We start from the raw sequence: 72,089 nt of genomic DNA, 5'->3' as shown, positions 1-72,089 counted from the left end.
GGTGTCCAGTAGCCAGTGGTCTGCACGCAGGGATAGTGTACATTGGCCTACTTTGTCACTGGGACTGTTGACTATGGTCATACTGTAGTTATGCAGGCATGTGGTGTTTGTCCAGTCTGATAGTCGTGTTCAACCACACTACCGTGGCACACATGACCTGTGGACATCTGCCTAAGGTGTGCAGCCCACATGTACATCTTCACATGCTATGCTGCCTGTGCAGCGGTGTCACATGTCTGTCTCCGGCAGGGCTGTCACAGGTAGGCACAGCATGCAGTGATGTGTGACAATGCTTACACCCTCCACTGTGCTGTACACAAGCACTGCACACACAGTACAGCACACATGTCATTTATCTGCAGTGCCTGGGACCTGCCTCCATGCCCTACACGGCACACCTGCCAGTCCAGATTGTACACAGATCATACCTTGCAGGCACATACCTGGACTGCAACACACACGGGTGGGTGGTTCCCACACCACGCAGTGATTTACACACATACTGTATATTCCCAAGACACATTGCATCATAGGTAATCCATGTTCAGATACCCATGTTCGTGACCGCACGCATTGTGACACGCGACAGTGAATACACTGTACACCACAGGTTACATGCCGGTCGTGTTGGCATACTGTACATTGCACCTAGGACAGTTGCTACTGCTATGTATTGACAGCAACACGCCCTTCCCTAGTATGGACTCCCATGTACCCACACATGCTTGGCCATGCAGTACGCATAGCTGGGTGACACATTACACGACACATACCATACCTACACTACCCTCGGCATGCACCAAACCTCCATGTGTCTGTGTGCTAGGCCTACACATCCCCCTCTGTTTGCTGAACATCCATGCTTCTCATCCCTGCTAGCCACACCCTAAACACACAACCATAGCAGCATGCATGGTACATACACTCTACAGCCGGTATTACTGACATCCACTGACAGAGGTAGTTGATGGCATGGCACCCCGTACGATGGACAGTCTATGTGCCTATACCAACACTGATCACAGTGCACTTCTGCTACATTTACACACTGGTAGGGACCATGCTATTCCACACAGAGACATGGTGGTACTGGCCTTTTCACAGACGCCACAGTGGTATTCCTGTTCCATGCACACATGCTGTATGGGCACATGTGCAGGCTGTTGCACGGTAGTTATGTTCACCTGTGTGTGGTGTGTCACTTGACAGTCATGGTGTGTCCTCATGGTGCATGACATACTCCACAGCTAGCTACCTACACATGACTGCCAGACATTGCAGTGTGGGCCCTCACGCAGTGTGGTGGTATGTCTCTGCTGTTTGACTACATCCACATTCAATGCGGCATACCACAGTCATGCAGGCATTGCCAACACAGATGTTGCTGGCATCGTGCCTGCCAATGGGGTACCTACCAACACTACACACTCTCACTCACTACAGGGTTCCAATCCTTGGCTGGACATTGTATTAACCCTGTGGACACATACATAGTACTGCCATGCACATGTTATGTCCGGGAACACAGTCCCAATGTCACCTCAAATCGCCATAGTTGTTGTATCCCGCCAACCTGGCTGTTACATGTCTCTGCAGCAGCACACTGCAGTGACTGCTAGCCCATTCATGTATGTTGTGTACCCTGACCACCACACTACCACATCTATCACACTACACATGGGTGGTACTACATTGCACGTATGGGGCTGCATTTCTACACCCATGACTGGGCCATTCAGTATGGCACTGGGCCACATCTTGACATACATGCTTCACACACTCATTGACTACCTGCATGCCTTTACTGGCACCCTTGTTGGGCTTATGTGCGCCACAGCACACCACATCCCATGCTGGCCACCTGTCATACTATTGCATGGGTGGTTGGGGTGGTACAGAGGGTATCACATCAGACATGATCCGCTCTTTGCCCTTCAGCACCATTCCACTTTATGCTATTGCCAATGTACACATCCAGCATCACATCGTACCCTATGTCTCGGATGTTACGCCATGTGCCTCCTGTACAGGTCACACAGTGGTGCAGGCATATCATGCTAACTACAACAAGTCACGGACGTGTGACATTGCACAGTCCTCAGACATGTGGCCCCTCATGCTCAGTATATGCATACGTACACTACCTGCTGTCACACAGTATTGTCCATGCCTACATATACCACATCTACATACCTGGCAGCATTCTAGCTCATCCTACTCATATTGCTAACACCCATACAGGTGTCAGTGTGGCAGATATATCATGTAGATATCATTGCATCAGTTACATCACACATAGTGCATGCACATCACCTTTGCATACTGTCAGTCATGCGGTTTGTATCACATGGATACTGTCCCTATACAGGCATATCATGTTGTACATGGTTGATGTACACACACATGCCCCACATGGTGCTGTGGTTGCCATATTTCACCATGGCGTGGGTACACATGTGCAGGACCACGCATTTCTGGACCGTATGTCTAGCTGATACCTTGGGTGCCCTTGTACCTGTGCCATACACACATGTACACGCGGGCAGTGTTACAATAACACATGTGTGGTGTACCTTACACAATGGATACAACGTTACATGTCTCAGTATAGTCATGCTGTGATCTCTACCCGGCTCAGACAGTTTACATATGCAAATGACAGTCATGTAACACATCTGTACTCACCTGCATGCCACTAACACAGGGGTGTAATCTACTCTGCCATGGGCCATGTTCTCCGCAGTACTGATGCATGTAGTACTCCTACATGGCATTTTCAGTGGGCAGGGTGGGAGGAGCAGTCCTGCATGTGTGCACACATGCCACATTGCTCGGCCCGGGCGTCTGTGTGACATCCACAGACTGGACACACACCGTGCTGTGGGACATAGGTCCTGTGCACATCCCACAGGGGCACACTGTGTCACTAGTCATGTGATATCTCCCTTGCTGGTAGGGTGACACAGACCCATGATACCACCACAGCGGACGTACTGTATAGACATAACAGTTGACATCCACTTCTGCCGTTCAGTGGACACTACCATGGGGGGGTGTCACTACTGTGTACATTGCACACGTGTTTACACACGGCCCTGCTGGACATCATTGTGACACACATTGCACCTGCTACGGAACGTTTGGACATGGTTACTTGCTGTTCCTCCATTTCGGGTAACTATTCTGCTACTACATTGTCCCATATGTGCAGGCCATACATATCTTGTTTATGTACATAACATTAGGCCATCCCTCCATCATGCATGCTATGCCTGTGATACTGTCTATGATTTCTGAACATATCCATCATGACAGCTTTGCATTACACATAATTGACATAGTCACCCCTACTGCGTGGGATACGTGCACGTCGTGCGCACATTCCGTATGACATCGACGGTATATGCCCATGCACATGTGTGCTGTGACACTATACATACATGTCCTATCCCCTGCTGTGGCACTTCATTGTTGGATATCCACTGCCAGCATCAGCGTGGGTGGTGGCATTGTTCTGTGTTTGAAACCCCTATGGCAGACCTGGGGTAGGGTTACCACCTGTGCCACTTTGCAAGGGACAGTCCCTCTTTGGGCAGTTGTGTCCTGACAAAACATATTACAAATGGCAAATGTCCTGAGATTGTAGGACATAATTATGTCCCATTTTTATGTAAGAGTTGCATAACATAGTTATTTATGTATGTAAATTCCTAAATGTTACAAGACACACAATAAGCAACTAAACTGCTACAAGACTATGCTTTTATTTAGGCAAAAGAGTACAGTTCTACCCTTTGTACTGACCATGGGTATGTGTCCACCTGTAACATCTGATGTGTGTCCCGAAAATGTCCCACTTTGGCCATTTGAAAATGTGGCAGGCCTGGGGTTATCCCGGGTGTGTACATGTTGTCCCACTGCTGCGCACACGTTGTCCACAGTCGTTGGTATGCTGCGTGGCTTAGCATTACATAACCAACTTTCACCACTCTCTGCCTGATGGACAGGTATCTTTACCTACACACACCATTCACATACTGTACAGATTCGTCATACGTATCATGCGTTACACAACAGTACATGTCGTGGGTTCGACATACCTTTCCGGCCTTTGGTTCTGTATTCGTCAGTACTTGCTTGCTACTCCTTCTTTTGTATTCGGTATTTGTTCGGTATGAACATACGGTTTGAATATCCAGGGAGTCTTCCTTATATTCGTCGTCACCTGAGGCATGTGGGTTAATCACGCCAATAGCTATTCCTCGGTGTGTACTTATGCGCATATCACCGGTGATCCCCCTCCTTTCATACGTTACGCGTCGGCACTAGGCCATGGTTCATTCCTCGTGTGGCCGTTGGTTATTTGCAATACCTTCGTGAGGATGGTATGTATTGTATCATGTTTGTGTGACTGCATCCGCTATGTGTGGTGTCAGGTACATTTCGCTGTGGTGTTAGCCGTGGATTGTGTGTGTTGGGTATGGAATTCTGTTCGACATGTGGGTCTCCGTGTCCTGGCGGCGTCTGTCGATGGCGTTGTGCATTCAGATGTGTAACATAGCTGTTATATTCCTGTACACAACAGATGCACGGATGCATCAGCTGCTGCTACTGTTTCCCACGCGGCTTGTTGTGGGTATGCCGCTGTCATTGACTGCCTGTATGTTTTTGCTACGGTTTTAGCTGTTATCCCTTTGATATGTGCGATGGGGTATATCTGCGGATGTGGGTGACGGGTACGGGGTGTGAGTCTTGCATTTATACATACAAGATATGCTTGTGTGTGTGCTCCATCCCTGCTTGTGGAGCTGCAGGTTACCTGTCTGTTGTTCCGGGAATGTTTGTTTTGTTGATGTCGTGTGGTGTCGGTATCGCCTGCATGTGTGCTTCCTGCACGTATTCCTCCTTCACATCAGTTATATATCTGCGGATGTTCGTCTCAGCCTACTATCCATTGGCATTTTGTCACTGATAGTTACGGTGATTGTGGTCCTATACTTGGGACGGCCTGTATGCTACCAGTAGCCTCCTATTCGTGCGCTTGCTTACTTAATGGTCGTGGAACACACAGCGGTATTTACGGACCGTAAGTGTTCACGATCGGTGCCGGGATAGCACATTCGTATTTTCGCCGTACATGCCTGATGCTGTGTAACGTTGCCGACGGATCGTGTTGAGTCTACCTTATGGCCGCCATACATACGGTCATGGTTTGTACATGCGTCCTTTGCATCTCCTGTTGGCTATGTCCCTGTGGTACATTCTGGGACATTTCCGCTTTGCATCGTTTTACGTCGCCACGCATAGCCACTGAGGAGATGTCAGTACTACTTTGTGGGTACTGCTGTACATACGCCTATGGTTCCTGTACTGTATGCTCACGATGTTATTACACTCCGCCTATGACATGTCATCTACATACACATTTCACAGTGGCACACACATTACACACACAGCGGAACACACGACAACCTCACCTCACACATACACATATTGCCGCCATGGCTCTCAACCTTCTATTTCCAAACTGAGGGACACACACATTAGTAATGTGAAACAAATGGGCATAATGTGGAACACATAGTAATGGCATAGTGACAACTTCAGCTAGGTAGGTCATAGGATGATTATAATATGCTGATTTACTTACAGTGAAGAACCTTTAATGAATTACTATGATTAAATTCTATTTACCAGGATGTCATTTATATACATTCCTAACAATGGATGTTTGACAGACATTTTCAATGTGGAACTTTGAGGAACTGCGAGGAACATGAACTGTTTTACACCCCAAATGAGGTAATTCCTCATAATGTCGTACACTTCACTGGTATGCTTGCCGCTTCGCACCGACGGTTGAACACAATACCTACGTTGGCGACGCCGGGCGGCGGCGTGTATCTCCGCACTCATATCCTATGGATATGACACGCACATATCCCGTTACTGTACCGTGGACTGGTGATCATCCCGACACGCGGATATGTATTGATGCAGGTTGACATTTCCATGGCTGGCGTTACCTGCTCTGCCCACCCTCCCGGATGATCGGGTTGTCGGTCAATATGTTTACTATGTGGAGATTTCGCGCCTTACTTATCTGTGTACTTGCATCCCTGGGTTCCATATTACCCTGTTGTACTTTATATCTGTGTATGCGTACATATATTTCTACATGTGTACTGATATCTATTTCCGTATCTGTGTATGCACATGAGTACATATGTGGTCGACTTGCGGCGATAGTGGCAGCATGCTACGCCGTGCTGTAGAACCGGCATGCGTGAGGTGTTGGCGTTCCATGCTCTGCTGGCTATTGGGTGTGCAGTGTTTGGGCGGTGCCTTTGTTGGAGTCACACATACGTCCGCACATACGGTACACATTACGGGCGGACATGTTTGTGTGGCGTCCATTTTACTGTGTGTGCAGGTGAGAAGGTGTCAGTCCATGGGGCCTACACTGTCAAAGTATGTGCTATGCGTTCCCTCTTTGCCATGGCGTAGGCATATTGGGTACGCCTCTGTCTACCTACTGGGGTGGGCTCAGTGTGTCCATGGCGCTGAACGCCCTGTGCCTGTGCTTGCCCTGGCAGTTGTGGCGGGCTTGGTGGCCCTCCAGCATTATGTCCCTGCAGCAGCTGTTTCCGCAGAATCATATTGTGTAGCATACAACATACTATGAATATGTGGGCACTTGTGCCTGGAGAGTACTGCAAGGCTCCACCGGATGTATCCAAGCACCGTAACTGTGATTTCAACATCCCAAACACACGCTCTATGATTATTCTTGTTTGTGCGTGTGCCTCATTATGGCGTTCTTGCATGTGTGTGTGTGCATTTCTGATGGGTGTCATCAACCATGGCTCCAGTGCGTAGCCAGCATCCCCCACAAGGTGACCTTGTGTGATGTCCCCCCTGGCGAATACCTGATACAGCTGTGAGGCATGCCAGATATGGGAGTCGTGGTAGCTTCCAGGGCTGCCAGCACACACATCCATGATAATGCCCTGCGCATTGCACACGACCTGGCAATTGATGGAGGGGTATCCCTTGCGGTTTATGTAGCGTCTACCCTGCTCCCTGGGTGGTGACTTAATTTCTATGTGCGTACAGTCTATCACACCCACTACCTCCCGGTATTGTGCCACACGGTGGAAGCGGCATATTGCTAGCCAACTCCTCCTGAGATCTGGGGAAATATATGTGCTCATGGGCATGTGGTAACATGGCATCCAGGAACTGGTGTAGTACCCTGGATGCTGATGCCTGTGAGATGCCCATTATGTCCCCGGTTGGCCTTTGAAAGGTACCTGTAGCCAGTATTCGCAAGCTCACACATACCTTTGTGTCCACTGGGATGGGCTCCCCTCTGTTGTCTCTTGTTCTCAGGCGCGGCCGGCACAGCTCCACTATTTGGTGTAACATGTCCCTGTCCACCCTGTAGCGCTCTACTATCTCCAGGTCTCGCAGCCCCTGGTAGGTCACCCTTGGTCTGAACACTCTCCTTATCCTGTGAGGCCTACGGTAGTTGTCGGCACCATCTTCCGCAACTCCGTCTGTCTCTGCCACATACCTATGCATCACGGCCACGGCGGCACCCAGCATATACATATTAAAAGTTCCCCGTCTGTTTACACCCTAGGGTGCGGCGTTTGGGAAATCGCTGTGTGTTGTGTGCATTCACACTTAATACTGTTGTGCTGTATACCCGGTGATGTCATTGGGTGTGTCTGTGCAGCCGTATCCATGGATTATTTCCGTTGTTTTACGGTTGCTACTGCAACGGTATTGCCTTTAGTGTTACATTACAGTTGCCTGCATTGCCTTGGCTTTGCATCTTACATTACTGCATCCTGCAGGCACATGGCATATGATGCATTTTATCTGCAGCCGCAGTTATGCTACCTCTGTACTTGGCTGTGCTATTTCGGTTCTTTTCTCTTTGCATTTCTACTACATCCCCTACTATCTTTGCATTCATATGCCTCCCCTTTCCCGTTATGCAGGCGTCTGCATGCAGAGTTACCAGCTGCCGCCGTTTGCCCTTCCTGGATTGATTGGTGTTGATTGCTCATTACGGCTCCGTTTACACTGCTTCCGCATTTCCTCGTATTCTCCGCATTACCTTCCTATATCCGTGGTTGTTGACGGGGAGGCCGTCACATGACTGGTTTGGGATACGTAGTCATCCTCGTGCACATGCATCTGTGCGCGCATTATGTACTCTCAGCGCATCTATTTCCTCACACGCCAGTCCTGATGCTGTGATGTGCATTGTACAGCCCAGATTTGCTGACCTCCAATATCCTTCCTCCCACGGTGGCACACCCTCTGTGGTTGACATGTATCTCGTGTAGGCCACTCCTCGGTGTAGTACCGCTGCCGTTTGCTCCATCCTTACACCGGCGCTTTTGCGATTCACTATTATCTGCCTCATTTGCATGGAATTGACTACTAATACATGGTTACGGCGCCAAACACCGCCACCACTCCTTGACAACCATTGCGCTGGGGTTGAAGCTTTACATACATACTATGGTGTGTGGTGGCTGTGCAGCTGATGTGTGTTATACTGCTCTTTTAGGACATTGTCATATTATTTCATTGCTTTGCAACTTCTGTGCACATATCCGGGGTCTGCTGTTCTTTCTACGCGCCATTTATGTCATTTTTACATTTTGTGCATATTTTCTTTGGACATTCTCGGTGCCTTTCCACATTGGCATATTGCACCTGTATGATACCTGACTTTGACAGCCTTCCGTTACTCCTCGGTCATGTTTGGGTAAATGTAAACCGCTTTTTGGTTTACATTGCCGTCTTACGCTTACGCCTGCGCCACTTCGTGGATCGCTATTTGCCTTCATTTGCATGGTGCAATACCGCACACAGTGTGTTTTGCATACCTACGCCGGGGGCGGAGACGGTCCGGCGCACGCCGGTAGTGCACGTGGAATTCATTCATACCTGAATCGCTCAGCGGCCATATTTGGCATTATAACGCCGACGCTATGCTGGCGCCTGGCGCAAGGTTCATGAATCCTGGGGTTAGTCATTACAGGGCATTATATCTTTGATAAAATTTTAGCTAATGAAGGATTTTTACATACAGAAATATTCATTATATAATGTCATGATATTCAATATCGTTCATAAAGGTTTTTCACTATGTTTGAATATCATGACATTATTTGGATAATGTACACATGTGATCCATTTCATTGGATGATATATCCACCATTCTTGTCCATTTTGATATTTGACTGGTGGATTTTTGTATTCTTGCAATTTTACTTGATTGATGTTTTAAGGAAATGATGTATATGTCACATATTTTTTGATAAAGTTTGACTTTTTTGGAATGATAGTGTTCTTTTTTATTCAATAGAGATGCTTTCAAATATTTATATATATAGCTTTTTGTATCCTTGCAATTTTACTTGTTGACTGATGTTTAAAAAATTATGTAATGTCGCATCAATTTTAAGTTTGATTTTTTTTGGAATGATAGTATTCCTTTTTATTCAACAGAGATGCTTTCAAATATTTATACATATAGCTATTTCTTTTACATAGAATACTATTGTTTTCCATGGGGCAATATTTACATCATATATATATATATATATATATATATATATATATATATATGTGTATATATATATATATATATATATATATATATATATATATATATATATATATGGGTCCCCTTGACTTCATCGACACGCCAAAACACCGATGCTAAGAAGACCAACTCGAGAAGACCGACGAGACAGATGATCGACAATGTGAAATCCCAACAGCCGAAACACCGACATGGGCAACGTGTGAGTGCGAGTCGGTAAGTGTGCGATAGTGAGGGATTTAGCATTAGGGAGCGGACAGGTAAGTGTGTGCTAGTGAGGGATTTAGCATTAGGGAGTGGACAGGTAAGTGTGCGATAGTGAGGGATTTAGCGTTAGGGAGTAGACAGGTAAGTGTGAGATAGTGTGGGATTTAGGGTTAGGGTGCGGGAAAGGTGAGTGTGCGGTAGTGACGGACTTTAGGTGTAGTGGCGGGTTAAGTGAGTAAGGGTTAGGGTGCGGGTAGGGTAAGTGTGCGATGGTGACGGAATGTAGGTTTAGTGGCGGTTTAAGTGAGTTAGGGTTAGGGTGCGGGTAGGGTAAGTGTGCGGTAGTGTCGGACCTTAGGGTTAGGGTTTGGGTTAGGGTTAGTGCATGTATAGTTGTGTGTTATGTGTAGTTTATGTTTTGTGTGTCGGTGTTTTGGGTGTCGGTGTTATGGTGTTCGGTTTTGTGAGTTGTCGGTTTTTGTGCGTTTTCGGTGTTTTGGTGTCGTTGTTTTGAATGTCGGGTTTGTGGCGTGTCGGTGTTGTGATAGGGATCCATATATATATATACACACACACACACACACACACACACACACACACACACATATATATATATATATATATATATATATATATAGGAGCGCTATAGAATCCTGAAAGCCCAAAATCCTGAGACCAAAATCTCGAAAGTTCAAAATACTGAAAATTCAAAATACTGAAAACACACAGGATACCAACACTTACTATATTCCAGCACAAGTACATACTGAAACAAATAAAACACAAATCAGTATCACTCTTCTCCAAGTATAAGCAGGGGGGCAAACCATGCTGCACTACCCATGTGGGGGGCTGCATCCCCACACCCCCTGCTACTTAAATATATCAACTCCAAGGTTGCACTTACTGTAGTGAAGTACAGTCTCAGAGTTGATATATTTAAGTAGCAGGAGGTGTGGGGGTGCAGGGGGGCTTGCCCCCCTGCGTATAGTTGAAGGGTAATATGTTTCTGTATGTACTTGTGCTGGAATATACTGAGTGTTGGTATCCTGTGTGTTTTCAGTATTTTGAGTTTTTAGTATTTTGAACTCTCGATGTGGAGGGTTGGGTGCCAGGCTGGCAACTCGACACCATAAAACTCCACTGCCAATCATGAGCGGACATGTGATCCGCTGTGGCGACCCCTAACTGGGAAAAGCAGAAAGAAGAAGAAGAAGAAGTATTTTGAACTTTCGAGATTTTGGTCTCAGGATTTTGGTCTTCTGGATTTTGGGCTTTCAGGATTCTGTAGCGCTCCTATACATATATATATATATATATATATATATATATATATATATATATATATATTTTTTTTTTTATCCATATATCACAGTTTTGGATATTTCATTTACTAAGAAATTTATTTAGAACATTCTCAGTGCTTCATTTTATATTTTGCGAATAATAAATAATTTAAGTAAGTTTTGATTTTCTGACCTGTTTTTGCGAACTTTTGCAGTAGGGATGATCCATTCCTCTATATTCCTCCACCATTAACTGAGTGCCTTCTCAGTCCTTTATCTGGATTTCTAGATCTCATTCTGACACCATGTCAGTCATCTTGTTTTACAATTGAAGATGAACAGGTAGGGTAGTTCGTTTACATGCTTTATTACATAGAAACACATCAGGATGGATACCAGCAGTACAAAATATAAACAAACTGATTAACTGACAGACTACACAGACATACATGCTTACATTTCAACAGCTTATTACAAAATGGCAGTCAGGCTCGCATATGCTTAGTATTTATACACTTGTGCAAAGCCCTAGAAAGCTTCTTAAAGGTACATATACATATTGATCTATAAGATACAAATAAGAAATTTTGTAAAGCAACATATTCTAATGAGGTGCTCTTGCAACTCATAGTAAAGAATCTGAGCAATATGCAAATCCCTTGTTAAATATGGTTCTTCACCATTCATATTTGAGTTGCAAACCATGAACTTGCCCACAACCATCCTTTCGGTAGTTTGTCCAAGAATGCACAAGTACTTCACTGACACATAAATTAATTATTTCCACCAGCAACCCTTTCAGTAGCTTCTCTAAGTATGCATGAGCACTAAAATGACAGAAAATAAATTATCTTGTCCAACAATCACTTCAGCAGTTTGTCCAAGATGCACAAACACCAAAATGAAACACTTCCTCCCACAGATCACATTAGCAGTTTGTCCAAGTATGCACAAGCAACAGAGTGAAACATTTCCACAAGTGCTCCCTTCAGTAGTATGTCCAAATATGCGCAAGCAATGAAATGAAACATTTCCCCATTGGTCCCTTAAGCAGCATGTCCAAGTATACAGAAGCACCAAAATGCAACACTTTGCCAACTGATCCCTTTAGCAGTATGTCAATTTATGCATAAGCACCATCATGAAATACTTCCTCCACTGATTACACCAGCAGTTTGTCCAAGTATGCACAAGCAACAAAATGAAAAATTTCCTCAAGTGATCCCTTCAGTAGTATGTCCAGTTATGTACAAGAACCAAAATGAAATATTCCCCACTGATCTCTTCGGCAATCTGTTCAAGTATGTACAAGCACTAAAATGAAACACTTATCCCTCTGATCCCTTCAGCAGTATGCTCAAGTATGCACAAGCACCAAAATGAAATATACCTGAAGTGATCTCTTCAGCAGTTTTTGTAAGTATGCAGAAGAACCAAAATAAAATATTTCTCACCAGTTCCCTCACCAATATCTCAAAGTATGCACAAGCACCAAAATTAAACCTTTCCCCACTGATCCCTTCAGCAGTATATCAAGTATGCACAAGCACCAAAATGAAACAAACCTCCAGTGATCCCTTCATCAGCATGTCCATATATGCACAAGCAGCAAAATGAAACATACCCACCGATCCCTCAGCAGTTTGTCAAAATATGAACAAGCACCAAAATGAAACATATCCACCCCACCCCCCGGTCCCTTTAGCAGTTTGTCCAAGTATGCAAGAGCACTTCCCCCAGCAATCCTTTCATCAATATGTCCAAGTATGCAAATGTACCAGGAAGTCATCAAAAGAAAGAAGAGCTGCAGGAAAAAAATGGGAGATAAAAAAAGACAGACCAGGACAGGAAGAAATACTGGCTGAGTAGCAAAGAACAAGGTATCAAAGGCATTCAATGAGATTCTGGAAAGTGACTCAGTACAAGGCACAAAAAACTCTATCAAGTTGCTAGGCAAATACAGAAAGATAAAGAAGATAGTCAGACATCCTTTATAAGGGATACCAGAAACAACCTGCTCACTAGTCCACAGGACATCAAAGGCAGATGGAAGGAGTACTCCCAGCATCTTCTGAATGAAGAAAACTCCACAGAAGCTGTTTTGCTCAAGAAACAGCCTGCAATGAAAAAAGCAGAGGACCCCACCACAGAAGAAGTAATAAAAGTACTAAGAAAAATGAAGTCTGGAAAGGTAGCAAGCTCATGATAAAGGTGTCGGGTGAGATAGGGGAGAAATGGTTCCTGAGGCTACTCATGGCAGTATGGAGAGAAAGTTGTATTCCAGATAACTGGAGATAAAGCATGCTAGTGTCAGTGTTCAAGAACAAAGGGGAAATTCATAACTGTGGACATTGTAGAGGTTTCAAACTCCTAACTCCTGTAGGAAAGTTCTGGAGAGGGTGATTGACAAACAAATATGCAGAGTAGCAGAAAGTAAGACGGGCAATGAGAAGGTTGGATTCAAGTCAGGATGCACTGCAGCTCAGCTGACCCAATGTTTGCAGTGAGATAGATAGTTGAGAAGAAGCTATAGATGAGGAACATGACCAACTGGAAATTCCTAGACTTGGAAAAAGCATATGACAAGGTCCCCAGAAGCTGATTTGGGCAGTCCTGTGGTGGTTCAAAGTCACAGAGACATTGGTAGAATAGTGTAGACTATTTGCAAAGACCCAATGATGCAAGTATGAACAGTGTTCAGTCTCATAGAGGAGTTCCCAGTGGAAATGGGTGTGCATCAGGGTTCAGCTCAGAGCCCACTGCTGTTCATACTGGTGATGGACCACATTATCAAACAGGTCAGAGGGAGAAGATCAACAAAGTTGCTGTATGAAAACAATATGGCACTACAGGCAGCCTCTGACCTAAACCTTCAACAAAATATAGAGGAATGAAATGCAAAACTGGAGGCATATGGGATGAAACTGAGTACCGATAATGTTGTTGTAATGGAAGCAAATGGGGAAATCAGAAGAATATGAGAACTGAGATAGAAGGGAAAATAGTGGAGCAGGTTAGCAGCTTCAAGTATCTTAGAGGGATGGTTGAGGAGAAGTGGAAGCCTGAATGATGAGTTTAAAGCTAGAGTCAGTGGAGCTGCAGCCAACTAGCACAGAGTGTCACGGGTACTGTATTACAGAAAAATGCCAAAGAAGCTGAAACCTAAGGTGTAAAAAACAGTGATGAGACCAGTGCTACTGTATAGTACATAAACTTTAGCAGTAAAGGAAGAGCAGCTGAGGAAGCTAGAGGTAATGGAGATGAAGTGCCTGAGATGGGTGGTAGGAAGCACACTGTAGGACAGATGAAGAAATGAGGATGCAAGAGCAGAGGCTAAAGTAGCTCCAATTGCAGAAAAGATCAAAGAGAATAGATTATGGTTGTTTAGGCAGATGTGCAGAAAAGCAGAAGACAATATGGTGAATCAGATTTAGGACAGACAGGAAAAAGACAAAAGGAAATGAGGGCATGCAGCAAAGAGGTGGATGGATTGTGTGACAGAAGACTTGCAACAGTCAGGCATCAGTGATGAAGATGTCAGGAGAATTACACTGAATAGAGAGACAGAGATGATGACAGTTCACATGACACCTAATCCTATGTAGAAATGGGAAAAAGGGGGTTGATGATGATGTTGATGATGCATGAGTACCAAAATGAAACATTTCCCCAGTTATCACTTTAGTAGTGTGTCCATGTATGCACAAGCACCAAAATGAAATACTTTCCCACTGATCTCTTCAACACTATGTCTAAGCACCAGAATGAACTATTTCTTCACTGATCCCTTCAGCAGTATATCCAGGTATGCAAAAGCACCAAAATAAAATACTTACCCCACCAATCACTACATCAATATGTCCTAGTACATACAAGCTTCAAAATGAAACACTTCCCCCCACCAATCCCTTCAGCAGTATGTCCAAGTATGCAGAAGCACCAAAATGAAGCACTTACCCCACCAATCTGTTCAGTAATACGTCCTACTATGCACAAGCAACAAAATTAAATACTTCCCTACCGATCCTTCAGTAGTGTATCTAAGGACCAGAATGAACATTTCTTTACTGATCCCTTCAGCTGTATGTCCAAGAATGCACAAGCACTAAAATAAAACACTTCCCCAAGTGATCCCTTCAGCAATGTCCAAGCACCAAAATGAAACATTTCCCCCACCAATCCCATCAGCAGTATGTCCAAGTATGCAGAAGCACTATGATGATTCTAAATGAAAAATTCCCCTCAACGATCCCTTAAGTAGTCTGCCTATTTATGTACAAGCACGGACTCCTAATGAATCATTTCCCCAAAAAAACTTCTTTCAGTAGTTTTTCAATGTATGCACAAGCACATCCCTGACACCAAATGAAACACTTCCTCGGGGATACCTTCAATGGTCTGCCCACATACACACAAGCATGTCCCAGACACCAAATGAAACATTTCTCACAACAATCCCTTCAGTAGTATGTCTATGCTTGCACAAGCATTTCATTGACACCAAATGAAGCACCACCCATAAAACCCCTTCAGTAGTCAGCCCATGTATACACAAGCAAGTCCCTGACACCAAATGAAGCATTCTCCCTAATGATCCCTTAATTAGTCTGCCCATGTATGCACAAGCACTGCCCTGACACCAAATGAAACACATCCCCCAGGGATCACTTCAGTAGTCTGCCCATGTATGCACAAGTAAATCCCTGATACCAAATGAAACATTTCCTCCAGTGATCCCTTCAGTAGTCTGCCTATGTATACACATGCACACCTGTGATAACAAATGAAACATTCCCCCACTGATCCCTTCAGTAGTCTGTACATGTATGTAAAAGCACCTCACTGACTTCACATAAAACATTTCCCACAATGACCCCTTCATGTGTCTGCCATGTATACACAAGCATGTCCCCAACACCAAATGAAACATCTCCCTTCATTAGGCTGCCTACGCATGCACAAGCATTTCACTGACTCCAATTGAAGTATTCCCTCTAAAAACCTCTTCAATAGTCTGCCCATATATGCACAAGCATGTCCTTGACACCAAATGAAACATTTCCCCCAATGATCCCTTCACCTCTGTGTTCACCTGTTAAACTGCTGCTGACTGGCTTGCAAATGAGTTCATTATGGATTCATCTCTATGAATCCTACTGATACACATATGTGTAATATCCCTTATCTGTGCATCAGATGTCCCTCTATTGAATATGCCTTAAGAATAATACTCAGTTGCAATAGGGAGGCATGTTTATAAAAAGTCATCCGCATTAATGTTTTCTTCTTGAAAGTCCATGATTTGAATCTGGCCCCCTGTGCAAGCCTGTTTATAGATAAGCATTATACAACAGTAAGTCACTTACAATGTGAGCAGCACATATGGTTGAAATCAAAGATTGAAAGAATATAACTTCTTGACCTTTAATCGCATGTTGACTTAGAAATGGGGTCCATTCCCGTTATGGTATTATAAACCCAAAAGATTTGGAGAAATTAAAAATGAGCAATATGTCATATGGAACAAAGGATCATCTGTTGTTAAATAAAGTCATAGTGGAGAACTGTAAAAAGGGGAAGAATCTATGTATGGCATGGATTAACTATAAAAAATCATTTGATGGCATCCCACACTCATGGATAAAAGACTGATTAAAAACGTGTAAGATACACCATATACTGACTGATTACATTACAGTGACCATAAAACAGTGGCAGCCCACTTTGCAATTAAGCCATGATAAAGGACAAATTATTACTGCAGGGATAAGATTCCAAAAGGAGATATTCCAGGGTGATTCCATCACCACTGCTATTCTGCCTTGCCCTTAACCCATTAAGCTGTCTACTTAACAGCATAGGTCATAGCTATAATTTGGCTCCAAGAAAACAATGTGTAAAGACTTGTCATCTTCTCTTTGTTAATGATTTAAAACTGTATAGCTCATCAGATGAGGAAATGAAAGCACAACTGCAAGTTGTCAAAACTTTTTCAGATGATATAAGAATGTCATTTGGTCTTGAAAAATGTGCAAAAGCACCCTTTAAATCAGGAAAACAGCACCAGGAAACTATCAGTTTGGGACAAAAATGTGATATAGAAGAACTTGAACACGAGGGCATGTATAAATATTTGGGAATTGATGAAGGATCAACAATAAAACATGAACAAATGCAAATAAAATATAATAAGAAATACTTTAGAAGACTTAAATTAATCTTGAAAACAGCACTGACATCTAGGAACAAAATCCAAACTATAAACCAATTTGCTCTTCCTGTCCTAACTTATAGTTTTGGAGTGACTTGACTGGTCTCAAAACGTGGAATAGATTAGATAGGAAAACAAGAAGGATGCTTCATGCTCAACAAATGATTTATAAAAAATCAGTGCATACCAAGATTATATAATCCCTGTTCTGAATAAGGTATTGGCCTCCTTGAAATTGATTACATGTCAGTGGTGGCTGGTGACTTCAAATCAAAGGGGGGCTGCAGGAGACAGCTGAATGGGTGGGGCCAATGGGAAGGGGTGTGACCAACTAGAAAGGGGAGGGGCTATGCTCAAAACCACAAAAACTAACCAAATACACTGCCCTGGGCGCCAAACCGTCATTATGAGAGTCCAGTCAAGACAAAATGAAATGTAGAAGAATAAAAATATTCAATGCATTGACTGCATGACAGCTTGCATAATATCTAGATGGTAACAAAAAGGTTGTGAGGCATGAAAAAATAAATTACTTTTTAAATACATTAATGGAATACCAGTCAAAATCAAGTATAAGAAAAACAAGCAGCACTCAACTCAAACCACTTCTTGCACTGCAGTTCTAATTATAATTTATATTCAGCTTTATTAAAGTACCAAGTAATATGCTGAAAGTAGAAATCTCTGATGCCCCTACTTGTAACAATGTTTCTTACCCAAAAAAAGACCTGCTGCCTGACAACTATCTACTTGTTTCATGGGGAAAACATGATTAAAGTAAAAAATGAAATCAAACAAGAAATAAGCTCAAGATACATTGCTTAAAAGGATTACTGTACAGGTTATGGACCACACGATTGGCATTCTGTTTAGTTTACAGGTAAAGCCTGTAGAGATGACTGAAGTCTCCAAGTGTAATGAGCTTCTTAAAATAATGTAATCCTGTCATTTATTACAAACACTGTCATATGCATTTCAATACCCAAGGCTTATACATTATCTAGTTATGTATTCTCTACATGGCAACAAGAGAAAGGCTTTCAATGTTGGCAATTCTTTAACAGTATGCTTATTAAAGCTTACTTACATCTTACGATCTCAGCCAAGCTTACCTGATGGTCATTAAAGTATTGCTACTTAAACACAGAGCAACAGGCATTTTGAGTAATAAACATAAATCAACAGTACATAAAATATGACAGAAACCAGACCATTCTGCAAAAATCAAGGACAGATGAAAAGCCACTCTAGTACTTGTGTCTACCTTGGATGGGGGGGGGGATACTCTGCACATTTACACTGCATAACTCCTCCTTGCCTTGCTTCGACACATCCAGAGTCACTACATGGGGGAGTGGGGTGCAACAAATATGTCACAATTTGAAATGTCTCTGGCTGACTGTGATGGCCCTGACACATTTGTCATACCTCTCAATCTCAGAGCAAGAAATCTGGACAAAGCCATACATAGAAGTGGGACAAAGGCCCAAAAATAAGGACAATTTTTAAAACTTCTCTACCCTTGAAACTCACATTAATTGAAACAGCATTAAAACCCACATTCAAAGAAAATACATTTTGCCAGTGGCAGATAAAGATTAATTCTGGGCTGTTTTCAAATCATAGGCCCCTTACATATGAAACATACATGTGCTCTTTGATACACCTTCCTACTGCTTTGAACATTTTCCAGTAAACAATGAAACAAAACACATGCACCAATAATAACAAAACTTCCCAATTCAGAACATTTCCATCATAAAAGTCTACTCAAACTTCTACAGTTCACCATTATCAGTAAATATGCACAATTCTACAGTCCACCATTATCAGTAAATATGCACAATTCTACAGTCCACCATTATCAGTAAATATGCACAATCTCTGAAGTAAAAAGTCATTAAATAATTCCACATTAAATAAATCTGTAACTAATGAAGAGGTTGCTGCTAGCAAACACCTTTATATTTCATGGTTTCATTGAAAAATAAAGCGTCTGATGCCCCTGAGGAATAAATTGCCTATATTACATTAAAAATGATAAGCTAGTAATATTGCAATAGGAAATGGGTGGAAAACTGATAACAGGCTTTCTGTACAGCAGCATTCACCCCATGTGGGAGTAGAACCAACAACCTTCTGCATCAAAAGCAAGTACACAACCTGTTGTGCTATTAACAATATAAGTTGACTTAGCATAAGCAGCACTAAACTTCTCTTCCCCTGCAGCTCTCAGCTCCTTGTAAAATCTACTAAATACTCAACTGCATCTCAACTTTCGCAGCACAAGAAATCTGGAAAAAGCCGAATTTATTGAGGGGGTCAAAAGGCCAAAAAACAGGGACACATTAAACATTGCTTGTATAATCTTGTAAAGTTGCTAGAATAAAATGCTGTGTTACCACCATACATTTTACTGTCAAGGTCCCTGTGCAAAACAGTCAGAGCAACATACCACTACGTTTCTTATCCAAAAAAGACCTGCTGCAAGAAACAAGCTCAAGATAAATTGCTTAAAAGATTACTGCACAGGTATTAGGAGTTGGACACCTACCTCAGTTTAAGAAGTGTTAAAAAAAGAGTGACTGTGTCTGTTTCCATCATGAACTGAAGTTAGGAAGGATTGGAGCTCTTTCTTTTCTCTGTCTGACTGACTCTTCTCTCTGTTTGCTTTTTCTACAGAAAAGGTCTTCATATACCACATTCCCCACTTGTGAAGTTACATTCTTCCCTTTGATGTATTACACTATCATGCTAGCACTTAATCTAAAGCACAATCCCCCAAGCACAACAAATCACTAATTCTCTATACTGCAAGGCTAAATAAATCTGCATAAAGGCCACTTAGATGTACTACATAAACTAAGGATTATATCATTTGTGCTGCCATCCCCTTAATTTGGGATTATGTAAAACACTAAACTATAACCCCTAATCGTAACATTAATCCCTATACCAAAAATAAGCACAAGACACTAAGTCTTCATTTCATTAAGGTAGAGACAAATTTCTCTACCGATGCATGCAAGAGATTGGGTTTAGAAAAGATATCCATGCTTCCCTCTCCTTTAAATCCAAATCAGGAAAATAAGAATTACAATGCACACAGGGTAACACCTGATGACCATGTTGCACTAGCAACTCTGCTGAAAGTTGCACTGTAGAGAAATACGCAGCTTGATTTAAACTGCAACTAAGGTTTGACTTTCTTCAACCAGGACAAGTTTAAGCATGGACTCTCCCTATCAACCACAAAAGGTTTATGGACACGTAAATAAAATTAGTTCTACAGCTGCCAACTGATTATAACAATGCTGCCATTAGATAAAGCCCGAGTTTCCATTTCATAACAAACTTAATGACCTTTATACTAAGATTTAGTACCCCCATTCTAGTCTAAACAACTCTAGGCATCCCTACCTTCTGTTATAGGAAGCATGGTCTCAAGGTTACAGATAAATGCTAACATCAGCATGCAAACAATTACTTCTGCACCTTCACTCTGTTCTTCTTCTAACTTCTTTCTTCTTCTTCTTTCTTCAGTTCTTTCTTCTTCTGTTCTTCAGCACAGGCTGCACAGCTGACAAAATATTTAGGCCACCCATAAAAAAAAAAAAATCAAAATCCAATGGCAAATTTATTAATAAATAAGTATCGGTCCTTCCCATGTGACTGACTCAGTCACGAATCCACAACTGACTTACTGTTTGATTCTCGCTCTTTTCCCAGCACATAAAGCCCGGGAAGAGAGTGACAACCAATCAGCAGTATTTAGCCCAGCAAGCATGCCATGTACGTGCCTGCGGATGTCGCAGTCCGAGCCCCATCCAATTCTATGCAGTTTGGAACTGCATAGACTGCTGGGCATCACAATGATGCCTTAATTAGCCCACCGGGCTCAATAAAAACAAAAAAAACATCTTTATTTAAAACAGCCGTAACCCGAGTTGGTTAAAGTGCGCATGCGTGTACTTGCCGAGTCACGGACTCGGAGACAAAAACAAAGTAATTTTAAAATAATACTGTGCTACTGTAGTCTGTCACACAAAAAGGTACTTTTTCTTTTTTTTAGCTGAGGGGGCTGCAGTCTGGCAGTCCGATGCCACGAGCCGCCCCTGTTACATGTACAGATCTGCAATCTTGGAATTTCACAGATATCTGCCAACCTCACAAGACCCAAATGTAGTGAACGTTTTGAAATATGAAGAGAATAAATCTTAGATGACTTCTCTGCTTAATCTAGCAGAAGCATATCGGCATCAAGCAGGAATGGAAATCAAGCCAGAAGTAGATAAAAATCAGGCAGCAACTGAATGTGCCAAAAAAACAAACAAAAAAAAAATATAAAGTGAAGGACCAGATGAGAATGCAAAAAATGTGGAAAATGTCTAAATATAGTTGCAAGTACAGAAAACTTCTGAAAGAACATCATGTTGATCAGGAACAAATACAGGAACTGTTAAGGAGAGGCAAATTCAAATCAAGAGATGAAAGGTTAATATTGGCGGCCCAAGATAGTGGGCTACATACACACCGGTTTACAAAGTCTGTTAACATGTGGGAGAAACAGACAAATGTAGGCTATGTAAAACAGAATTGAAAACAGTCTCACACCTCATTGCTGGTTGTGACATACTAATGGCAGAAGGACTGTATACTGAAAGGCATAATAATGTGACAATGCTGGTGCACTGGGGAGTCTGCAAACATTATGGTACAGAGGTTGCTGAAAAACACTGAACACATGAGCCACAGAGCATCATAGAAAATTATGAAGTCTACATCACATGGGATCACCCATTAACAACAGTTCAAAAGATAGATACTAGAAAACTGGATATAGTGGTCAATGAAAAGTAGACAAAAGAAGCATTGATTATTGAAATCGCCACACCCAGTGACTACAGTGTCTTGCGTATAGAGAGACACAAAGTCATAAAATATCAGGATCTCCAGGCAGAAACGAGAGCAATGTGGAAGAAAGATAACCAGATAGTTCCAATAGTAGTAGTTGCAACGGGTCTTATAAAAAAGAATCTACAATCGTATTTATATATGCTACCAATACATGTAATTCCATAGGAACTGCAGAAGGAGTCATTGCTGGGTGCATTGCAGGTGCTGCAAAGAGCATTTCTGGCTGATATCAAAAATTGAAACAATACTAATTTCATGAACTTTAATCGTACTTTGCTTTAGGAATGGGGTCCATTCCCATCATGGTATTAGAAACCTAAAAGACTTGGAGAGATTAAAAATAAGCAAGACTTTTGGAATCACAGCAGACTTGTCACTTGCTGAGAATACCCTTGTATCTCTGCCTACCTCTTGTTTTGAACAGTGTTTTGATATAAATACATTCAAAAAAATAATAAAACGATAACCGCTATCCCTACTGCTGGAAACAATATGCATGACCTTTATCAAAGTCCTTGAATGTTTTGTGTCTTCCATCATAAATAGAACAAAACATCATGCTGACATACTTCTGCTTGATGTATAGCTTAAAGGTAGCCAATATACTAAGTCATATCCGCAAGCAAATTCTGAACTAATATAAGTGTCTAGGGTTAGGCAGAATTTCTCATTGAAAATGCGCAGCGCTGTGCCAGTACCTTTAAGAGATAAACTACATACTTAAAATTAGAATGCTGGGAATATGTGTGTGTGTGTGTGTGTGTGTGTGTGTGTGTGTGTGTGTGTGTGTGTGTGTGTGTGTGTGCGTGCATGTGTGTGTATGTGCGTGTGTGTGTGCATGTGTGTGTGTGTGTGTGTGTGCATGCATGTGCATGCGTGTGCGTGTGTGTGCGTGTGTGTGTGTGCGTGTGTGTGCGTGTGTATGTGTGCGTGTGTGTGTGTGTGTCTGTTTATGGGAGTGGCAATATTGCAGCAATTATTTGTTCATCTAGCTTCACATTGCTGAACTCCTTTTTTTTCTTGAGGATTTAGCTAAACAATAATCATTATTCAATCATACATATACAGGCCATACCATTGGCTGAATGACTTCCTCAGAAGGATGCCGACTTATTTTTAATTTGTTTGTTGGCTGGAGACATTATTTCTGTCTAGTGTGCCTTATTAATTCATTCATCATTCCTCACTTTTTTTTTGTAGTTGTATTACTTGCCAAGCTTGTGAGATATTTATGCTAATGTCTTCCCTTTCACAGTTATAACATGTATTTTCTGTATCACAGCATCTCTGCATGTGCCTGCTATAGTTTGCTTAAGGTTAATTTTATGAAAAGACATTAGAAAAAAAAAAATAAGCCATATCATATTCTGACTGTCAATGATTTATATACATGTATTTTAGATGAAGTTTTGGAAAGTGTACATTTCCCTCCAACAACTGCAACAGGAGACCTTTTTCCTGTTGTGAGTAACATCATTTGCAAACTGAAAAGTCTAAGGGATTTTTTTTTCCATCTAAAACAGAGTCCAATGAAAAACGTGCTTTCTGCCAAGTCAGGATAATTTTCTGGTCATAAATGTTGGCAGAAGGAGCAAAGTTCCCTCACTTCACAGATGCTAAATAAAGAAAGTGCAGGGAAAAACATTCAGAGAGCTACAAAGTAAAGAAGAACAAGAATTCTATTTGGGAACTTGCTTCAAAATACTCCCAGCTGTTCTGTTTTGGAAAACGTAATAGAAAAAGCTTATTATCTAATTTGGTTTGTGTGCTACAGTGAAGGTTAGTGCAATTTAGCTTTTTAAATACTGAAGAGCTTAACCAAATATGCATTTCATTCTCTTTTGCATGAATTTATATAAATCTTTAATATGTTAGACTGCTTCAGGACAAATTAAATGAATATACATGTTACATTTCTTAAGCTTTGACTGTCTGTTTCTGGGATTATATATTCCTTTAATTATCTTTTTTTTTTATTTTACCTTTATTCTTTTTTAGTGTATGTCTTCACTACGGTGCATATTAAGAAGTGCTATGATATTTAAAAGTAAACGACCATCACACATTTAAATCTATTAATGATGCTTTCTGGAAATAACTGAATAAATTATTAACTTGTGATCATAGCAATATAATTTATCATTAACAAAAAAAGCATTTTCAAAATAACTGTGGGTTATACCTTTTGGCCAAGCAATCTACTGTACATATGTTTAGTTATATATGTATACGCATTCTTATATGAATCTATTTAGAAGTATGCTAAGCAATTTTATTAATGCACTTGACATTTTCTATATGCAGAATGGCAACACTGCATGGTATTAATAGAATGTATTGCAGCAGTTTGGTGATTCATTTTCCTGTACTGATACTAACATTGTTTGCATTGTTCTTGGGGATTGGTTTTCCTGTTTGCATCTAGAGTTCACCGATAGGTGGAGTAGGTTATAAGTCATATTATTACCTACATGTATACGAGTCGGTTTAGCAAAATCACTTTGAGTGCTTCCAGAGTTGCAGAGTTTACATTTCCCATTACATATAACAAACTAAAAAGTGGATTACTCAAATCTTTGTATGTGTTTGGGAGGATCAGGAAGCAAAGGTCCAACATGAAGATTGTGGCAGGGGAATTGTCAAGCAAAGAAAATGCTGCCTTAAAACTTTAATTTTTTTTTCTTGGAGAGTGCATTTTAATGATTTTTTTCACTAAGGCTGTTTTCCTGGACTTGGCCTATGTCCACTCCTGCATGATCCACTGTGTCAAAAGAACCATTTCTACCATTTCCTTAGAGGCAGATGATGAAGCATGTTGTTCTATGCTTATACTTTTTTTCAGCAAGTTACATATCCACATGCACGCGCGCACACACACACACACACACACACACACACACACACACACACACACACACACACGCACACACACAATTCTAGAATTTATCTCCAATTTTTTATACTTCATGAGAAAGAATGTTTGGAGTTTATTCAACAAAAAATGGATGGTCTATGCCCATTAAAGTGAAAAAGGCATGTCAAAAGAAAAAATAAATTCTTTCATGAAGGTGGCATGACAGGCAGCTGTGCCCATATGATTCATTATGAGTAGCAAAGAATACCAGTCATTTTCACATCAAGCACCACCACTGCAGAATGTTGCCACTGACATGTTTAACATTTGCAACAGCTGGAGAGACCACAAAAGTACCTCACCAAGAGGATCAAGGGTCTCCAACATATGTCTTATTCTGCCAGACTAAAGAAACTTCAGCTCTATTCAGTAGCATACCGCCTGCTCAGAGGTGATCGCTGCCTGACATACAAGGCCATGTCCAATCAGGATCTGATGGACATGCTCCATCTCAAAAAATCCAAATCCATCAGGACCACGAGAGCTAAAGACTTAAACCTCGGCACAAGTATGAATAGGACATGCTGGAGGGATAGATTCATAACCCAGAGGCTTCCCATGCTTTGGAACAAGATCCCAGTTCATATTAGGCAGAGCCCCTCACTGACTCTCTTCAAGGGAAATCTTGATGAGTGGATGGGAGATCATAAGTTTACCCCAGGGGTCACATCTGTGTCACTGCTAGACAGGGGCACAGTAAACTAATTCTATTATATAAGGGGACCTTCATTGTGTCACTACTAGACAGAGGCACAGTATTCTAAATTTATTCTGTACATTTTTGTACCATTTCATGGGGTGGCAAAAGCCACATCACTATGGCTAGGCTTACAAATGCCCCAGGGCAGATAGCCTAGTACTAAACTATGAAACTATGAAACACAGTGTTCGGAATGCATTCATTACAGATCTGTTTATGCTTTTGAATAAGGAATGGAATCGGAGTTGTGCTCTAAAAATAATGGTCTACCCTAGCATTTTCTAAAACTAATGAACCAATTTTTGTAACACATTAAGGGTTGGTATAATGGTGAAGGTGTTTACCTCACAGTGACAAGATACAAGGGTTGATTCTCAATTTAAATGGGTTTGGCGTAATGGTTAACATTTCCACCTTAAAAACATAAGGCTCAGGGTTTGATGGGGGTTGGTATAATGCTTGTGTTGTTTACCACATAGACATAAAGGAAGGGTTTGATTCTGACCTCAGGTTATTGACTAGGCTTATAATGGCCATCAGGGCAGTTAGCCTTGTATTCGCCTATAAACCTATGGAAGTGCAGATATTTATTTTTGTCTTTTCTTTTTAATACAGTGAATGAGATATTTTTGCATATCTGACTGTATAAACCTTATTACCTCATTAGTTTATCTTGCATCTGGGTAAAACACACTGCTACATGTGTCCATTTTCAGTGAAAGCTCAGAGGCCTTAGTCTAATTCATTGATTTGCTAGGAGTCATAAACTGCACATGTGGAGCTTGTGAGAATCTATTCCAGTTCCTCTACAGAATGTAGTAGTTCTATAACTTACTGCCTAAACAATTGTGCTGCTTCTTACTTGCAAATACTTGTTTTTCCCTATCACCAGTAAGGCCAATTGAGAGAGGTCATCATTTAGACAGCTATTAGGGTTCTTTGAGATTTTTATTGTTAAGCCCTAATACCCTATGCTCACCCATTAAAGCACCGGGGAGTGGACATGCAAAGGGCTGACTATGGAAGCCATCCCTTCAGTTCAACATGGGACATTCCATTTAAGCAGCTGTGACTCTCTCCATAAAGCACTGAGCAGTAATTTCCTTGGTCTACATCATTAAAATCATACTGCTTCATGTGTCCCTGAATGTATACAAACTTCCTCAAACCTACATTCCACCCTTCCCTGCTTGTGCAGTGCTAACAGAGCTGCAGTTACCTGGGTCAAAGTCAGGGCTTGCTCCATCTGTGCAAAAAAAAAAAAAAAAAACAGGTAACACAAATGCAAGAACATAACTGTAGGATCCTTGACAATTCTATCATGTCAGGGAAGTGTCCCAAAGATGTCAAAAACTCCATAGGTTGGTATAACACAAATTTATTAATGTCGTAATTATTGATGTAAATCTCCCATTATAAAGCAATTAGTCTTTGAAATAAAACATTGCTTTGAAAGTTACCTTCTCTGAAAATATACAAAGTACATTATGTGGAAATATTTACTTTATTTCTTATACCAAGCCCCATCAAATGGGATGTCCAATGGATCCAATAACAGTTAACTTTAAGTACCACTATGATCAGAAACGGTAAAAAAAGCATACATTTATTCTTGTCATGACACTCTAAAGCTGCCTGCTTATTACTACTGTTAAGTTTTTATGCCCTCATGGGAATGGGTATCCTAACATGACGTTGTGTTATTTTTTTGAAAGATGCTTTTTGCTCATAATGTACTGCAAGATACCTGCTGATAAGACTAAATCAGCATAGGTTTTACTATTAGATTATAATTCTGTTAGGTTTAACATTTCTTAGTAAAGGTGTCAATGACTGGTTTGCAGAGACCCTAACATATTTGATTTTTATATCTATGTTAAATAATCTACAAAAAAGTCCTCATCCAGAATGATACCACAGTACAAGGACCAAATAATTGACTTCAACAATTGGCTAAGCTTCTGATGTCATTCTAAGGGGATCCAGTATTTGTCTGCCTGGGACGACATGATCGACAGACCACGATGCTTTGCCAGAGATAGCCTGCACCTGTCACCCTTGGGATTCCGGATACTGGCTAAGGCTCTTGCCACCCCTATAGTGCCTTTTTTAGGCAAGGTTCAAATGACAAATTCAGCACCATAACAGGTAAAAGCAAGCAAAATCTGAGGGTAATGCTACTCAATGCTAGAAGTCTAAACCTCAAAATGCACTCACTTGAGGCACTCCTTAAAATGGAGAACATCGATATCTGTGCAGTGACAGAGACCTGGTTCAAAGCTCCAGAGAGCACCCCTGCATTACCAGGATAAAATTCTTACCGCACCTTTCAGCCAACTAACCCAGAACAAAGCACTAAAGGTGGAGGTGTGTCCATATTCATTAAGGATATCCACACCTCCAGGCTAGTTGCATAGCATAATGCATCCGAGATTATCCAAGTGCAGCTAACTCTGGGAAAGACTGCAATCCAAATTGTAGCTTGCTACAGACCCCCCACCATGCCCCAGGATTCCCACTCCTCATTTCTTGATACACTGGAAAGTTTTAGGATACAACTCAACACCCTAATAATGGGCGATTTCAACTACCCCACCATTAACTGGGAAAACTACTCATGTACCAAATCTTTTGCACAACATTTTCTGGAATTCATAAATTCCAATGCCTTGGATCAACTTATTCACACCCCCACCAGGGGCAGCAATATCCTAGACCTGGTCATACCAACATGGGCAACCGGTGTTCCACACCAGAAGTCAATTCCTCGTTGGTCCGATCCGACCACAAGCTAATCACCCTAGACATCCACATTCCACCCCTACCCCCAATTAGGGAAACCGCCATAAAAAACTTCTCCAAAGCCAACTTCACACTTCTTAAGACAGAAGTGACAAACTTCATGACACCCATGCAGATGGATAATAGAGGTACGACTCCTGAATCCTGCACAAATGCACTTTATAAGCACTTACACGAGTGCATGGATCATGCTATCCCTAATAGAACCAAGATGCTATCCTCCAAGAAAAGGAAGCAAATATGGTGGTCCTCTGCCATAAACAAACTCTAAAACAGAAGAAAGAAACTGTTGCAAAAAAGAGTAAAATCCCATGACTGGAGGAACTCCCTGGTCAACCTCAGTAAGAAGCTGAGATCCTTCATAAAATCCTCCAAAGCTAGTTACGAAAACAAAATTGCCACTGACTCTAAAGACAACCACAAAGCATTCTATAGCTATGTCAAGAATCTCAATGGCAACACTCAGATCTGCTCTGATTTACAGCACAATGGCACTAAATATACAGAACCAACCGATATTGCCAACATCCTGGCAGATATGTTCAGTGCTAACTTTACCCCCCTCTCACCCCCTAGAGGGCCCATCTCTATAACGGAAGAATGCAAGGTTCCTGTAATCACAGCTGCACAGGTAAAAACACACTCTCCAAAGCCAAGAACACAGCATCCATAGGACCTGGCAATATCCCAGGCTGTGTTCTACACAAACTACAAAATGAACTGGCACCCTACCTAAGTACCATATTCACTCATAGCCTCACTTCAGGCTTTGTGCCCACTGAATGACGCACCATGATGGTTATCCCACTCCACAAAGGTGGAGCCATGACGGACCCTGGGAAATACTGCCCTTTTAGCCTGATAAGCCTGGTCTGCAAGGCCATGGAACGTATCATCATGGAAGTCATAAACAAAGACATTGGTAATCTCCAAACTCTGTACCCTACCCAGTTTGGATTTGTAAAAGGCAAATCATGTCTCCTAAACCTGATTGACTTCTTTGAAGCAGTCACCAAAGCCATAGATGAGGGTAAAGTGGTTCACACAGCTTATCTAGATCTTGCCAAGGCTTTCGACACCATCCCCCACTCTGGAATTATAGATAAGCTCAGTAAACTAGGTATAAATCCCTATGTCACAAGATGGGTTGCCAAATGGCTCACTGACAGAACCCACACAGTGAAAGTAGCAGACTCCAAATCCGACTTCAGACCAGTGACAAGTGGAGTACCACAGGGTTCAGTCCTGGGTCCTCTCCTGTCTGGTATCTACTTCTCTGAAGTACAGGCTAACACAGAAGGTCTTTGGCTAACAGAGCCATAATTGAAACTCCTAACGATGTGGACATACTAAAAAAGGGCCTCACTGAGACAGATACCTGGTGTCAAAGCCATGGCCTGAAGCTCAATGCCAAAAAGTGTATTGTCATCCCCTTTGGTAAAAACTCTGTACCCATGAAGTACCACATAGCTGGTAGTCTACTTAACACTGAAAATGTGATAAGAGACCTTGGGACACAGGTGGACAGTAGTCTCTCCTTTGATAATCACATTGCCACAGTTGTCAGGAAATCCTTCTACATGGCTCACCTTATCACAAAAGGTTTCTCATCCAGAAAAAAAGAAGTCATTTTTCCCCTCTACTCATCACTCATTAAACCCATTATAGAGTACAACTCCACTTTTGGTATGTACCTCACAAGACATCTACAACAACTGTAAAGGCCACAGAAATACCTCACAAAGAGGATTACTGGCCTCAAACAGATGCTCTACGCAGACCGTCTCAAAAAACACCAGCTTTACTCCGTCACATATCACCTACTCAGAGGTGCCAAACTTACAAAGCTATGTCAAACCCAGAGCTGTTGGACATGCTCCACTTAAAGAAATCCCAATCCCTCCGAGCTACACGCTTTAGGGACCTAAACCTTGTCACCACAATAAACAGAACATGCTGGAGGGATAGATTCCTGTCCCAGAGACTTCCTATACTCTGGAACAGACTACCTATCTATGTCAAACAGAGCTCCTCATTAGCACTCTTCAAGAAAAATCTTGATGATTGGATGGGAAATAGGAAATTTACTCCAGGGATCACTTCTGTGGCTCCGCTCGACAGGGGCACAGGAAAATAATTTTCTTGGGTGGCGAAAGCCAGGGTACATTTTTGGTTAGGCTTATACAGGCCCTAGGGCCAATAGCCTAGTACCTACCTATGAACCTATGAAAAGGCAAACAGACATAGCTGTGATAATAAAGCATTTTAAATAGAATTCTTTGAGTTTTGGGTAATGTCTTCCTTCCACATTCATTTCTTGAATTATTCCATTGTATTATGTTTAAGCAATAACCGATGACGCGGTGTGGTATATTGAAGATTTATCCATGGTTGGTGTGGTTTAATCACGAGGGCTTCAAAGGCAACCGTGGGTAAATCTTCAATATACCACAACCACGGAGTTGGTTATTGCTATTATACAATAACATTATTTAAGAAAAAAAAAACTTACTTTTCTTCAATAATGTCTTTGTATAATGGCGGAATACTGATCTTCCGCCAGTTGTGGTATACTGCTTCTTCATTTTGATGTACTGCGCATGTGTATGGAACTTACGTCCCATGCATACCTAGTACATCAATGCTTTGAAACGGAAGCAACAGAAAAATGAAAGTCTCCGTTGCTCCGTTTTCTCTCTTTTTTTTAATAAAAAAAATAAATAAATAAAAAGGTTTTGGGGCACTTTATACCAACGGAAAAAAGTTTGTGCGACTGGACCTTTTTCCGTTGGTATATTGTGGGATTTACAATGGGCATGCTGGTTGGGTTTGGGCACATTTTCGAATTTTAATAGGGAGTCATTGTATAATTCTTGATTTATGATGCTCAGATGATTATTGAGATTTATCTCAATGGATATCAAGTTTCCTGACTTTCACACTATAAAAAGCTTAACAGATTTATGGCCCCAGATGAGGGCAACAATGCAGCATGGATGTGAAATAACAAAAAAGTCCTACAGATACCTTGATATGTGTATTTTCCATGGTAAGAAACCTTCAGCTTTGACAGATGAAGTAATGTAAGAGCAAGAGAAACAAATTCCTGGAAAAGGTATTATGAAATTTTATTTAGCACCAACATGGTATGTAATGACAAAGATGACTAGGACATAATTGCCACAGATGGAGAGAAACTTCTAACACATACTCTTTTAATATGGGGAAGAAATGGGAAAAAGATTTTCTTTGTTTGTTATCTTTTAATCTAACCATTAACTTATGCCTACCCCAAGCATCAGATCCTAACTTACCCTAAGACTAACCCAGCCTTAAAACGTAACCTAATCCTGAACCTAACCCTAACACTAACATTAACCTAACAGTAATCAAACTAAAACCTTGGTACTGCTGTAGACCCAAATCCAACATCTAACAATAAAAATACTTTCTTGCACTTGTAACACACCAAACCCATTCAGCCAAATAGCATTTCAGTAAAATGCAGTAATTGACCAAATGCTATTTCATTCAAATTCAGCATTCATGCAAATAGAAGACAACCATAGGGTCTGCCAAAACTACAATCAAACAGACTAATTGAACAATTTGCCTAATATACCAGAGCTATAAAGTATACATTTAAGACTGTAAATATGATTTAAAAAAAAAATCCACATGTCCAGGTCAGAAAGATGACTTCATGGTATGGCATGAACATGGACATATATACATTATTAGCAACAGTGTCAGCTATAGTAGTACCAATAGAATGCCTGAATGATCACAACTACAAATGACATGCCTTTTGGCATTTATTTTTGAATTTAAGCTACAATTATTGTCTACATTCAGTGGTGATGAGTATCTGTCTGTGTATGCAACCTGCACTGAGGAAAGGAGGTCAAACTGAACATCTGTTAGTAGCAAAAGTCCCTCTGCTGTGTTGTCATTACAGTTACTTACAGAGTGAGCTACTGAATACATGAATGAAATATATTTCATTCCATTACAGAAAGAAATAAAATGTTATTTTTTGCAGCTTTGTTTTCTGTGAAGAAGGTTTCAAACTCTGCATGGCCTTTAATAATGCAGCTTTATATACATCCATCCACAACCTCTTTTCCCATTTTTACATATGAGGTTGGAGTGCCACTTCAGCAATGACTATCATCTACAGCCAAGGTTCATACAAGCAGGTAGGTTGCCCTGCCACAGAATAATGAAACTTTATATCTCTGCATGTTATTTAACTCATTTCATCTGAGTGACACCTCCAGGTGCATCTGCAGTTAACTCCTACTGACGTCTCTAAGTGTCAAATATTGCTTGATCATATTTACATCAATAATTCCAAAACCATGCTATGTACAAAGTTTTGAAATATTTCATCTTAAAGCTTATACAATAGCAAACTCAACTGCATTAATATTTGACATCTGACTAGTGCAGGTAAATATATAAGTATAGATCTTTGCTTGAAGACTGTGCCTTCCTTTTGTGGTTCCATTACAAAATATATAGTAACTGTTGTTTTATGATATTCATTCATACAGATATAATTTTCACAATTTTTTAAATATCTCAACAACTTACACTGACAGAACTCCTTAGCCTCATATGAAAGCTCTCACCTAGATGAATAAAATGCTGCCAACACTATGTGGGTGACTTGAGTGGTTGCTGTAAGTTGTTTACAAAATATTACAAATGTAATAGTTACTCACCAGGATTGAATAAAATCCATGTAGGCACCATGTAGAGCCTACGTGGATTGTATCCATGTTTGTGGTCACGGCACCCCCTTGGCAGTGCGCCATGCATATTAATGATGGCATGTTGCCCAGGGAGAGCTGAGGAACACGTTATTGAATCAGTATAGCTTAGTGGTATATGTGAAGGTATGCTGGATTTCTTAATATTCTGATAAACAGGTAGAGTTACAGCTTTATGTGCAGTAGGTCCACGATTTGAATACATGGAAGGGAAAATATGTATTTAATTTTGATATGCATATTATGCATTTTTTTATAAAAGATAGCCCTGCTGCACTCTGCTAAGCTCTGCTCAACTGTACTTAGACCTGCTAAGCACCGCATAAACATGGTAATGACTGTCAATGTTTGTGGCTGCTCAGCTCTGCTTGGCTGGTTTGCATGTTGCTAACCTCTGCTAAGACTACGGTTCTGCCAGTTTATACACTTCTCAGCTCAGCTGCACTGGTTTATGTGGTGCTAAGCGATGGGGCATTTTTTGAATGTTGCCCAATGAAGTGTAAGAGTGCAAAAACAGCCTATATTAAGTCTAATAGGCAGGAATACAGCAGAATCCATTGGAGTTCTGTCAACGGAAGGTATACTGTGGCTGGTGGTGATGAAGGTGTGCACTTCTGGGTGCAGCATTGAGGCATTCTGGAGTCCAGGGTCATAGTTGGGCTCTTTATGAAAAAACATGATGACAGGCTGCTGCAGGGCAGTTTCAAGGGCTCGGAGTGTAAGGCAGAGGCCTGGGACCAGCTGGCCAGAGAACTCACCAGGGTCACTGGTATCCCTCGCACAGGTGAGCAGAGTTGTCACCATCATGATGACCTGAAAAGACAGATGATGGGACTCTTGGACACCTTGGTGGAAGAAGGGAGGGCAGGGAATGCCCCACAAGTATGTAAATACTTTTCCCTCTCTTTTACCAATATGTAATCTAAATGTCTGCAAAACTGGTAGGCATAATGGCGTACGTCTCTCCCAACAACTGCAGCTGAGAGGGCTCGCAGTGTTGAGTCCCATGGAGGGCACTTGGCCAGCTTGCATTGTGAGTATGGTGAGTACAGATGTATTATGCTAACTGTACTGAAATAAGCAAGAAAGAGTAAAGCATCAACTGCAATAAAGTATATATGGTAAAGTCTGTAGTGCAATAAATGTGGACTTAGAACTGTAGTGCAATAAATGAATAATACTAGCTGTAGTGCAATAAAAACATGAAACAATACCAACAACTGCATTAACATATATACAATAAAGTTTGTAGTGCAATAAATGTGGAATTAGAGCTGTATTGCAATAAGTGAACAATGCCAAATGTAGTGTAATAAAAACATGAAGCAATACCAATAACACCAAATGAAAAGGTGCACATCAGGATTCTGTTGTCGTAATCATTGCAGTACAGCTGTATGCATTGAGGCTGTAAGGTAAAGAGCTGCACTCAAGTATAACACTGTAATAGCTGTAGAATGCAAATGTAATGGCTGCAAATTGTATTGGTTAACTCATATAAGTACTGTTCAAGGCTGTCTCTAGGCCAGTATTGGTCACACAGTGCTCTGTCATCTACAGACATCAGGTAATAAATGTATATGGGTGAGGTAGCCCACTCCATGAGCTGATATTGTTTGTTGACTTCACAGATATGATACTGAAATACAACTTACCTACTATCTGTGTAATGCTTGTATTTCATGCACATGCTTTCTATTGTCACTACAGTCTAGTATAACACTGTAGTAGCACTACCAGGTCATATTTTGGTTCCAGGTGAGCTCTAGGCAAATATCAGTCAGTCAGTAATCATCAGCAACTTAGTAGCTCAGTTTGTTAAATGTTCTGTTTATAGTACATTTTGCCACACGCAGTCCAGGGTTTGAATCCAGTGGTATGTAGCAGTAAATATTACAGTAGCAGTCATGTAATGCTCACAGTTTCTCTTTCCACAGGAACTACAGGTAAATGGGTGAGGTAGCCCATATTATGACTAGATAAGTGTGTGTTTAGATGTCATAGACTGTTAAAATCATTAGCAAGAATGTGTTCATCAGCAGTGTTATGACAGAAATAAAATATGTTATCCTGGTATGGCTGTATGCCTAGAGTGACTGTTAAAAGTTGCTGCAGTCAATTAATGCATTCTATGCAGATGTTCCCTGCAGTCACTGCTATTGGGTTCTATTATCATGCCTGCAAACCAAGGCAGGACAGCTGTTTAGTGTCTGTACTGTACACATACATGTCTCTCAAGTGTCACAATATCATCTTATGTACTTAATAGTGAGTAATCCGTCTGTCACAGGATTACCATGGAAACGATTACCTAGATAGCAAAGTATCACCAAATCAGCCCACATTGCACCTTGGTAGTTATATAGGTCCACCTGATGTGTAAGTCTTCTGTGTAGTTGTGTACCCGCAGTTGTTACTGCTTGGCCCATAGTGCCCCTTGCAAATAGCTTGAGAGGTATGTATGTGCTACATCAGCTATAGGTGACTTGTAGTCACTGTACACATAAACAAAATACAGACCTGTAGACTAGACAGTTGTACTGTTGTCAAGGAAATAACCGGAAAAGATACTAATGGAATGTTTTTCTCTCTGTCTCCTCACCCCTTATCTTCATTTATTTCTTAATGTTATTCATTGGTTATGGTTTTCTATTAACATATGTTGTTACATTAGCTGTATTTTGGGACATGTGTTTTATTATTGTTATATATTATAATAGTTGCATATTAACATATCTTGTTAAATTACCTATTTTGTTAATGTTATGATGTAACTGTTACTGGCATCCTGTTAACATACAGACTGTTCTGTATTTTATTGTTGTGTTTCACATAATATGCATTGATATGTAATTGTGATATTTCCAATGTTCTGCCATGCTATTATTACTAACAATGGTTTGTTCACAACTAACCTATGCTTATTGCTATATCTCCATTACCACAGCATGTCAGGGTAGGCCAGTTCCGGCTGATCTGCCTACTTTGCCTCAACTGGCCATGGCACTGGGTCCTGGCATGTCTGGAACCCAGACCAATGGTGCTCCCTCTGTTGCCCCTACACCAGCTGTGGCATAGGGTGGGACTGCCTCAGGGGATGAGGCCCGGCCTCCCCCTGGGAGCAGTGGCAGAGGGGCTATTGTCACCCTTGATCTACTGCCAGTCATGGTGCACAGGATCATTCATCGCAGCTATGAAAGCTACCTGCACCAGATTGAGAGCATGCTGCCTGACCTGGTGGGGTAGCCTCACCTTGGAGCCCAGCCTCCAGCACAGTCACCCTGGGGGCAGTGAAGGAGCAGTGTCAACAGTCCCATGGGTGGGGACGTGAGTCATAATGCTGCCATCTGGAGGAAAGTGCAACTTGGATTCCACAACACTCCTCATGTGTCACAAACTGCCCCTGTCTGCTGTCTTGTCTGTCTTGTCTCTCCATGAATGCATCCTCTCCTACCCAACTTACCTCCCCACATGTACCAAAGTTTTTCCCCAACATTCCACTCTCAACTTAATAAAAAAATAAATGGGCACCAGTCCCAATATATATATATATATATATATATATATATATATATATATATATATATATATATATATATATATATATATATATATATATAGCTCTCCGTTTCACACATGTGTCCACTGGACACAAGTAATTTGGTTCAAATGGCTTGTCAACACAGTTATATTGTCTTCACCCCATCTCACTGGGGTTTGAGAGTTTAAATTCATCTACAAAAATCTGTCAAAGTGCACTGCTGTTGTTGTACAAGAAATGGGTAGTTATGATTCTTTCCTACACCCTTCCTGCACATCCTTACCTGCTTTTCACTATGTTTTTTCTCCTGCTTGCTCCCATTATCCCATTTCCCTATCTCCCCTTTTTTCTTTTCTTTATATTTTTTAGTGTGGAGCTGTGCAGTGTGCTAAATAAAGCTGTAATGAGTATATGTGTTTATAATATTGTAAGTCACATGTAACACCTCTGCTATGTTTTGAACCAAGTGCATTAACCTGCCATGTTACACAGATATTAATTAAAACAGGTGTTTTCATCAAAACATAGTGATTGCTACTTACAGTCATTAGGCATGTCACAGCAGAGCTGTGTGCCACTCTGCACCATGCAAACTGGAATTAAAAATTAATGGGAAAAATGGGAGTGTACCTTGGACTCTGGTGAAATAATACACCACTAGACAGCCAAAAACATAAAAATGGATGTAAGTGAGGCCTGTCATAGCAGGCAAATTTGCCCCTGTATCAGCAACATGTAGAAAGACACCTGCTAAGGCATCAATGGCAAAGAGCATGTTCAACTTGGACCCTGGTACAGAAATACAGCCATTGAAAGCCATGCACATACTGATGGATACAGACAATGTGTGTCACAGCCTGTATGTCTGCGCATATACCTTGCAAATAGAGCTAATGTCACAGTGATTCAGTAGCTCAGTATGTTAAATGCCTATGAAGCAGTACATTTTGCCACGCATCTTGTGCTGCAGTTCAATTATATTATTGTGAAGACAGCAATTAATGACTGAGTCATGCAATCTTTATCTGCACAGGTTACTGATAATTAATAAACTACTATCCAGTTTTCCAAGTCAAAGGCCTGTAGGTAGGGACACACTGCACATATCCATATAGCATAACTATATGTCACCTACTACTCTGTTATTGGTACTGCTGCATAACAGATGTATCTTAATCACATGCCTCAATTGGACTGTAAAGGGTACCCTTACCCTGGCTCTGCCATAACAACAGGTCTGACACAGCTGCTACAGTTACATGTACAACCTGTTGTCCTCCAAAGTGTTCACACTCTCCCTATGTGTTCTAGGCTGCAGCAGCAGCAGCTCTAGCCTGTAGCACACACACCTGTATGTAAAGGTAGCTACTACAGACCTACTATACTTCCCTCCCCCCCAGCACAAGGAATCTGGACACAAGCATACTTAATGGGGAGACAAAGGTCCAGAGATTGGGACATGTTTTACAGTTTTCTCCTACATAGATAGTAAGTTGATAGAATAACAGCTATTGCATTAGCATGCATATTCTGAGGGGTATGTGTCTTCCATTACTGACCTCAACCCACAATGTTTGTCAGTGAATTGCCTGATGACCACAATGTCATGGGACAATGACCACACATATGAGGTGAAACTCTGGACATACTGCATAAACCTTTATAGTTGACAGTTATGGTACCTACCCTCTGCGATGCTGTAGTCTCCACACCTCAGTAATGTCCATCTTAACAGCTAAGAAAGGGGTCCAGGTCTACATGAAGGCCTTATATGTTGCACTGTGGCAGCATGTCATTGGCTAATGATAGTACAATTCAGCTGCTTTAGTTGCAGTTAGCATATCAGAGCCACAGACTGGTGCACAGGCAAATAAATGCTAATGAGCAGTACCTTAAAAAGGCAAGCAGCTGGTTATGGGGAACAAGTCTGTATGAGACTCACCTCACACAGAGAGCATATTTTCAAAAGATAACCAGAAGCAAAGTTCAACAAAGGAGTACTGTACTCAACCAGGTATGCAATTGATTTCTCCATATAACAGGATGCAGATGGGAGGATAGAGGTATGGGGAATAGGGATTACAGCAGTAAACCTATCCTAGATCTATGGTGATGAAATGCCATTGATACTCTGCTGTCCTACACCTACAGGCGTGCCTCTCAAATGTCCCTGATTTCCATTCACATCTTAGCTCTGTCACTCTTATTCCCTCCTACAATGGTTGGCTGTTGTAGAGAAGCTAGTGAATTACACATAATACATAGTGACAGTAAGTAAGGGTGTATACTCCTGTAACATCAGATGATGAACATTAATTCATCTTCTCTCATTCTGTCAATGTCTCACATAAATACTTCTAACATTTTAAAAGTGTCCCTGATTGTCCCTCATGTATGCTGGCTAAGTCCATGAGTCTGTTGATGTTGTTCCATGTCTGACTGAGAGCTATGCCTAACATAGCTGTCAACTAGTTACAGCAAGAAATCTGAACAAAGCCATAATTAATGGAGGGACAAAGGCCCAAAAATTAGGGACACTGTAACTACTGCTCATAAGAAGTAAGAAAGTGAATAGAATAACAGATATTACAGTAGCATAACTGTGTTCTAAAGGGTATGACATATTAAACTCAGATGTCTGTCTTTATTTTCTGACATCAACCATCAATCCCTTAGAACTTCTCTACTTGCAATCTAAACAGTCTATTCTCTGTCTCAATAGCTCAGCACTTGCTCCTAAAGCATTTTTATATAGGTAAAGTACTTGTATACTAAACAAAGTACTACATTAGCCTAGAATCCCCTTGAATACCCATTTCCCTATAGGTCCCTTCTGACTCAGTTACACAGCAAACTTTTTCACTTTTTCTAGCATGTCGAAGGGTCAGTTGCTAGCGTCCTCTCCTGCTCAGCTGGTGAATCTGGGCATCTTGAGGCAATGTTACAATTGCCTCATGTACACAGACAACCCACTCCTTCTCCCACAAAACACAAATACATGTGAGAGATGCAACTATATAGCCAAATTGGAGGCTGAGCTCTCTCAACTCAGGACTGGCAAGACCAGACAGGAGGAGAAGGAAACCACGCACACCACAAACCCAGTTTCACATAGAACTATCACAACTGCAAAACAAACACATAAACACACAAAGACATACTCGGAGGCACTGATCAAAAATCTACCAAAACTACAGAGGCCTCCAAAGCAGACACCCAAGCAACTGCCACCTCAAGACATAAGACATGCAACACATAGTTCTCAAAAGTCAGTGTGCTAAACAGTCACAGCCCTTAAGGCCAAACACAATGCCAGACACACTTGTTATAGGTGACTCCATAGTCAGACACACTGACATCCCTCTCACCAGACTGAACAAGGAAAAGATCACAGTTAGCTGCCTGTCAGGCGCTAGAATCCGCCACATAACACAAGCACTCAGGTCACTCCACAGCAAGTACAAGTATGACTCAGTCATTGTCCATGCCGGTGTGAACGACCTGAGACGTACATCCCTGGACTACATGAAAAGAGACATAGAGGAGCTCTCAGATTATGTAGCCCAGGCCGGTATGACCCTGACCCTGAGCAGTATCCTACCCTCACCAAGAATGATGCCACAATACAGAGACAAAATGATCAGATTTAATAATTGGCTTAATTACTGGTGTCATTCTAAGGGTTATCCAATGTCTGTCTGCCTGGGATGACATGCTTGACAAGCCACGCTGCTTCGCAAGGGACGGCTTGCATCTGTCACCCTGGGCTTCCGGATATTGGCAAAGGCTCTTGCCACCCCATAGTGCATTTTTAGGCAAGGCTCAAATGATAAACCTACCGCCCTAGAAAACAAAAATGGAGAAAAACTAAGGGTAATACTGCTCAATGCCAGAAGTCTAAACCTCAAGATGCACCTCGAAGCCCTCCTCAGTATGGAGAACATCGATGTTTGTGCTGTGACTGAAACCTGGTTCAAGGCTCCTGAGAGCACCCCAGCACTATCAGGTTATACCTCATATCATGCGTTCTGGCCCCAAAATCCGGACCGAACCACAAAAGGAGGGGGAGTATCCATATTCATAAAGGATACCCACACCTCCAGGTTAGTGGCAACGCACGAAGCATCGGAGACCATCCAGGTGCAATTAACCATAGGTAAAACTGCCCTACAGTTTGTATCATGCTACAGACCACCTTCACAAACTCAGGAAACCCACACAGCCTTCCTGAAGACACTGGAGAGTATAAATGTCTCTCCAAATACCATCATATTGGGTGACTTCAACTACCCAAACATAGACTGGGAACATTACTCAAGCCCCAACACCCTAGCCCAAAGGTTCCTTGAGTTCATAAACTCAAATGCTATGGAACAACTAGTCACCATTCCCACAAGAGGAGAAAATATACTAGACCTGATCATCACAAACACGGAGACAAAATGCTCCACACCGGAAGTATACCCCTCATTGGTGAGATCAGACCATAAATTAATCTCACTGGAGATCCACATCCCGCCCCCACCCCCAGCAAAAAAGACCACAGTGAAGAACTTCTCAAAAGCAAACTTCACATTTCTTAAGACTGGAGTGGTATCCTTCAAGGCCCCCGAGCCAGTGGAAACCACAACCCATGCTGCTGAAACCCTTACAAATGCCTTCTACGAGCACCTCCAGGAATGTATGGATCAAGCAATCCCTAATAAAATCAAGACCCTTTCCACCAAAGGCAGGCGCCCGGTCTGGTGGACTCCAGCCATAAACAAACTCTACAACAAGAGGAGAAAGCTACTACATGACAGAGCAAAATCCTTAAATGGGAAGGCATCTCTGATCAATACTAGCAAAAAACTACGATCACTCATAAAATCATCCAAGGCCAACTTTGAGAGAAAAATTGCTAATGACACAAAAGACAATCATAAAGCCTTCTTTAGCTATGTTAGAAACCTGGGTGGAAACTCCCAGATATGCTCAGAATTAGTCCAAAATGATAAAAAATCACTGAACCCACAGACATTGCCAACATACTGGCAGACAGGTTCAGTGCAAATTTCTCCCTCCCTCCCCAAAAGGAGAAATATCTATCCCACCAGAGTCTAGCCTCCCAAACATCTCAGATGCCCAGGTGAGAGCTGCTCTCTCTAAAGCAAAAACACAGCATCAATGGGACCGGACGGTGTCCCCGGATGTGTGCTACACGAACTCAATGAGGAACTAAACCCACACATAAGGCTGCTGTTTAATCTTAGCCTTACTACAGGATAATGCCCAAAGAATGGCGACGGCAACTGTGGTCCCACTCCACAAAGGCGGTGCTTCTACGGACCCTGGAAATTACCGCCCCATAAGCTTGACGAGCCTTGTCTGCAAAGCTATGGAGAGGATCATAATGGAACTCATAAATAAAGACATTGGGGACCTACAGACACTGGATACTACCCAATTTGGCTTTGTCAAGGGCAGATCCTGCCTCTTGAACTTGGTCGACTTTTTCGAAGCAGTCACTAAGGCCATTGATGAGGGTAAGGCAGTTCACACAGCCTACCTTGACCTAGCAAAAGCGTTCGACACAATACCCCACTCGGGCATCATAGAAAAGCTCACCAGCTTAGATGTAAACCCATATGTCACAAGATGGGTTGCAAACTGGCTCAAGGACAGAACACACAGGGTTAGAGTTGCTGGTGCCATGTCAGACTCTAAGCCGGTCACAAGCAGTGTCCTACAGGGCTCAGTCCTGGGCCCCCTCTTGTTTGGCATTTATTTTTCTGAAGTGCAGGCAAACATAGGGGGATTGTGGTTGACAAAATTTGCAGATGACTGCAACCTGGGCACCATAATTGACACTCCATCAGACACAGACATCCTCCAGAAAGGTCTCATAGAAATGGATAACTGGTGCCAGAGCCATGGCCTTAAGCTAAATGCCAAAAAATGTATAGTCATACCCTTTGGGAAAAACAAGGTAACCCCTAATTACCACATAGGTGGTAATCCATTAAACACGGAAGAAGTTATCAGGGACCTGGGGACCCAAGTTGACAGTAACCTCTCTTTTGACACTCACATTGCCAAAGTGGTTAGGAAGACCTTCTACATTGCCCACCTGATCATGAAGGGATTCACATCCAGATCAGGAGAGGTCATTGTACCCCTGTACTCTTCACTTATCAGACCAATGATTGAGTACAACGCCCCATTCGAATGTACCTTACCCGACACCTGCAGCAGTTGGAAAGACCCCAAAAGTTCCTCACCAAAAGGATAAAGGGCTCAAACATATGTCATACGATGCCTGACTGAAGAAACTCCAGCTCTATTCAGTCGCATACCATCTGCTCAGAGGTGATCTGTGCCTGACATACAAGGCCATGTCCAACCCGAGATTAATGGACATGCTCCACCTCAAAAATCCAAATCCACCAGAGCCACGAGAGCAAGAGACTTAAACCTCAACACGGATATAAATAGGACGTGCTGGAGGGACAGATTCATCACCCAGAGACTCCCTACACTATGGAACAGAATCCCAGTCCATGTGAGGCAGAGCCCCTCACTGACTCTGTTCAAGAAAAATCTTGACGAGTGGATGGGAGATCGTAGGTTTACCCCGGGAATCATCTCTGTATCACTGCTGGACAGAGGCACAGCAAATTAATGGGTATAGTATTCTCATCCTAAGGGGTGGTGAAAGCCACACACACTCTGGCTAGGCTTATAAATGCCCTAGGGCAGATAGCCTAGTATGAACCTATGAACCTATGAACCTATGATTGGTCAATCTTTTGTCAGAAATCCACAATGTGGTGTGAAAATGACCAAAAATATGATGTAAACATGTTGACATTCTGCAAACTTCTGTATAGTTGAAGAGGTATGATGCCTACAGAGAATGTATTCTACAGCAGGTTTGCATTGCTTTCTGTCATTGTGGCACACTGGTGTTGCTGGACTGCTCCCATATAGTAGTTGTAATAGCACACTGCTATTTGTCTGGCAGTGGTTGTATGACATAGTAGTGGGAGGTTGCCCATAGTGGACACATTCACTGCAGTGCTGGGTGTAAGAACATACAACAGATTCTGTCACAGCACACAAGGACATACCCCCATAGTGCTACTATATACACACATGTAGTATGTTGCCAGAATGTGGGTTATGATGTGTGAGGGAGGAGTGGGTAGTGCAGGCCATTATGGGTGTGCTAAATCTGTACATAGTGGACATCCACATATCTGGTCCTGTAATGTGTTCCCATATAGATGCAGCAGACCTGCAGCAGCTCCTAGCAAGCCTTCAGTTAGAATTTCCAAGTCTGTACTCCACTGGTGCAGTGTTTGGTGGAGAAATCAGATTGTAGGGTGTTTGCAACTTTTGTTGGGCTCTGCTGTAGGTGTAGGCTGTGTGATTGGCTACCTATGATGCATTCCACCTGTCAAGTATATTATTAAGAGTATTTAATGGTTCTACTTTAAGTAAATCAGTAATTAATATATCATTGACTTTTGGATACACACAGACCTGTGGCACATTGCACAAACACGTGGAAACAAGTACCCCAAAGGTAAACAAATGGGCCCACTAAGGCAGCATCATCAGATGTTGTTGTCCATAGGGAGGCATAATCATGAACAACAGGCAGCATTGTGGTCAGATCTTGTGTAGGATACCAATCAGATTGGCCAGCAAGACAGGACTTATGAGCAGGTGTGACACAGAGCCACAGATATGGTAAATGCCGCTTGACAAAGGACAGCTGATGTTGCCATGGATCATGCCATCAGTGATGGAGGGCCTAGAGTGGCCCAACCACTCTTCCCCACAGAGGATTTCCTGGTGAGTCTAGGAACACATGACAGCTCCTAGGCATCCATCACATCATACATCATGGAGGTGGGTGCCACAGTGTCCCCAGCAGAGGAAAGTCCAGGTAAGCTTACTGTGTCCACCATTTTAATATTTTATCAGTCATTATGGTAGGCTATACATACCTCTACATGGGTGTCAAGATTATCTGCATCCGGGGGCTGGGGTTTAAGCTCAGTTGTGCACACATACTCTAAATCTCAGGAATACAGCCAGTAACAGTGGCTACTGTACAAGTGGATATATGCACATATTATGCTGTAGTGCTGCAACATATGGTTGTGCTAACAATACCTCTCCCTCACCCTTTCATAGGTCCATCAGGAGTTGCCCATGCCCATGGTCCTGTACCTGGGAAGCATGATACTCTTGTTTTATGGATCCTGTATACCCCATGAAAGTTAAGGGCTGCCATATTGCACTATGTACAAATGTTGTGTTTAGCCAGAATAAAATATTTGTATGCACCATTCTGGAAGAGTTGACTACACACCATAGACTGGGTAATCGCAGGTGTGTATTAGAATGAACATTAACACATTTGCACTTATAGTTATGAGCAACTACACAGCATGGTATACATGAGGCAAGTAATCCAAGACTTCTGTTCAAGCACAAAAGGCAGATGTTACATACCTGAGGCAGTGACACAAGTACTGGCATATCATTGTCAAGATAGGTGAACTGTGTTTAATGTGCAGTTATATTATGTATAGTGTCATATTACATATCTTATAGGTAAATTGTACTGGCAACTTTAACTGGATATAGCTGATGTGCATGCTATAAAGTCTTTGACTTGTATGTGTATGTTGTTGTGAGGTTGTCTGCTGTGCATGGGAATGGGGATGAAAAGATGTTAGAATTGTAATGCAGTTGTGGTTCCTCATTTGTATGAGTTTGTGTGGATTACCATACACAAAAGTGCATTTAGTAATGTACTGCTTTTGTCTTGGTTTTCACAGCTGACTGGGGGGGGGGGGTTGGAGTCTGTCCACCTCACAACCTGATGTCAGTATCTCATCAGACTCTGATGTTGATGGCGGCCATAGTGAGGCACAGGTGGAGTTGTCAATGTCTGAATCTGTCCCAGAGGTTGACATCACTCTTCTGCCTCTATTGCCTCCACACACAGTCAGTATGCGCACACATACCCATTTCCCAGAGGCCACAATTATTGAACAGTCAGAGGGTGGACACATTGAACAGGGAAGTGTGACAACTATGGCTCCAGTGAGTTTAGACACTGGCCATGACCGGAGAGCTAACAACGTCCTACACAGATAGATTGACAAGGGTGCTTGCAGGAGGCCTGCTGTCCATCCACCGCCTTTTGCAGGTGTCACATCTTGAGTCACTCAAGGTATGTTTTGGACCAGCATGGAGGCACAGCCATATTCTGAGTGGAACACTGGACGTATGCTTAGTGTTATGGATGCAGCACAGTCTGACATACATGACTGCCTTCACCACAGTGGAGGCACCCTGGATCGGTTCATTTATGGAGTGGGCACATGGTGGGCTGAGACAATGTCTGTCTTGGGCCACACAGTGTCTGTGCTGGAACCTTTGGCCAGAGTTGGGTATTAAACCCTTGGACATAGGTCAGCAGCACCAACTGTTGAGAGTCCACATGGCCATGCACAGTTATGTTTCTGTAGTGACATTACCTTCTGCACTATAGAGGGAAGTGTGCTGTCCACACCACAACATGGCAAGCCATGGGCATGTGGTCCTGGGCAGTCCTGCGAGGGGACACAGATCCAGCAGACAGCAGTTGACATCAGGTACTAGCACTGCATCTGATCTTGGGTGTGTGGTGCCAGTGCAACTCCTGGCAGAGCCAGTTCCCTAGTTCTTGGCCAGAGATGGTGAACTGTCCATTCTACCATGTACGGTCCACAACTGTCTGACATACACATGTGTAGGACTAGCACTGGGCTTTACTGTATGCATTCACACACTTAAACACCACTGTCACATGCAGGTCACCTACAGACACACACAGCACCTCTCCATGGCCCGTCTAACCCCCACCCCTTCCTGACTCATACACATGCTGTAAACTGTTTGACACAGCCTAGGCCTCCAGCACCCCCACACTACACCCTGTGCATATGATGATATTTGTGCCATATCCCTGTCATCCTTGCCATTGATGCAGGGAAATGAAGCTATGTGTCTGATGCACAGGGTGACTACATTGCTCGACATGTACATGTGTAATGCAGTATTGTTTTGCCATGCCACTTGTTGTACTACACAGTAGATACTATATGCTGGCATGTATCATGACGGGGCACCAAACTTTGTGTACCTTATGTTGTATGATGTTGTACTGTTAATAGTGTTACAGAATAATATGTGTCTCATGGACCTGTATATGTTTCTATTCAAGCAGTCTGAGGGAATAAACTATGGACACATGGCGGATATACAGCAGCACAGGATAGCATGGCAGCACAGCAGAAATATGATGTCAGCAAGGTATGGAAGTATACGTGCATGGCTCCTTAGGTGCATATGTCTGTAACAGTCTAACAGGGATTATGGGGTCAGTCCATGTAATCATGCATTTATACTTTGTGATAAGGTCTGCTACCCTTGATATGTGTCACCTGGGCTCCCTGAGCATCTATTTACAAGGTAAGGTGATGGAGTTGACACATCTACAAATATTCTGTGACCAGATGTTATATTCCTAGAGTTTCAAATACTAATATCGAACTACGACCACAAACCAAGCAAAAAGGCTAGGAAGGAAGTTGGGAATAAAAGCAGCTCGTACGGGTGCAAGTCAACCTGATCATGGAAATTCTTTTAGTAACACCAACAAATTTATTTCAGCAAACTCCAACGGAAGAACAAGAAGGTATTGAATAACACCAACAAATTTATTTCAGCATACTCCAACAGTAGAACAAGAAGGTTAAGCGCTTTCAACTGGTGCGATGCCAGTCTTCATCAGAACCATTAAACAGTGTTTCCTTCTGAAAATATATAGCAGCAATACCTGCGGTTTGAAAAACCGCGCCAAAATCTTTTGAAATGTTTTAAAGTGACAGCATCATTTCTACATGAAATGTCAACATAAAATATGCCTCAGTTTCGGTGTTTAACCGCATTAATCACATGAAACACATTAAAAACAGATAATGAATTCTCCATACATAACAGAACATAAACTTGACTTGTACTCCATAAAAATATACCATAACTCCTTAATCATCCCTATTCTCTTATTAAATTTATAGCAATTGAAAGTAATGGTAGTCTATACTTGTAGGAAAAAGGTCAATGAATTTCATGAAATGTGAAATTGTGTCCACGATGTTATATTCTAATGTTTTTTAAAAATGTTTTTTAAAAACACTGATGTTGTTGTTTAGCTAATATTGTATGTTTGTGTATGTGAATGTAAAAATTGCTAACTCATAAAGTATTCTGTATACTACCGTATTATAACTAAAAATATAAAATATATCCTATACATCACAATAATATAAGTGTGGTTGCATATGAAAAAAATATATATATTGTACTACATAAATATTACCACATAAAATATACCACAGTGAGAAAATCATAATGATGAAAATTGTATATGGATATGTGTGTATTATGGACCAATAAAATATAAAAAATTGTATATCTATAATAACTATATACTAATATATACACAATATAAATAACCATTAAATAACTACTGTAGGATATAGTAGAATAAATATATGTTATATGAAATTGATTTAATCTAAAATAGGTTTATTTTAAAATTGATTTGTTTTAAAATACTTATTGTATAAAAAATACTTATTATAAAAAATAGTACTTATATAAATAATAAATTTAATATATTTAATAAATTTAATATTATTTATATATGTGTGTTATTATAGAAACAAATGTTATATAAATTATAAAAAATTGTACTACATTAACAATGCTCAGTTGAGGAATTATAACACTAATGTGTCTAACATTAAAAAATGAACAATATGTAGTGTATGCAATAGTTAAAATTTTAAAATTATTACTGGCCTAACTTGTGATTCAATATATAACCTTTAATCACACATAAGAAATGGTTTAATGCTTATAGAGTCATTAAGACCTGGATACCTGGTGGCATCGGTTCTAATTTGCCATACACTCTCTTTTAATGCTAGTTTATTCTTCCAGTTGCCTTCTTGTGTATTTATTTGGTCGATAATGGTGAATACGAAACTATGTTGTGCCCCTTTGTCTAGGATATGTCTATAAAGGGCATTTGTAGTGTCTTCTTTGCGTATTTTATAATAATGTTCATATATCTGTTTTTTAATGACCCTTTCCGTTTTTCCTATGTAATATGATTTACATGCATTGCAGCAGGCGATATAAACCACTTGTTTGCTATTACAATTCCCACTCAAACATGTAATAACTGTGTGGTTAATATCTTCTAATATTATTTTGTCTACTTCATTAATATAACGGCATTGGCGGCATGTTCCGCATTTTGTACAACCTCTCTTTTGTTTCGCCATCAAACCATTTTGCATTTCTGTGTATTCCAACATTCTTTTTATGTTGGGAGCAACTTTAAATACTATTTTAGGTGCATTTCCTAATTTATTACTCAATTTGTTGGAGATGATGACATCCCAATGTCTAGTTAAAATTTTTTTAATATAATGCACAAATGGAGTGTAAGTTAGAACACATACTCTGTTGAAATTATGTTGTAATTCCTTTATCTTGATAGTATTGTCTGTACCTTTGGCTCCTAATAATGGTTTATATTTGTTGCCCCACTGTGATATAACATACTGGGAGATTCTTTTTACCATTCTATCTGGGTAGCCCCTCTTTCTGAACATACTGCATAACATATTGATATCTTCCTTCATAACATTCAAACTAGATGACATTCTTGCTATTCTTATACATTGTCCTTTAACAATGCTTTTAAAAGTATAAGGTGGATGATTACTACTATATGCAATATAGTCATTAGAGAATGTGGGTTTCCTGTATATTCTTGAGGCAAAACCCATATCGGTGTGCCAAATAAGTGTGTCCAAATACGCTATTTCTTTGCTGTTGTAATTAAAAGTAAATTTCAAAAATTCTGTAGTATTGTTAAGAAATTCGATGAACTCACCTATCTCTGTTTCAGTACCCTTCCATAACACAAATAAATCGTCCAAGAATCTTGCATAAAATTCTATTTTGTCATAATATCTACTTTTAAATAGGTGTTCAGTTTCCCATTCCAGCATGACCATGTTGGCAAAAATGGGAGCGCACGATGCTCCCATAGCCACACCGGTTTTTTGTCTAAAATATTCGCCCTGAAATGTAATGTAATTATGATCAAGGACTAAGGACATGAGTTCAGTAACCACACACATTTTGTCCCAACTAAAGCCTGAATACTTTCTAAGGCTATTAGTGAAAAATTCAAGCCCTATATCTTTAGGTATGCAAGAAAACAAATCTACCACATCAATTGTGATAAAAATATATTCCTTATTCCATTTGTCTTCAGTAAGATGACTTAAAAAATTCCATGCATCTTTCATAATGTGTGGTACCGCATGATAGATGTGCTTAGTCCATGTATCTATCAGGACACTTATATTAAACATTTTTGATCTTGAACCTGACACTATAGGTCTGTATGGTGGGTCTTCTATTGATTTATGAATTTTTGGTATCCCTATCATTTTGGCAAGTACCGGATAATCTATTCTAATGAACATATATATATCATTACTAATCCTATTGTCAATCATATATTCTTCAATTATGAGGTCTATTCTTTTGTGGCCTATATTAATTTCATTTATAGACAAGACCTTGTGATTGCCAGATTCATACGACCAATTGTGTATTTTTGAGTTGTAATCCGTGGTATAACTAATAACAATACCACCGCCTTTGTCGGGCTTCATAATACGAATATCTTTATTACGTATTATGTTGTTTAAACATGTCCTTTCTTTTGCAGTAAGATTATCCTGTCCACTGATATCTTTTCAAGTGTCTTTCCTAATATCATGTTTTAGCCAGTAGATATCTTTACTAACCATCTGTTCGTAACTATGTATATGAGGATGGTTGGGCGATACATATGTACTTTTCTTTTTTAATTTTGTACATTCATATACATAAATATCAAGTGGATTGTCATCAAATTGAGTTGCCAAATTAAGTCTCCTACAATACAGTTTAATTTCTTTAATAGTGTCAACTAAATTAATATCTGTAGTTGGGCAATTTCATTCCATTACTCATTAAGCTTATAAATTCTTCTTCTATTGGTACTTCAGTGTAGTTATAAACTTTAAAACCATTGTGTACTGTCATAATCTGACGTGTTGCTTCATCCTTATCTACACTGTTGGAATTTCTTTCTTGTAGATTATTTTCATTTGGATGTATATTGTCTAATATAACTCTATTAGTACAAAAGGTTCTCTCACTACTAACTTCAGGACAATTATGCTGTGGTATTCTAAGTGGAGGAGTATTAACAGTTACTGACTGATTCAATTCCACCTGCTAATATGATTTCTTTGTTTCGGGGCTGGGAAAAATCTTCCTTCTCGAAAATTTTCTTCACATTTGGCACTCCTTGGTCTCTCATTGTAACTACTGATTCTCTCTCTGATCCATGATTTTCTATCAGTAGGCCATATGTATGCTCAATATCAATATGAAAATGGTACCCAAAGGTATTAGATTTTTTAAACTCCCCTTAGGCATTAATTATAGTAAGGAAATGAAAAGGGAGTTTAATGAATTATTTGATAATTTCGGATTTTCATATATAAGAACTTTAATTAAATATAATGATGAAAAAATGAGTCTATTGACTAATGAGTTGGAGAGTATGAATAATACTATTACTCAGCATCCTGAGTTCATTAACTGGAAGGACTTATACAATAAACAGTTTAGCAATGTACAGGAGAAAGCAAAGGGTATTTTTGAAAGAAAAAATAGGAAACTACTGAGGGATATGGAAGTTTATGAGAATGATCGAGCATACATATGGCCTACTGATAGAAAATCGGGGATCACAGAGAGAATCAGTAGTTACAATGAGAGACCAAGGAGTGCCAAATGTGAAGAAAATTTTCAAGGAGGCAGATTTTTCCCAGCCCCGAAACAAAGAAATCATATCAGCAGGTGGAATTGAATCAGTCAGTAACTGTTAATACTCCTCCACTTAGAATACCACAGCATAATTGTCCTGAAGTTAGTAGTGAGAGAACCTTGTGTACTAATAGAGTTATATTAGACAATATACATCCAAATGAAAATAATCTACGAGAAAGAAATTCTAACAGTGTAGATAAGGATGAAGCAACACGTCAGATTATGACAGTACACAATGGTTTTAAAGTTTATAACTACACTGAAGTACCAATAGAAGAAGAATTTATAAGCTTAATGAGTAATGGAATGAAATTCGTTCCAACTACAGATATTAATTTAGTTGACACTATTAAAGAAATTAAACTGTATTGTAGGAGACTTAATTTGGCAACTCAATTTGATGACAATCCACTTGATATTTATGTATATGAATGTACAAAATTAAAAAAGAAAAGTACATATGTACCGCCCAACCATCCTCATATACATAGTTACGAACAGATGGTTAGTAAAGATATCTACTGGCTAAAACATGATATTAGGAAAGACACTTGAAAAGATATCAGTGGACAGGATAATCTTACTGCAAAAGAAAGGACATGTTTAAACAACATAATACGTAATAAAGATATTCGTATTATGAAGCCCGACAAAGGCGGTGGTATTGTTATTAGTTATACCACGGATTACAACTCAAAAATACACAATTGGTTGTATGAATCTGGCAATTACGAGGTCTTGTCTATAAAGGAAATTAATATAGGCCACAAAAGAATAGACCTCATAATTGAAGAATATATGATTGACAATAGGATTAGTAATGATATATATATGTTCATTAGAATAGATTATCCGGTACTTGCCAAAATTATAGGGATACCAAAAATTCATAAATCTATAGAAGACCCACCATACAGACCTATAGTGTCAGGTTCAAGATCAAAAACGTTTAATATAGGTGTCCTGATAGATACATGGACTAAGCACATCTATCATGCGGTACCACACATTATGAAAGATTCATGGAATTTTTTAAGTCATCTTACTGAAGACAAATGGAATAAGGAATATATTTTTATCACAAATGATGTGGTAGATTTGTTTTCTTGCATACCTAAAGATATAGGGCTTGAATTTTTCACTAATAGCCTTAGAAAGTATTCAGGCTTTAGTTGGGACAAAATGTGTGTGGTTACTGAACTCATGTCCTTAGTCCTTGATCATAATTACATTACATTTCAGGGCGAATATTTTAGACAAAAAACCGGTGTGGCCATGGGAGCATCGTGCGCTCCCATTTTTGCCAACATGGTCATGCTGGAATGGGAAACTGAACACCTATTTAAAAGTAGATATTATGACAAAATAGAATTTTATGCAAGATTCTTGGACGATTTATTTGTGTTATGGAAGGGTACTGAAACAGAGATAGGTGAGTTCATCAAATTTCTTAACAATACTACAGAATTTTTGAAATTTACTTTTAATTACAACAGCAAAGAAATAGCGTATTTGGACACACTTATTTGGCACACCGATATGGGTTTTGCCTCAAGAATATACAGGAAACCCACATTCTCTAATGACTATATTGCATATAGTAGTAATCATCCACCTTATACTTTTAAAAGCAGATAGAATGGTAAAAAGAATCTCCCAGTATGTTATATCACAGTGGGGCAACAAATATAAACCATTATTAGGAGCCAAAGGTACAGACAATACTATCAAGATAAAGGAATTACAACATAATTTCAACAGAGTATGTGTTCTAACTTACACTCCATTTGTGCATTATATTAAAGAAATTTTAACTAGACATTGGGATGTCATCATCTCCAACAAATTGAGTAATAAATTAGGAAATGCACCTAAAATAGTATTTAAAGTTGCTCCCAACATAAAAAGAATGTTGGAATACACAGAAATGCAAAATGGTTTGATGGCGAAACAAAAGAGAGGTTGTACAAAATGCGGAACATGCCGCCAATGCCGTTATATTAATGAAGTAGACAAAATAATATTAGAAGATATTAACCACACAGTTATTAGATGTTTGAGTGGGAATTGTAATAGCAAACAAGTGGTTTATATCGCCTGCTGCAATGCATGTAAAGCATATTACATAGGAAAAATGGATATATGAACATTATTATAAAATACGCAAAGAAGACACTACAAATGTCCTTTATAGACATATCCTAGACAAAGGGGCACAACATAGTTTTGTATTCACCATTATCGACCAAATAAATACACAAGAAGGCAACTGGAAGAATAAACTAGCATTAAAAGAGAGTGTATGGCAAATTAGAACCGATGCCACCAGGTATCCAGGTCTTAATGACAATATAAGCATTAAACCATTTCTTATGTGTGATTAAAGGTTATATATTGAATCACAAGTTAGGCCAGTAATAATTTTAAAATTTTAACTATTGCATACACTACATATTGTTCATTTTTTAATGTTAGACACATTAGTGTTATAATTCCTCAACTGAGCATTGTTAATGTAGTACAATTTTTATAATTTATATAACATTTGTTTCTATAATAACACACATATATAAATAATATTAAATTTATTAAATATATTAAATTTATTATTTATATAAGTACTATTTTTTATAATAAGTATTTTTTATACAATAAGTATTTTAAAACAAATCAATTTTAAAATAAACCTATTTTAGATTAAATCAATTTCATATAACATATATTTATTCTACTATATCCTACAGTATTTATTTAATCGTTATTTATATTGTGTATATATTAGTATATAGTTATTATAGATATACAATTGTTTATATTTTATTGGTCCATAATACACACATATCCATATACAATTTTCATCATTATGATTTTCTCACTGTGGTATATGTTATGTCGTAATATTTATGTAGTACAATATATATATTTTTTTCATATGCAACCACACTTATATTATTGTGATGTATAGGATATATATTATATATTTTTTAGTTATAATACGGTAGTATACAGAATACTTTATGAGTTAGCAATTTTTACATTCACATACACAAACATACAATAGTAGCTAAACAACAACATCAGTGTTTTTAAAAAACATTTTTAAAAAACATTAGAATATAACATCGTGGACACAATTTCACATTTCATGAAATTCATTGACCCTTTTCCTACAAGTATAGACTACCATTACTTTCAATTGCTATAAATTTAATAAGAGAATAGGGATGATTAAGGAGTTATGGTATATTTTTATGGAGTACAAGTCAAGTTTATGTTCTGTTATGTATGGAGAATTCATTATCTGTTTTTAATGTGTTTCATGTGATTAATGCGGTTAAACGCCGAAACTGAGGCATATTTTATGTTGACATTTCATGTAGAAATGATGCTGTCACTTTAAAACATTTCAAAAGATTTTGGAGCGGTTTTCAAACCGCAGGTATTGCTGCTATATATTTTCAGAAGGAAACACTGTTTAATGGTTCTGATGAAGACTGGCATCGCACCAGTTGAAAGCGCTTAACCTTCTTGTTCTACTGTTGGAGTATGCTGAAATAAATTTGTTGGTGTTATTCAATACCTTCTTGTTCTTCCGTTGGAGTTTGCTGAAATAAATTTGTTGGTGTTACTAAAAGAATTTCCGTGATCAGGTTGACTTGCACCCGTACGAGCTGCGTTTATTCCCAACTTCCTTCCTAGCCTTTTTGCTTGGTTTATATTCCTAGAGTTTGACTCTCAGACACTTGCGTATACACCAGCTTATAAACCAGTCTGTACATGGCGTACACATTTGTCAGCATGCCCTGCTGTCCTACTGTTGCAATAAACCATGTCATGGCAGTCAGCAGGGACATGTGAGGGTACATCAGGGCGTACAACACCCAGACTGAGCCAAGCCATCTCACTGTACCACCCATTCAAACAAAATATACAAAGCACCCACTTAGGCATCCGATATACTGTTAATGTGGGAGTCACTACATTGCCCACTGATGGCAGACATACGCAACATAGGGACTTCCAACTCCAATAGCTGTTCTGTAAACAGCAGTGCTCAACAGGGCCCAGTCATGAGTCCTCTACTGCTTGGACTGCATGTCTCCACAGTACATGTGGGTACTGACTAACTGTGGCTAACAATGTTGGCTGCTGCCTGCCACTAGGGAGCAATTCTACGGTCACTGTGTTATGCCAGTATCTTGCATGAGGGTATTACAAATACATGCTTGGTGACATAGTAATGACCATAAACTCCAATCAAATATATATGTACTATCCTTTCCATCAGGGATACCAATGTCCCCGATTAGTAGCACGGCAGTCCCTAAATGTGATGCACATATGAATGGGTGACAGGTAGCCAAACAGACCCAGCCATACAGGTGTGCAGCTCATGTGCCACACATCAACATGTCTGTACAGTGGTATGGCAGGATTCATATGGTATAGCTGTGGCCACAGTCACAGGTAGGTGACATACCCATACCCTCCATATACTCCTTCTGCAGCATGCCACTATCTGATGGCAACAGCCATGTGTTGATGTGCTTTCCAAACTTTTTGGCACATGCAGTCAACAGTATGGCCCCTCACTGGGTCCTGTCACATCATCAGTATGTGCTCACCACTGTTCATCTGCAATGCAGGTCAGTGCCACCTGTGCCATTCAGTGTACTCATAGGTGATCTGTGCCATGCATACAGAACAAGGTGTGACCCCACCTGATTGTATATGTTGCCTATCTCTAGGAAGCATAGTAGATGGATTAGTCACCCTAAGGACATTAAGCCACTATGTGATGTTAGTAGTACATGCTTGTTGTGACATTTGTGTAGCAGATGTAATGCACCCTTAAAACAGACCCTCAGTATGGGTACGGTACAGGGAGCACCTCAGTGCACTTCTACACATGCCATCTGTATAACTGGCTGGGCGGATGCCAGCTCAACACTGGGGAGGTTGTGGCTGCAGCTCCCATGGACTTGGGCAATATGTGGTCTTCCTGTGATGAGGAGTAGCAATGTCTCCAATTGTGATGGCTGTATGGCCATCATGCTATTGATGTGCACATCTCCTACTGCTCTGAGACATGATGTACAATGCTATCACAGCCTGACATGCACACATAGCCACATTCAGGCTAGAAGCACTTCAACTCACTGCATTCAGGACATGCCATGGCGCACACATAGTACATGTTGGCAGTATGCACAGTGGAAACTTACCTATGTAGTGGTACACTGTACAGAGGACAATACTGGATGCACACACCATGCCTCATGTCTTCTAGTACTATCTGTGTAGGACACAAAATACTTGTTGATATAAGCAGGCCATGTTGTGGTCATTCATTTGGAAGACCAGATCACCCACGACCAGTAAAATAATGCAAAACCAACCAATGTGTATATTACAAAGGTCTTCAGATGTATGTGGTATCGATACACACACACACACACACACACACACACACACACACACACACACACACACACACACACACACACATGCCCACACACACACACACACACACACACACACACACACACACACTGAGTTTGTTGCTGTGAGATTAGAACCCCTACCTATCTACTGTTACACACTATAGCTCCCAATACTTATATGCACCACAGCATTTATCTATTATTAGACTGTCAGCCAGCTTTTTCAATGTGGATGACATCAGCGGGCCATGTAGAGGAGGGCAATTTAGAGGGAAGCAGCTAGTTACAGGGCCAAAAATTGCATGGGTTTATATTAGAACACCGAACTTTCAAAATTTGGAGTGTTCTAATATCGAACCCTATTAACTGAAAATGTAAAACATCAAACATACAGAACAGTGAATTTTTTCCTAGGGAAAAAAATCTGCTGTTCCAAAACACATACACACAACACAAGCACACCAAACAAACAGCAATCCACACACATACACCTAAACTCTTAAACCTAACCCTACACTAAACTATACATACACCACTAACTATCCACTTACTTTAACCCAAACCCTAACCCTAAGGTCAATCACTATCACACAGTCACCTCACCCACGCCCTAACCCTAACTCACCTACCCCACCCTAACACTCACTTCCATACAATTGCACACTTACCTGAACCGCACCCTAACCCTAACTCACCTAACCTGCCCTAACCCTAATTTCCACACAATCGCACAGTTACCTGAACCTGACCCGTAACGTTCCACCACAGTACTGAAAATACCGAAGCAACAGAAAAGGACAACCAAATTATTTTCCTAAGAAAACATTTGGTTTTCTGTTTCTATGATATTTTCAGCATTTGCTGAAAATGGGTTGATATTTGAACACTTAAAATTTTGAAAGTTTGGTATTCTAATATAAACCCAAATTGCATAACCATTGTATGAGAACAGCTCATGTGGGCACATCTGCTATGCTGCAAGGGGATATATTTACACACACACACACACACACACACACACACACACACACACACACACACACACACACACACACACACACACACACACACACACACACACGCACACACACACACACACACACACTGAGTTAACTGCTTGAGATTAAAACCCCTACCTATCTATTGTTACACACTATAGCTTGCAGTACTTATTGCATGCACCACAGAGGTTATCTGACATTAAACTGCCAGCCAGCACTCTTAAGGTGGATGACATCAGCAGGACATGTAGAGGCTAGCAGCTAGTTACAGGGCCAAAAAGTGCACAACCATGGCAGAGGGATAGCCCATGAGGGCATGTCCATTGTGCTGCAAGGGGATTTACACACCATACACACACAATTGGTTGTTGTGAGATTAAAACACCTATCTCTCTACTGTTACACACTATATTTTGCAGTACGTATCACATGCACCATGGTGTTTATCTAATATTAAACTGTCAGCTAGCACTCTTAAGGTGGATGACATCAGCAGGCCATGTAGAGGAGGGCAATTTATATGGTAGGAGCTAGTTACAGGGCCAAAAAGTGCACAACCATTGCACAATGATAGCCCAGGAGGACATGTCCATTGTGCTGCAAGGGGATATATTTGCACACACACACTGAGTAGGCTGCTGTGAGATTAAAACACCTATCTATCTACTGTTACACATTATAGCTCACAGTACTTATTGCATGTACTACAGATTGCATCTGTTGAATATGTGATTGCAGGTACTGTACTTGTGGAGTGCACAAAGTAGGCTTGTGTTGGACAGCATGTATGGCCTGCAGAGTGATATTGCTTGGTACTGTTATTGTATGTATTGTCCTAGGAATAGGATACCTGTTAATACCCTGTTACTTGTGTGCAGTCACCATTATGGACATATGTGGCTGGTTGCAGTTATATAGGCAAACATGTGGCCAGGGATACTTTTCCCTGTTGAAGGTATGGATTGGAAACATTATACATTACTCCACCTGCTCACCTCTGTCTGTCTACATGCGAGACATTCCACGGGCACAGGGGATTGAGGGTGAATGGAATATGTACTGTTGAGGCCCTGGTTTGATTCCTCTGGGCATCTGCACTGATGTGAGAGTGCAAATAACCACAACTTTCATAGGGTATGTGGAGAATTCATACATCCCCACATACATATATATTTAAATGTGTATAACAGGTATGTCTCTATAAATGTTGCTGTGTGTGTACGTGATGTATATGTGTTATATAAATATATGTACAGAGTCTATGTATCATTGTAATATATTTAAATATATATATATATATATATATATATATATATATATATACACACACACACACACACACACACATATATATATATATATATATATATATATATATATATATATATATATATATATATAAAAATATATATATATATATATATATATATATATATATCAGTATTATATGTATCTGCGATACATACTGCTGAAATACACTACTCATGTGAGTAGAGTATAGGGACAGACAGAATGTATACATAGCTGTCTGTATGTACAGATGTATTTCCACATAGCAGGTCTTTGTGATGGAGATGCCACAGAATTGGGATCAAGTTAGCTCAGTGTAGGACCATGCCTGGTGGGATTGTCAGTACTTACAAGGTGACTCCAGGCCAGAGCTACCTGTACTCCAGTCTGGGATTTTGTGTGCTACAGACAGGCAGCTGCACCTGTTTCCAAAGTACAGCACTTTCCTAAACCTGTCCACAGCATTCCCCAGCTGTCTGTTGTATTTAATATATGACAGGGTACAGAATGTAACACCACCCACAGGGTGACAGTCTGCATACCTCTCACTGTACATGTTTTTGCAGAAAGTCCAGCATTTCGCTCCATATGTTTGGTCTGTTCCTCATACATTTGTGGTGTTCCGGTAACTTATTGTATAATGCAGTCACTGAATAATACTACCTAGAGACACATTTGAGTGACAGACTTTACATCCTGCAGATATTCAGTTTTGATACAACCCACTGTTATACTAGCCACCTTCTAGGTTAATCAGAGCATGTGAAATGTCTGTCTGCAGTTATGGCCCTTTGCCCTGCCCCCCCATTCTCTCGGACTTTGTCCAGCTTTCTTGCATTAACAGATAGTGGGGTCTGACAGTCTGTGGGAATACCACCATATGACTACCTCACATGCAAAAGATGTGGATGCTGCCAGATTCAAACCATCAACACCATCACCTATGCTACTTTCCCTAGCCTACTGCACCACATAGGCCACCAGACAGAGATGTGCAATTCATCACTCAATCAATAAGATACAGACATACATTATCATCCCTGAATTATGTGTGACATCCAACATGTGCCCAGGTTCTATGTCACAGCCCTGAAGTTGGCTGGTCTGCTGACGTACTGTTACAGCAATTGTATGGGAACACTGATTGTGATGGGGGTGGGGGACAAGCAGCCCATAATCTGCTGGCATAGACAGTTGTGTGACTGTCCTGTGACCCCACTGTTTACTATCTCCCTTGACTAATGTAGTGGATATTCCAACCAGGCAGCCTAGTGAATATTGTGTAGCACATACTATTGGACTGGGTACCTGTTGTCCCACATGGCTGTTAGATCTCTCCAAGTAGCCCAGTAGCCAACTATATTCCTTTGCATACATGTGGCAGGTTCATACATATGCTACCATATTCCAGTACTCCTTACAAGTGGTGTATAGGTGAGTGACTTGCCTGCGAATGCAGCAGTTGAAAGAACTGTAGTTCAGGGCTGACTCTGTCTAATGCATGTGGTAAACAGCCAATACATAGTTAGGTACAGGTTGTGTGGGCTGGGTGGCATCATTTTTACTATAAGCATGTGAGTCAGACTAAGGTGTCAGTCCCTAGAGCCCTAGGTTGTCAGTGCATTTGCTATGCATTGTCTCTTGGCCAAGCCAGGGCATATTAGGCATGCCTACTTCTACCTACAGGGTCAGGGGGTTCCTCCTCTGAGTCCTCCTGTGGCAGTGGCTGTGGAGACCTTGGCACTGGTGGGGGGTGAATGTCCCTTCCCTTTGCTGATCCTGCTACAGCTATTTCCGCTGGATCATATTGTCTCACATGGGGCATACTGTGAACATCTGTGCACATGTGGCTGGAGAGTAATGCAGGGATCACCCAAACATACTGAAGCACCAGAACCATGACTTCGGCAGCCCAAACACATGCTCTATGATGTTCCTAGTTTGTGCGTGTGCTGTATTATGGCATTCTTCTATTGGTGTGTGTGCATTTCTGATGGGTTTCATCATCCACTATTCCAATGCGTAGCCAGCATCCCCCAGTAAATGGCCATGTAGGATGTCCTCACTAGCAAACATCTGGTACAGCAGTGATGTGTGCCAGATATGGGAGTCATGATAGCTGCTGTGGCTGCCAGCACACACATTCATGATAATGCCCTGGGCATTGAATACAACCTAGCAATTGATGGAGTGATACCTCTTGTGGTTGACTTAGATTCTACACTGCTCACCTGGTGGTGCCTTGATGTGTACATAAATGCAGTCTATGGCACCCAGTACCTCAGAGTAGTGTGCTACATGGTAGATCACTGGCATGTGGTAGCATGGCATCCAGGAAATGGTGGAGTACACTGGATGTTGTTGCCTGTGAGACCCCCATCATGTCCCCAATTGGTCTTTGGACTGCACCTGTGGCTAGTATCCTTAGAGCTACACATACCTTTGTGTCCACTGGAATGGATTCCCCTCTGTTGGCTCTAGGTCTGAGTTGAGGGTGACAAAGCTCAGTGAGTTGTTGTAGTATGTCCCTGTCCACCCTGTAGCGCTCTACAATCTCCAGCTCATGTAGCTCCTGGAAGGTTACCCTGGGCCTGACCATTGTTCTCATTCTCAGTCTAGGCCTATTGCCAACAGCAGTAGCAGCATTGATCTCAGCATCTAACACATATAGATGCAGGAGACCTGCAGCAGCCCCTAGCATGCCTTCAGTTAAAATTTCCAAGTCTGTACTCCACTGGTGCAGAGTTTGGTGGAGAAATCAGATTGTAGGGTGTTTGCAACTTTTATTGGGCTCTGCTGTAGGTGTAAGCTGTGTGATTGGCTACCTATGATGCATTCCACCTGTCAAGTACATCATTAAGAGTATTTAATGGTTCTACTTTAAGTAAATCAGTAATTAATATATCATTGGCTTTTGGATACACTCAGACCTGTGGAGCACTACACAAACATGTGGAAACAAATACCCCAAAGGTAAACAAAGCTCAACAGAATTGTATACACCTCCCTGAAAGGGCATGCTCAGCATGGTGGCATGCATGCAAACATGCTGAAACATGGTCCCCGAAGGTAGACAAATCTTAACAGCCAATGTTCACACCCCCCTGCTGAGCACAGCGGCGCACCATGCAAACAGGCACAGCTCAGCTCCAATGAGCTTACAAGTCCTCAGATACACACCCCTGTTGATGTCAGCTATCTCTTCTCTGGACACCAACATAGCTTTGTGCCTACATGGAAGGGCTATGCGGAACATACATACCCGTTTGTGTTATTCAATAACCCCAGCTCATTTGCATAGTGTTCCATGCATACAACCTGGAAACTTCATGGTTCCAGGCCCTACCTCATTAGCAACAGCAACACACAGGGTCCTATACTACATTTCTATCACATACTATGAAATTTCCTTTTTCCACTATTTTTTTCATAACTTTATGTTTGCACACTGCCACACTGCTGCACACTGCACAAACATAACCAGATCATTAAAAAAAAATAAAATTATTTTAACTTATTTCCCTTACAATTTTTGGATACACGGTGGATAGTTTTGCACATATGCCTGCAGCATAGTGGATATTGCAGTGGTGCAGTGGTAGCATTGTCACCTCACAGCAAGAGGTTCTCTGGCATTGTTCTTAGCTGGGTGCCTTCTGTGCAGAGTCTGCATGTCCTCCCTGTGTGTAAGCAGCGTGCCATGATGCCTACATGATAAATAAGCCCATGTAGGCTTTATTAAGTTCCCCCCACTATGTTTACTGTGACTTATAAAATTCGGTTTAAGAACTAGAATCAAAAGAATACTACCACTATGAAAATAGTTTGTGCTGAAGAGTTTGCCATTTGTACTTCTTTCATAATCCTATGGCTCCAGAGATATGAACATTTGTTTGAAATGTGAGGACATAATTTGATTCTGTCAAAAGGCTTAGGCTCTGCCCAGTGGAAGTTATAGTGCAAACTTCCTGAGCTTCATTGGAGTGAATGACTTAAATCAATGGCATGCAAATGTTATATATATAATTTTATAATAATGTCAGTGAACTTTTTTGAAACACCTATTAACATATATATATATATATATATATATATATATATATATATATATATATATATATATATATATATATATATATATAAATGTTTTCCTCTCTTTCCTTTAGCTAAACAATAAAGAACATGGAAGAAATGGCAAATACTGAAGACAATATTAATCGTATCACCACAGTTGAAAATTATTTTGGAGGGTCTGGGAAAACACTGGCTAAAGATGGGCGTATACTTGTGGGAGAAGGAATACTAAAGAAGGAATGCAGAAAAGAAGCAAAACTCAGAGTATTTTTCCTATTTAATGATGTTTTGGTGTATGGAAGCATTTTGATTATGAAGAAAAAGTACATTAATCAGCATATCATTCCTCTAATAGGCCTCACTATGGAGTCTCTGCCAGACCTGGAAAAAACCCAAAACCGGTGGCTTATCAAGTCTCAAATGAAATCTTTTGTAGTTTCAGCTTCATCTCTCACAGAAAAGGAGAAGTGGATGAGTCATATTGAACATTGTGCAAAACTAGTAGAATTAAAGTCTGGTAGATTGTCAGCTGTGGAACATGCTGCTGCTTGGATACCTGACAAAGTTACAGATATCTGCATGCGATGTACAAAAACTAAATTCAGTTTTACACAGAGGCGACATCACTGCAGAAAATGTGGTTTTGTGGTATGTGGGAAATGCTGCAACCAAAAATTCTTAATCCCCACGATAGCGGATGAACCCCAGAAAGTGTGCCTATTATGCTACAAGCTGCTGCTTTCTAAGGAAAGGAAAAAACTGGAAGAACAAAGGAAATCAGTTGAGCGTCCATTTTCCTTTGTCTCAGATTTGGAATCATCCAGTAGTGATGATGACCATGTTGTCTCTAATGATGATACATATGACTGGCTACAAACATCATTTTGGTTATCCTTTCACAATTAATTATCATCACAATGTAGTGAACTTTTATCATTAATGAGATGAACATTATTAAATATTTTATTTACAACTACATAACTGACAGATGAATGAAAAATTTATTTGAACATAAGAGAGACAGACTGTGTGCATGTTTTGAAGTTCGTACACACTACACATGGCATAAACGGTATTCAGCTGTTAGAAATACTGACTGAATATTTATTCACAAAATATTTAATATCTGACATGCAGGTGAATTTATGATATTCATCTACTTAAATACTTTAGTTCCCATGTATCTTTACTGGAGCAGTATGGCACAATGCAGGAGATATAACAAATTCCTAATTAGTTGTTTCAGCAGGCTAGCAATGCTTTGAAATTGGAAATCTTTCATAGCATTGTTTGTTTTAATATAGTCTGAGTTACTCATTTGGTCATTCACTAAACCTCACATTTTTAATGCATTTGTATTGCACAATTTTCACAATGTGAATTTATATGTTTTAATAATGAGAATAAATACTTATTTTTAATACATTTGTTGATGTTTTTTATTTCATAGACTAAAGATAGTTGCCAAATATGTTTCAGCGAGAGAGTTCAGAGGCCATTGAAAATTATATCATATTTAGTACCTTAAAAGGAAAGATTACAGATTTTTTTTTCTTTTTTCCTGTTGAAATTATTAAAATGTTCTAAATTTAGAGATTCGGGTGTGCTACTTTACTATTGCTATCTCCCATTAAATAACAGACATTACATTTGTTATATATTTCATCTGGGCAAGTTGTGCACCCATAACTGCTACATGGATTGTACTCGTCTACACTGTTTCTCATTTTTACTCTCGCCTGCCTATTTACATCAGTCAATCACATGGGAATCCTATCACATCAGCTTGTCTATGGGGATGTTATATGCCAAGCAGTCCAAGGTGCTTTTCCTTCTAGCTTTGTTTTACACTGTGGCACTGTTGTGCGTGCACCTATTTACCTATATGCACAAGTTATTGTACATTCAAACTCACTGATCATGTGGCAGTAATAACTGTGACTATTACTCATTGCAGTCTCTGCCATGGGACTATCACATCATGATGGATACATACCACAAAACATTCCCTTGAACCAATGAGAACCTTTGGCTGCTCAATACTTTCTACCCTCAGTGATAACTTCAGATGCCCAAGCCCATTTTGGGACTTACATTAAACAATGCTGCAGAAAAATGCTCCACTGGTATTCCAAGAGGCCAGACTTACTGGAGTTTGCTTAGTAATTGAAGATTAACTAATGTTTTATTTGCTAATAATTGGACTGCGGCGAACATACTAAACTGGGTCACATCATCTTCCCCCACCATTCCCAGCTCTCCTAACACTCCTGCCGAACTTCTTTCTTCCCATCTTGGCTCCTCTCTACTGTTTTTAAAATAAAAACAAAGAAAAAGGGGTTAAAGAAATAGTAGGTCAAACTAATTGTTCCTAACTTGAATGGACAATGTGCCAATCTTTGCTATAGAGTCTGCAAGCTCTCCCTTTTGATTAAAACCCAAACTCCAATTACAACTGCAACTGAAAGACATTGCTTACCTTCTGTAGTGGTTGCTCAAAGTTCTGATTGGCTGATAGTTCTTCTTAGCAATCTTCTTTTCCTGGCTCACCCACAATTACCTCTATAACTACTAAGTCTATCTCGAACCTATATGTCTCTCCCAACCAAGCCTAATCTACTTTCCCCTTTCTTACTTCCCCTCATTCAACTAAACAGCTACAAGTCCAGACAAGTCCAAAATGCACTACTTATATGCCTTATATATTATAACACTTGCTACTAACACAGCTCACCTCGTACCAAACTAACCATAACCCCAACCTATATAGTAAACCACCCACCCAGATCTACTCCATTATACCTACCCAAATATTATTTCAAATGTCTTCCACAAACTATAATCACTGTAACTTAGAATGAGTCTCATTTAGGATTCTGCATAACTCTACAAAGGGTCACATTTCCATACAATATAACCTATCTATCACCAAATATCTCCAGTCTATTGTGAACATTGCTTCACAACTGATACTTAGTGGAGACATACATCAAAATCCCGGTCCCTCAACCAACCCCATAGGCAACATAGATCAGGACAAACTTAACCGAACTCCCCTTAGACAATCTGCTGACCTCTTAATTCTCAACTTCAACATTAGAAGTATGCTTAACAAAGTTGATAACGGCACACAGCCCTGTTCTTTTATTCCCTGCTGATTGTACTCCTTACTGAAACATGGCTTAAACCACATAACAAAGAAAATGAATTACTACTACCAGGATACAACCTACTTAGAAAAGACTGCACATCTAAAAGAGGAGGTGGTGTTGCCCTGCTTTACAAGAATAACCTTACAGTTGATCTTATTAACATAAACATCCCAACTTTCAACAACACTGAAACCTATTTGCAAAGGTAAAAATTAACCCGAAAAAACAACTACACCTACTAGGCTCATACATCCCTCCCAAGGACAATATAAATATACTAGAATCCATAACCCACTGGGCATCAGAATCCCTCCCCCATGAAATACTCATATTAGGTGATTTCAATATAGATTGGACATTAATAAAGTCACTCCTCCCTACTACTCATATAAACCTACATGGTTTCACTCAGATCATCTATACCCCAACTAGAATTGACAAAGCTATCAAAAAATAATCTATTTTAGACTGGATCCTCACTAATCACCCATTCATGACACATTACTCTGGCACATTACTTGACACCCTAAGTGACCACCTCCCTACTTTTCAACAACAAATCAAACCCACTAAAAATAGCCCCTTCAAACAAAACAAAAACTTTAGAGCAGAAGTCCTAATAACAGCACTAAACCACTGCAACTGCTCCCCCCTACTTAGCCTCCCCCAAGACAAGGCAGTAGACTACTTTAATTCAACGTTTCTAAATGTACTTAACCAACTTGCCCCCCCCCCCCCAAGAATAATTAGAACAAAGTCCAACTCTGCTCCCTGGCTTACCAAAAGTACCCGGCTCCTACTAATACAAAGGGATAAAGCATGGCACACTTGGCATGACAACAAAACTATTACTACCAGGCAATGATTTCTTGAATTAAGAAATAAAGCAAAAACACAAATAAGAACAGATAAAAATCACCCCTCCAATATACAAACTAAGCACAAAGCTAACCTTCAAAAATTCTGGGTTGTCATAAATAAAGTTCTCCAACCAAGAAAACTGGTACCCCAACCCCAAACATTGACACGTCTATAAGCAACATTGCAGCACAATTCAATGAATAATTTACCAACTCCATTTTAAAACTATCAATGAATTCTTTACCCACACCTCTCAAAATCATTTGATGTAGTCTCTTATAGAAAATTATTGACTGTTCTCTCAGAACTTAAACTACATAACTCTACACTCCTATAGGTTCATAGGTTCATAGGTTCATACTAGGCTATCTGCCCGAGGGCATTTACAAGCCTAGCCCATAGTTTTGTGGCTTACGCCACCCCTTTAGTATGGGGAACTATACCCATTATTTTGCTGTGCCTCTGTTGAGCAGTGACACTGAGGTAATCCCTGGGGTATATCTGCGATCTCCCATCCATTGGTCAAGATTTCTCTTGAACAAGGCCAGCGAGGTGCTCTGCCTCACATATACCGGGATTTTATTCCACAGCATAGGGAGTCTTTGGGTGATGAATCTATCCCTCCAGCACGTCCTATTAATAGCCGTGTCGAGGTTTAAGTCTCCGCCCTTGTGGCACTGACGGATCTAGATTTTTGAGGTGAAGCATATTCATCAAATCTGGGTTTGACATGGCCTTGTATGTTAGGCAAAGGTCACCTCTGAGCAAGCGATGCGACTGAATAGAGCTGGAGTTCTTTCAGTCGGGCAGCATAGGACAGATGTTTGAGACCCTTTATCCTTTTGGTGAGGAACTTTTGTGGCCTCTCCAGCTGCTGCAAGTGTCGGGTCAGATACATTCCGAATGGGGCATTGTACTCAATCATTGGTCTGATGAGTGATGAGTATAGGGAGACTATGACCTCCCTTGATCTAGATGAGAATCCCTTCATGATAAGGTGGGCAATGTAGAAGGTCTTCCTAACTACTTTAGCTACATGGGTGTCGAATGACAGACTACTATCAACCTGGGTCCCCAGGTCCCTGATAACTTCTTCTGTACTTAGTGGATTGCCACCTATTTGGTAGCTAGGGGTAACCTTGTTTTCCCGAAGGGTATGACTATGCATTTTTTGGCATTTAACTTTAGGCCATGGCTCTGGCACCAGTTATCCGCTTCTGTGAGACCCTTCTGAAGGATATCTGTGTCAGATGTGTTTTCTACTATGGCGCCCAGTTTGCAGTCATCTGCAAACTTTGTCAGCCATAACCCTCCTGTGTTTGCTTGTACTTCGGAAAAGTAGATGCCAAACAAGAGTGGGCCCAGGACTGAGCCCTGTGGTACACCACTTGTGACAGGCTTTGAGTCTGACATGGCACCAGCAACTCTGACCCTGTGGGTTCTGTCACTCAGCCAGTTTGCAACCCATCTTGTGATGTATGGGTTAACATTTAAGCTGATGAGTTTTTCAATGATACCCGAGTGGGGTATTGTATCAAAGGCCTTCGCCAGATCGAGGTAGGCTGTATGGACTGCCTTTCCCTCATCAATGGCTTTGGTGACTGTTTCGAAAAAGTCAACCAAGTTTAAAGACTATCTTTCTAACCAACAACAGGCCATTCAGTGGCAGGAGAATCTATCCCCTCTTCTCCCCATCATCCTAGGTGTACTTCAAGGATCTATACTTGGTCCCCTGCTCTTCACAATATTCACAAGAAACCTCCATAAAGTCACCCTATATGCAAGCTTAGTACAATATGCTGACGACTCTACCCTAATCTGCTCTACTCCCTCTCTCCAACTTCTACAGAAAATAACCCAAGAATCCTTCACTGCAGTTGAAAACTGGTTAGCAGACTCCCAATTAATACTCAACCCCCCCCCCCAAAAAAAAAGCAGCTTGTGCTCTTTCATCCCTCCAATGCTAAGGACCCCATTTCTCCTTTCACAATTATTGCCTCTAACAACACCCATATCACACCAGTTGCACATACCAAGCTACTAGGAGTTATCATTGACCAAAACATGAAATTCAGCAAACACATAGCTCACACCATAACTCTACAGATGTAAAAACTACTTGACCTCCAATAGCAAAACTACCATAGCAAGAACCCACTTACTCCACATTACTCTAGGCTTCTCCAATCCTAGTTAACCTAAACAAAGGCAATCTACACAAATTATTCATTTCTTATAACAAGATAGCAAAATTCACTACTAACTCTTCCTACAGAACTCACCATTGTCTAGCCCTTCACAAACTGTCCTGGATGGAATTACCTAACTTACTTACCCTAAATCAACTCACCCTAGCTCACCAAATTGTCTGATACCCCACAATATCCCAGCCCTTTATGGCCTAATTAGCCATTACACCAACAGCCATCAGCTAAGGTCCACCACTAAAGGACTGGTAGAAGTATCACAACACAACATTAAAAAACCAATGACAGCTGACATGTTTAAATGCCAGGTGTGTAATTTTTGTCAATACATCTTGGAATCCAACTGATTTAAAGTTTACGATTACGAATATAAGTTGAACTTAAGAGCCAACTGTAATTCAAGAATGGTGATCTACTTAGCTATGTGCCAAACCTGTACAGCTTTCTACGTGGGTAAAACAGAACGACGCCTATGTGATCGCATTTATGAACATACTTATGTGATCAGGAAGCAGAAACTCGATAACGCACTAGCAAAACATATTTCAGTTCATTCCAACCATATGTTTAAATTTCTGATTATTGACCAAATCACACAAGACTTCAGGGGTGCTCCTCTCCCACTTGAGTTAGAAGAGCGAGAGCTGTTTTGGCAAATCAGACTCAACGCATATAGTTCACCAGGTCTGAATGAGAACTGTTCTTTAAGTAGTGTTCTTAAACTTAGGAGCCTCAACAGGTAGGCTGTGTTAGGTTATTTTCCACACTAGCATGATTCAGTTATTCTAATGCTTTTGAGCACCTTGGTTTAGTGACTTTATGTGTATTTTTTGCTGAGAATTTGAAGCTTTATTTTGGAATATTACTTATTACCAATTTTGTTTTTCACATCAGATGTGCTTCAACATACACAATTTAGTGTACCAATACAGGTATTAGTATAAATTCAGTTTTATAAATACCAGTGGAGTTTTCATGCATTTGTTATTATCACTTTTTTGCCTCACTAGCATAGTAGTAGGCTAGATATATACATTTTTTATAGATAACGCTAGTTGTATTTTTAGTCTGACTATTTGGATTTTTAGCTTTTACTTTAAAAGCAGTTTTTAGTCTAGTTGTGTTCTTTAACAGGGTGTGTTTTGTAAGTCAGCTTTCACTTTAAGTAGTTAATTGACTTTGTAAGTATCAGCCCAGGGAGTATTTAAACTGTGACTTTTTGTTCCACTTGATCTGAAGAAGTTTGTTTACTGGAATAAACGAAAAGCGCTTAATCATTTTGTTTTGTGCTACTGCGTGGTTTCTTCTCTAATTTTGTTTTTCAGTAGTCTGTTCTTGCCTGTTCAGTTTACTAGGCTATCTGCCCTGAGGCATTTGCAAGCCTAGCCCTAGAGATGTGGATTTTGCCACCCCATGTAGTGGTACTAAGGTGTATAGAATAAATTTAGAGTACTGTGCCTTTGTCTAGTAGTGACACATTGAAGACACCCTTACTTATTAAAATAAGTTTACTGTGCCTCTGTTAACTAGCGATACAGTGGTGACCCCCGGGGTAAACCTACGATCTCCCATCCACTCGTCAAAATTTCTCTTGAAGAGAGACAGAGAGGGGCTCTGCCTAACATGGACTGGGATTTTGTTCCAGAGTATGGAAAGCCTCTGAGTTATGAATCTGTCTCTCCAGCACGTTCTATTCATGTTTGTACTGAGGTTTAAATCTTTGGCTCTCGTGGTTCTTATGGATTTTGATTATTTGAGGTGGAGCATGTCCATCAATTCCTGGTTGGACATGGCCTTGTATGCCAGGCACAGATCACCTCTGAGCAGGCGGTATGCTACTGAATAGAGCTGGAGTTTCTTTAGCCTGGCAGCATATGACATATGTTGGAAACCCTTGTTCCTCTTGGTGAGGTACGTCTGGGGTCTCTCCAGCTGCTGTAAGTGCCGGGTGAGGTACATACCAAATGGGGCATTGTACTCAATCATGGGCCTGATAAGGGAGGAGTACAGGGGCACAATGACCTCCTTTGATCTGGATGTGAACCCCTTCATGATAAG

The 72,089-nt window shown here is 40.6% G+C and overlaps 1 protein-coding gene across 2 annotated transcripts; it reads left to right on the top strand.

Moving 5' to 3' along the window:
• The first annotated feature begins 23,853 nt into the window (after nucleotides 1-23,853).
• On the top strand, nucleotides 23,854-65,210 carry LOC122810068 (pleckstrin homology domain-containing family F member 1-like). 2 transcript variants are annotated; one of them, XM_044081560.1, is made up of 2 exons: nucleotides 23,854-24,031; nucleotides 63,904-65,210. In XM_044081560.1, the coding sequence occupies exon 2, from the start codon at nucleotides 63,920-63,922 to the stop codon at nucleotides 64,715-64,717; it is 798 nt and encodes a 265-aa protein (XP_043937495.1). In that variant the 5' UTR covers nucleotides 23,854-24,031; nucleotides 63,904-63,919; the 3' UTR covers nucleotides 64,718-65,210. The 2 variants fall into 2 exon arrangements, with proteins under 2 accessions (XP_043937495.1, XP_043937496.1); XM_044081561.1 differs by lacking the exon at nucleotides 23,854-24,031 and adding an exon at nucleotides 32,718-32,867.
• The last annotated feature ends 6,879 nt before the right edge of the window (nucleotides 65,211-72,089 follow it).

Source organism: Protopterus annectens, chromosome 8.part1 (assembly GCF_019279795.1).
Source record: "Protopterus annectens isolate FY-2018-M chromosome 8.part1, PAN1.0, whole genome shotgun sequence".
Taxonomy (NCBI): Eukaryota; Metazoa; Chordata; order Ceratodontiformes; family Protopteridae; genus Protopterus; species Protopterus annectens.
The sequence above is the reverse complement of the archived record's forward strand: the minus strand, read 5'-3'. Positions and strand labels throughout refer to the sequence as shown.

Bases quoted from the DNA above. Each gene is read 5' to 3' on its own strand.
- LOC122810068 (XM_044081560.1), top strand. From the start codon at position 63,920: ATGGAAGAAATGGCAAATACTGAAGACAATATTAATCGTATCACCACA.